This window comes from Capricornis sumatraensis, chromosome 4, assembly GCF_032405125.1.
Source record: "Capricornis sumatraensis isolate serow.1 chromosome 4, serow.2, whole genome shotgun sequence".
Lineage (NCBI taxonomy): Eukaryota > Metazoa > Chordata > Mammalia > Artiodactyla > Bovidae > Capricornis > Capricornis sumatraensis.
Window position 1 is genome coordinate 38,561,361 of NC_091072.1, and position 72,089 is coordinate 38,633,449.

At 42.8% G+C, this 72,089-nt stretch overlaps 1 protein-coding gene and 1 pseudogene across 2 annotated transcripts; both read right to left on the reverse strand.

The window, feature by feature from the left end:
• Positions 1–5,603: 5,603 nt before the first annotated feature.
• AGPAT5 (1-acylglycerol-3-phosphate O-acyltransferase 5) lies at positions 5,604–51,415 on the reverse strand. Of its 2 annotated transcripts, XM_068970875.1 has the most exons (9): positions 51,197–51,394; positions 39,157–39,226; positions 29,565–29,680; positions 26,214–26,303; positions 23,098–23,188; positions 14,702–14,863; positions 9,016–9,139; positions 7,884–8,091; positions 5,604–6,846 (listed from the first exon to the last, which is right to left on the reverse strand). In XM_068970875.1, exons 1-9 carry the CDS (start codon positions 51,389–51,391, stop codon positions 6,667–6,669), a joined length of 1,236 nt encoding a protein of 411 aa, XP_068826976.1. In that variant the 5' UTR covers positions 51,392–51,394; the 3' UTR covers positions 5,604–6,666. The 2 variants fall into 2 exon arrangements, with proteins under 2 accessions (XP_068826976.1, XP_068826977.1); XM_068970876.1 differs by having other exon boundaries at positions 6,715–8,091; positions 51,197–51,415.
• A 2,316-nt stretch (positions 51,416–53,731) lies between these two features.
• LOC138079394 (U6 spliceosomal RNA) lies at positions 53,732–53,868 on the reverse strand (annotated as a pseudogene).
• Positions 53,869–72,089: the final 18,221 nt, after the last annotated feature.

Here is a 72,089-nt window from a genome sequence, read left to right on the forward strand (position 1 = left end):
AGAAAAAAAAAGGATAAAGACATTAGCACACATGAAGAAAGGAATAAACTGTTGCCTTGATCCTTTAAAATATACTTTATTTCATTTCACAGTATCAAGTTTAGTCTTGTCATGTGCCAAATTAGAACAGCATACCAAAAAACTTCAAACAAGAAAGTTGCTAGTTCTAGCGTAAAGCAGAACTGCTTATGGACATATACATAGACGAAGTATACAGGGTCGTTTGGGGCTCCCCTGGTGGTGGCTCAGACGGTTAACAAGCCCCCCGCCAATGCAGGAGACCCAGGTTCGATCCCTGGGTGGGGAAGATCCTCTGGGGGAGGAAATGACAACCCACTACAGTATTCCTGCCTGGAAAACACCATGGACAGAGGAGCCTGGCCGGTTACAGCCAGTCAATGTGCAGAGTCTGACACGCCTGAGGAACTGAGCACGCAAGCACGCACACTCGCGCACACACACACACACATGCGTGTACACGGCACTGCATGGAAAGCCCTTTGAGGTCGCTGTTACAACCATGTTCACCGACCTTGGAAGCAGTCTGTGCTGCCAGTCTGAGGGGACAGACATTCCTCAGCCTTCAGGACCAACGTGGGGTCAGTTTGGAAAGATCAGGAGATTTTCTTATGAAAGATGGAGAATCTCCCCTGTTGTAATCTCTATATTCTTTTATCGAGATTTAAAAAACCACTGTAATCTTTAAATAACTATGATCAGAGTTATCATCATCCACCTTTTAAAGGCACTTACAAAGTTTGAAATACTGTGTTACATCTTCATTAAGCAGGAGTGCTTTTTTCTGTCAGAAGTATCAGTTAAGTGACTTCTGTGTACTTTATTTGAACTCTGAATCTCCTCATCTGTAGAACCAGGGGTGGGAGGAGGATTTGAAGAACCAGACGTATGTAGTACTGCTACATTCCATGTGCTGCACAAAATACTTCAGATGCACTGACTTACTGAGACCTCAGCCAGCCTTTGAGGTAAACACGATTGTTACGGCTGTTTAACAGATTTTTAAAAATTGGGTCACAGAAACTTTACATTTAACTTCAGTTCAGTTCAGTCACTCAGTCGTGTCCAATTCTTTGTGACCCCATGAATCGCAGCACGCCAGGCCTCCCTGTCCATCACCAACTCCCAGAGTTCACTCAGACTCACATCCATTGAGTTGGTGATGCCATCCAGCCATCTCATCCTCTGTCGTCCCGTTCTCCTCCTGCCCCCAATCCCTCCCAGCATCGGAGTCTTTTCCAATGAGTTAACTCTTTGCATAAGGTGGCCAAAGTACTGGAGTTTCAGCTTTATCATCAGTCCTTCCAATGAACACCCAGGGCTGATCTCCTTTAGGATGGACTGGTTGGATCTCTTTGCAGTCCAAGGGACTCTCAAGAGTCTTCTCCAACACCACAGTTCAAAAGCATCAATTCTTCGGTGCCCAGCTTTCTTCACAGTCCAACTCTCACATCCATACACAAGCACTGGAAAAATGACACGACCATTTTAACTTGCCCAAGGTCAAATGTCAAGTGGCGAATCTGGGACCCAAAACCTGGCAGTCCACCTGGTGCCTGCTCACTCTCAACAGCCAACAGTTGGTTCCTTGCTGTGGGGATCAGATGAGAGATCGTGCCCCTGGATTAGCACACTGCCCCACCAGACGGTAAGCATGTCTCAGGAAGCACCAAAGGAAAATGAGCTTCAAAAGTAACATATAATACTCTATAATTACATTTGTTGATGCAACATACCTACATCACATATGTATGAAGTAACTATCTCCAAACACAGCCTTTGTCATCACATATATTGCCAGGAGGGGCTTCGCAGGTGGCACTAGTGGTAAAGAACCCACCTGCCAATGGAGGAGACAAAAGAGACACCAGCTTGGTCCCTGGGTCGGGAAGATCCCCTAGAGGAGGGCATGGCAACCCACTCCAGTATCCTTGACTGGAGTATCTCATGGACAGAGGAGCCTGGCGGGTCACAGTCCGCAGGGTCACACAGTCAGACACAACTAAAGGGACTTAGCATGCACCCATGCATATTGCCAGGTAACTCATTTTTGAGATTTATAGCTTCCCTTTTTTGGTTGAACTAATGAAGCATCAATAAACCCAAGAATGTAAGTCAGAATTTATTCTGAACATACTATAAGGAGACTAGACTCTTAGTAAATAAGCATTCTTTTTTAGATATAAAGATTTATAAAAATAAAGTTGCAGAACATGTCTTTCTTACATAGTCACAGATAAAATCATGAATCATCATTAATATGGATGAATCTAACTGAGCTGTTTTCCCACCATCAGTAAACATTTATTCAGAGTTTGCTGCACAAGTCAGGTTTTCTTCAACACAGGAGAAGTTATTCAGCTTTCTATTTAGGGTGACTTTGAAAAACAGGCTCCTTCCCACCCCTCTCCCCGCTCAGGATAATAACCAAGAATCTCTGTTTTCATTCCAGTCCCAAAGAAAGGCAATGCCAAAGAATGCTCAAACTGCCACACATTTGCACTCATCTCACATGCTAGCAAAGTAACGCTCAAAATTCTCCAAGCTAGGCTTCAATAATACATGAACCGAGAACTTCCAGATGTTCAAGCTGGTTTTAGAAAAGGCAGAGGAACCAGAGATCAAATTGCCAACATCCGTTGGATCACAGAAAAAGCAAGAGAGTTCCAGAAAAACATCTACTTCTGCTTTATTGACTACGCCAAAGCTTTTGTGTGGATGACAACAAATTGTGGAAAATTCTTCAAGAAATGGGAATACCATACCACCTTACCTGCTTCCTGAGAAATCTGTATTCAGGTCAAGAAGCAAGTTAGAACCAGACATGGAACAACAAACTGGTTCCAAACTGGGAAAGGAGTAAGTCAAGGCTGTATATTGTCACCCTGCTTATTTAACCTATGTCATGCAAAATGCTGGGCTGGATGAAGCACAAGCTGGAATCACGATTGCTGGGAGAAATATCAATAAACTCAGATATGCAGATGACACCATCCTTATGGCAGAAAGCAAAGAGGAACTGAAGAACTTCTTGATAAAAGTGAAACAGGAGAGTGAAAAAAGCTGGTTTGAAACTTAATATTCAGAAAACTAAGATCATGGCATCCAGTCCCATCACTTCATGGCAAACAGTGGAAACAGTGACAGACTTTATTTTCTTGGGCTCCAAAATCACTGCAGATGGTGACTGCAGCCATGAAATTAAAAGACGCTTGCTCCTTGGAAGCTATGACTAACCTAGAGAGCATATTAAGCAGAGACATTATTTTGTCTACAAAGGTCCATCTAGTCAAAGCTGTGGTTTTTCCAATGGTCATGTATGGATGTGAGAGTTGGCCCATAAAGAAAGCTGAGCACTGAAGAACTGATGCTTTTGATTGTGGTGTTGGAGAAGACCCTGAAGAGTCTCTTGGACTGCAAGGAGATCCAACCAGTCCATCCTAAAGGAAATCAGTCCTGAATATTCATTGGAAGGACTGATGCTGAAACTGAAGCTCCAATACGTTGGCCACCTAATGGGAAGAACTAACTCATTGAAAAATACCTTGATGTTGGGAAAGATTGAAGGCAGAAGGAAAAGAGGATGACAAAGGATGAGATGGTTGGATGGCATCACCGATTCAACGGACATGAGTTTGAGCAAGCTCCGGGAGTTGGTGATGGACAGGGAAGCCTGGCATGCTGCCGTTCATGGGGTCGCAGAGTCGGACCGGACTGACTGAACTCTCTCTTTGACCTCACGTATAAATAGTCCCAGAATGTTTCCCCAGTTAGCAGAAGTAATGAATTTACTTAATTATCCACAAATTTGAAAAGACATCAGTGAAATCTTAGGGCTTATGTGATATTGTAACTATAAACTGACACAGATAACTGACTGCCAAATGGCACACCAAAACATCTGAATAAAAAGTTTTAGATTCAGTCCATGGAGGTTTTACCTGTGTAAGGTGTTAGGTTCAGTTACTGTGTTTATAAAGACAGTTATACTAAATCATAACGTAACATTCCAAGTTAGCCAATCTTTAGTTTAAAAGTAGGTGTAACTCATAACAGAGATTGCCCCTCCTTCAAATTCCTACTTATAAGCAAAGATATGTAAGTTATTACAAGGTGGTATCTGGAATATGTGCCAAGAAAACCTCTTCCTCAAGCTAACACTTGAAGAACAAATCTTATTTGGATTACAGTTTATTTTTACTGTATACATTTGCAATTGTACACATGAAATCCCAGGACAGATATTTCTCCATTTTCCTCAAATGTGAGTCTGCTAGACATCTGGTAGTTACTTTGCACCTAAGCTTCATGGGCAAAGGTTATACGACATTTCTTAGTTTCAATGGTCAACTTATTCAGATCATTTTACTGATATGGACTTATTCAGTGAAGGTAAGTATAAACCATGTAACATTATGAAAGAAACAATAAAATTTATGTAACCTGGATATTACTTTGAAATCAAAGGTCTGTCTAGTCAAGGCTTTGGTTTTTCCAGTGGTCATGTATGGATCTGGGAGTTGGACTGTGAAGAAAGCTAAGCACCGGAAGAATTGATGCTTTTGAACTGTAGTGCTGGAGAAGATGCTTGAGAGTCCCTTGGACTGCACGGAGATCCAACCAGTCCACCCTAAAGGAGATCAGTCCTGGGTGTTCACTGGAAGGACTGATGCTGAAGCTGAAACTCCAATACTTTGGCCACCTGATGCAAAGAACTGACTCATTTGAAAAGACCCTGATGCTGGGAAAGATTGAAGGAGGGAGGAGAAGGGGATGACAGAAGATGAGACAGTTGGATGGCATCACCAACTGGATAAACATGAGTTTGAGTATGTCCTGGGTGTTGGTGATGGACAGGAAGGCCTGACATACCGCAGCCCATGGAGTTGAAGAGTCAGACAGGACTGAGCAATTGAACTGAACTGAACTGAATCTGGATATAAAGGAGAATTGTACCATGAAAAAAAAAAATTACACAGAAATGATACAGATGAAAGAAGTCACCAGTATGTGTGATGTAAGGATCAGTTGGATTCATTCTTGACTCACCAACCTGGCTAATTTTAAGCATCTGACATGTTTCAGTGTGGTATCTTAGTAATTTCAAAACTGTCAAGCCATTAATAATCACCATACATCTTCTAAGCTTCCCTGGTGGTTCAGACAGGAAAGAATCTGCCTGCATCAGGAAAATCCCTTGGAGCAGGGAATGGCAACCTACTCCAGTATTCTTGCCTGCAGAATCCCAAGGACAGAGCAGCCTGGCAGGCTACAGTCCCTGGGGCCAAAAAGAGTCAGACACAACTGAGCTACTAACATTCATTCATAAATCTTATAAAATATATGGATGAACTTATATAACCAAATTAACACGCTGTATCACAATTTTGAAGATTTTAATGTACTTAAAAAAAATTGCTCAATACTATTTCAGAATGCAGGGCCAGCCATAAGGCCTATTTTATGTAAAGAGAGACCGTTGGTGAATTTTTGGGTCATAAAATGTTAAATAGCACAGACATCAGAGACAGTGAAAGATTTTATTATCTCTTTTACTTTCATCCAAACACACCCTTTTGTGAAAAAGATAAAAGCATGCACATTGACTGCAGTCTTTTAAAGAAAAAACAAGTACTAAGCCGTAAGTCAACAATAATATAAACAAAACCTTAAATGATATTATGTGAAATGATTTACTGGTATATAGAGTTCTTAATTTCAGAAAATTCAAGTCATATCAATACATGTTAAAAAGAAGCTTCTAATTTTTGAAATACTTTGATACAAAAAAAAAATTTAAACATTTTATAGACCTTTTGTGAGAAAAATATAAGGGTAGCTATAAGAAACATGCTGTTCAAGTGATCTTGTGCAGCTCACTTGGCCTTCTTCAAATCAGTTATACTCAACATAATTCCAGTGGTATTGCTTCTTAAAATTTAAATTTAGAGCATATCCATGACATTCAAAATAAGTTACACAACTTACATTTATTGTGATCAAATTAGAAATAGTTCCTAAGTTTAGGACTGTTGAAAAAGAGTATTTAACAAAGACATGGCATTGACATAATTGTGCTTTAGAGGGTAAGAGAACTGCAATGTGGCATAAAAACAAAAGTTTTACCTGCACCTTCATTTATAATGAGGCCGATGGTATCCTGTGGGACTATGTGTACACACACATCACACACTCATCTGTGTATATACATACACATACTAAACTATGCACAAACTAGTTCATACTACCCAACTCTTCAGAGGGGTTTCTTGAAATAACTTACTCTGCTTCTGGAAAATCAGACAAAATTTCTCTTATTATTTCTATTTTGTTTATCATGATTTAAGAGGTGTATTTCATCTGGGGCACTGATACAATTTTACAGCAAAAACTCATTACCTGGAAGCAGAAATGGGTATCTTAAGGGACTAATAGGCAATCGAGCTTGAATTGTAACATAAAAGTAGAGCAGATCATACTTTAAAAGGTCCTCTTCTTGAGGATTTGTTGTTCCAGGACTGAAAATTGTGTGACGTGGTTCCTGAAACATCACTCTTCTTTTCAGGTGACTCTGATGAATTACGTGGCCTCATTAACACTAACGGGAACTAAACAAACTCACTCTGTCCTGATGGATTAAGTCTGTATTTACTGGCTTGAGGAAGGCGACTTCTTGACGTAAAACAACACAAAATGCCTTTGCCGCGGGCAGTGGGCTGGCTCACAAGAGCTAAAACGGTGGAAGCACTTCCGGGTGAGGCCTGCGTCAGGACACAGTGCTTCCGGTGAGGCCCCACGTCCGCTGTAGGCAGCACCTCTGCTGATGATCTGGAGGAAAGGAACTCGAGTAGAACGGAAACCAACCATGATGACATAAAAACATGATTTTTGGATTAGACATTTCGCTGAACCCAAGGGTAACAGGCAAAAGGCACATGCTAGTAAGTCTAGTCAGGTGTCTGAGAGCTCCCACCGTCTTAAATATCTGTGGACTCAGGTCTAACAAAGGTTCACACTGATTATTTCAACATAAAAAATAACAGGAAATCTTAAGGTTTTCAAGTACTTATGGCACAAATGTCATGAAGTTCTAGGAGCTTAGCCTAAATCTTCAAAAAGCTGAGCAATTTAAAGTTCTGCTACAATGAATCTGGATCACAATTTTAACTTCTCATTTTTTTTACATTATTCTTTTGTATAGAGTACAGGGTGTGCAAATGAAGCTGTTTCAGTAAATATTAGAAATACTACTTTGTAAATATCAACTGTAATTAGCTAACAACACAATACAATAAAAGCCCGTGCTAACACAGAGCTTCTCCCACCAACATTCCCCAGCCCTTTCCTTGTGCCCTTCTTGATTAACTACAATTTCTTTCATTGACTTGGAGAAATTAAACAAAAGGCAAAATATTTCACAGCTGCAAGACACTAAGTACTTTAGTGATAAGAGTTGGCCTAGTCAAGTCTTAAAAAAGTTGAAAATGAATACAGCAAAATATATTGCAAATTAATGTTCATGAATGCCACTATTCGATATAACACAAATTATACAATCCTAACAATCTTCTGCAGTTGACATTAGTTCATAGGAAATGCCAAGAATAATATAAACTCTGTTTACCTTTTCCCTTTCCAACAGCTTCTGGACTGAAGTTGCAAAACTGTGTATGTTTGCCCAAGATCAACTGAATATTGGCTTTAGTCAGAAATTCTATTTTATCCAATGTTCAATCAACAAGGCTTTATTTACACTTCTTATTAAATTCAGGAGCAATCGGATGTAATGTGCAGCCACCAACAATAAACAGTGCAGCGCATCCCACCACCTGGAGACAGCTATTCGTTTATGCTTTAATACTAACCCACAAGCAGCCAATCAAGGTTCCATAAATCCAGGTTTTCACATACAGTTTCCTTCCGGCCTCAGTCATAAGCAAACCAGCAGTCAAACCACTTAAGATCAAGAATGATGGTAAGGTTTTCTTGAGACTTAGCTTAGAATTAACACTTTCTCCAGGAAATTTGTTTCTTCTTTCTGGGTCCGGTGAATCATAAAATTCTATAAGCAATCTATGGCCAGAATGAAAAAAGAAAATTGCTTTAACTTTCAGATTTAGTCATTTAAATATTTTAATTCAACAAATATTTACTGGGTGCCTGTTAGAGAAGTTACAAGTCCTTATAAGGAAATACCCAAAGAGTTGCTTTAATTGGAGTTTCTAGACATTAAAAAGTCATTTTAATGGTACATCCTATAACTCATGGATCCAGTTTTTTCAAGAAGAGGGAAAAAAGTGTCACTATTTAAAACACAGCTTTAAAAAAACAGAAAAAATATCCACTGATAGCAAAACAAACAGTAATAATATATCCTGAAGTTAACTCAGATTTTATCTTCCTAGAAACAAAATTCTAAAACTTCTACTTTTAGGAATTTGTGTAAATCACAGGGAGGCTCACATGCTGCCCTCGATCCCGAGAGGCCCCCACCTGGTACTCAGAGTAACACTCAACATTTGCTCCAAAGTCATGTTATTAGCAGGAGAGACACCAGGTCAACCCCAGAAACTGTTTAGGCCCCAAAACACTAACAGCAAAATGACACTTTGGTCACAAAAATGTCAACTGCCCCTTGTTTTTCCAACAAATGCCCTGGGGTCAGTTCCACATACATGTGAGGCACCATCCTCCACCCACGGCTGGATTCCCCACGCCCCGCTGGCCCTCAGGCTGCACACCCTCCCCCAGGCCTGAAGCATCACAATGCGAAGCTTTCTGAGTGTCTCTTTTTGTAAAAAAAAACTTTCCATCTTACAGAAATTACTGAAATGTGGTAAATAATGATGGACAGCCCCCATAACAAGATCTTTCATAGTGACTTGCAACTGTTAAGATTAAAACATGAAGAGACAAAACACGGAATGAGATTTGAGTTTGTAAACAGCATTCTTAAGACAGTAATCTGTTTACACTCATTTCACATTGTTTACTCACTTATCTTTTATTTCAAAACGCTCATGAAGCCATCTTTTCATGGATACTTGTTCTTCTGGGATATTTTTTTTGTCTATACGATCAATGTGAATATGAATTTTTGGACATTCTTTGCAGAGAAATTCTAACAAGAAACAAAAATATTTCATTTTTATTAGTTTAGAATTCAGTTATATAAAATACTAACGAAATGAGGTTTAAAAAAGTTTTAAAACAAAGTTCAGAGTTTTTCTTTAAAAAAGACAAAACAAAAATAAAGATTACAAACTGGTGGTCTGGGGTTTCAGGCTGAAGCAGTATAATTTCCAAGTCTCCCATAGTTCCCTAGGCCATGAGTTAAATCAACCAGATGGTACTTCTCATACAACAAGTGTTGTAAGTTGTACAGGCAGCCCAGGTCAGGACCAGAAGTATGCACCCACCCTCTAAAAGGATCCCCGTATGCCAACCACCCTCAGCCCCACCAATCGCCTTCATGGGCCGAGTGCTTGTCACAGGTCACTGGGACCAGATGGATGTGCCTGGGAAAGCACTGGGCACATGGAGCCACCCTACCCCTCAGACCCCAGCACTGACTCGTGGCTCTGCCACGGCTCCACAGGCCTCCGCCCACCCCCAACTCCGTGAGTTGCCAGTGGTGTCTACTCACTGGTGCGCCCTGCTTCCCTGATCCTTGCCATATTTTAACATATTCCAGTTGCTCTGGGAACCAAATTTCTTTTTGTGGAATAGCTGTGGGCCTTTCAACAGCTAGTTCCTAAAAAATGCTAACCTAAAAATTAGCAAACAGTCTTTTTTTTCAGCCCAGGTTGCACAAGGGATGAGGTCAGGATTTATTCCAAGATAAGAAAGAACTTTGAGCCCGGAAATTTCCTTTTTTGGATGTGACTTTCTGTGAGGACATGACCATGCTAGCATATTTAAATTCCTGGAGAAGAAGGAAATATTGCTAAGAGATTTAAGAGACAACTATGTTCCCTGGGTGGGCATGCAAGTAGGGGGACAAGACCGTTTATCTCAAGTTGGAATGTGCTCACAGGTGTGTTCAGGAAAACAGTGGCTGGTGTGTTGTGAAGCTGGAGGAAGACAGGAAGCTGATCCTTAAAGTCTCCACCTCTGGACCCTGCACTCGGCCCTTTTTGTGAATTCTCTCTGCAACTGTTTTCCTCCATTTCTGGTATCAAGCCTCAGTAACACATTTCAGTCATCAAAAATTATCTTATTGTTTATATACTCTTAGAAGTGAACTAGCTTTGATGATAAATGTGCAAAACACTGCCATAGGAAGATTGCACTTTTACAATACTTTTCTCTTTCTTTTCCTCAAGTTCCGTCTTCTTTAAATCAAAGACTTCAGTGTAGGAAGTGCTTTCAGGAGCAGAACTGTGCACGGGTGATGAGCACAGACAGTGAGTCAGGCGGCCTGGGCTCTGACCCCTCACCAGCCTGGGCAGAGCTCAGCGTGCAGCCTCTCTGCACACTTTTCCACATGTGTCCGTCCACAAGATGTGACGGTAGCAGACCCGGCCCAGGAGGCTGTCGTGAGGGTGATGGGGCAGGACAGGACCCAGCACACACATGTGTGGAGTGTCAGTCATTGGAATTTGCTGGCTGCACGTGGCTCCTCACCTCACCCTATTTCTATTTCTGATACGTAAAAATGCAGGAGTTGGCACCAACTTTCCTGCCTTCACTTAATCATCTACACTTGCCTCTAACATTTCCTGCCCCTTAATTAGGCAGGTATCTGGTTGACACTGCATTTACCCTGGATGTCCCCCAAGTCCCAGGGCACAGATATACAGAATCTGCAAGGATACGAAACCAGCTGCACTTGTGGAGTCAGAAACGAATGCATGTGAACTCAAGTGTTTGGAGCGTGTCACCCATCCTTAATGATGCCAGTGTGAGAAAGGACCCTGAAGGTCCCCTGGACGCTTTTGGCTTTCTCTCACCTAGAAGGTACATGTGAAAGTCGCTCAGTCATGTCCGACTCTTTGACCCTCTGACCGTAGCCTGCCAGGCTCCTCTGTCCACGGAATTCTCCAGGCAAGTATTTTGGAGTGGGTTGCCATTCCCTTCTCCAGGGGATCTTCCAAACCCAGGGATTGAACCCAGGTCTCCCACATTGCAGGCAGATTCTTAACCGTCTGAACCACCAGGAAAACCTAAGAGTGTACATAGTGCTTTGGTATTTACATCACACGTTTGTGCATGTCACTTCACTTGACCTTTCATGCACCTCTGCAGGCCAGGACTATCATTCTTTTGTGGGGGTGAAGGAAGCAAGGCCCAGCGTTGTCAGCAGTGGAGTCAAGCCAAGTCCCTGTGGTCAGGAATCCAGATACAGACCATACAAGCTCAGATCAGCGCCAGCGACATCCAGGAGGTACTCCCACCAGAGACAAGAAATGACTGACGGAAATACTTTCTTCAGTATTTCATAAGCTCCTATGTCTACTTTAGTAAAAACTATTTTAGTTGGGGTACATTTCACAGGGCATGAGCAAAAATTACCCCATAATATTTAGGGAATGTAGGGAAAATTATTCTAATTAAGGTGTGATTTTTTTCTGACTACAGCTTTCCCAGCAGGTCCCTGGAGTATACTATATTCCACAGCCGCACAGGAAGTCTTCCAAGGCTCTAGACAGGTCACAAGGCCGAGTCTCCGGAGCAACCGAGTCGCGCTGCTCTGTGCCTGTGGAGCTGGGTGAGAGGGGCGGGGCGAAACCCAGGGGCCTCTGCGCCCTGCCTGGCTCATAACCCGCCCCCGTCCCTCTGGGAAAAACCAAGAGCAGAACAATGCGACCTGAACCCAACAAAAAACGGAGTAGGTAAACGGTTATACGTGCACACCGATGAAAACACTATGTAGTCTTTAAAAAAATCATGTTAAGTGTATATAATGACATGTAAAGATTTTCATGACACTCTTAAGCCAAAAAAAAAAAAGAACCACACACACACATTTATATATATATATGTCTATATACATACATACAGGCAGATATACACACCAACATACAGACATTACAAAAGACTTTGAGAAAAATATCTGAGGTGTTATCTGGGGTTGTATCTGAACAAGTGAGTTTGTAGAGTTTTTTTTCCTTCTGAGTTACCTGTAATTTTCCCCTTCAAGTATATCTTATTTTCATATAAGAAAATATTAAAAGAAAAAGTTACCCGAGAACTATATAAAATACTTAAACAGAATATCAATTGTCGTCCTTTAGCTCACAATTTCTTCCAGTGTAACACTCATTTTAGAAACAGGAGTTATAAATCAATCACACTCAAGTGGCCCTGTCTCACCTCTGCCCAATGGACTCTGTTCACAGAAGCACTTGGATACTGTTGGAAAAAGCAGGCAAGCGCAGGAGGACCCCCTGATGGGCCCTGAGCAGAACAGACCATGAAATGGGAAGGACACGGCTCACTGCCTGCAGCCTCCTGCTCTGCTGGGAGGCCCTGGCTCCCAGACTCGGGTCACCAGGAGGGTCCCGGCAGGGTCATCCCCGCAGGGTCACGGGCACACAGCCCCGCCCCCGCTCAGGACAGCCTGTGAGCAGCCAGGCTGAAGCACCCCAGGGAACTCGGATGGAAGCAATTCCCCTGCAGGGCTGGGAGCCACACTGGCCTATGGCACATCAATGAACCATCTAGAAACTTTATAGAAAAAAGTGCTGCACTCCTCCTACCAACAAAGTGCAAAAGTCCCTGGGACACTTTACTCACCCACAGGCATGGGATCTAACCTGTTATTTGAGGCTTCTGCCAGTTTGATAGCAAAATATGGTTTTTGACTTTTTTTGAACATTTTTTTCTGTGAACTGGCTGTTCTTACCCTTTACTCATTTTTCTACTGAGTGACCGATCATATCAGTTTATAGGTACATTTTGTACATTAAGGAAATTAGCTTTTTTTCCCCTACCCCTTGTCTTCAGTCTTCTGGTTTTACTCTGGTGTGTTTTTGCTTGAAGAAATATTTATTCTTAATTGACTGAAATTAAATAATTTTTTTGTACGTGGCTTCTGAACGTAAGAGAAATGCCAACCTTTTCAAAACTAGAGGCCCTGTGTCCAGACAACCCAAAGCCAGCTAAGGTGCTGGACAAGCAGAGCAGCGGGAGGAAGGGCCAGGCCTGGGAAACCCAACCCTAAGACGTGTGCCCCCACAAGGCACTTCTGGCCTAACTGTGAGGAGATGGAGTCACCAACACCAAGCACTGCCTTCTATACACGCTGTGCCCTGGGAGTGCAAGAGCTCTGTGAGCTACGAAGGGGTGCCTTCGTCAGGGACAAGGTCACAGCTCGGATGAGGGCGACGGCAGGAAGGTGGCCTGGCCTACACACCGCCCCCAGTCTGAGAAGCCACCGCAGGCGGAGCAGGAGGGTCTCCGTGATGGGCAGGAAACCAGCAGCCCCAAAGGCCCTGAGCAGGCGGCGACGACGTGAAGGAGCTCAGGGTTGGGCACCGAGGCCCTGGCCAGCAGCGCCCTGGGGACCCTGGGGACACTGCCCGCCCCACGGGTTCTTACCATGGGACCTCGACTTAATAAAAGCAGCCTTCTAAAAAGGTTATTATGGGAATTACATCTGGTTTCCACAAACAAAAAATTATGTTCAGCCTTGTTTTCTAAAGAATGCTTGATAAACTCGTGGCAATACTGCTGAATAACTACATGGATGTCCGTCTTCAAGTGTGAAACTCGGTCAAGGACTCTTTCAATGGTTCAAAAAGAGTAAAAAGTATTATATGTTGCCTTTTGTTTGTAAATTAAATTTGCACCTACAATAGACAAGTGATGAAGACAAGGGGTGCCGGTGGAGGGGAGAGCAGGTGGATGGGGTCTGGTAGAGACAAGCCCGCACACTGCCGCTGCAGCTCCCACTTCGCTCTGCGGTGACAATGAGTCAGGAGAGCGGTCAGTCTGCAGATGGGGCCCCTCCGGGTGCCCTTCCTCCACCGCCGCCGGCCACTTCCCACCATTCAGCCGCATTCTGCTCACCCCCCTGTCCTTTTTCCCCTCCTTCCTCTGGGAGTCACTCTCCCTTCTGAACATTCGCCTTCAAGAGATCCTGTTGAGACGCGCTAGACAAGCCGGTTCCACATCCAGCAGCTGAGGAAAACTCCACATGCTTCCCGCTGCCCAGCCCCACATCCAGAGGTCTCCAACAGTCAAGAGTGCGCTTATATTGAACTAAAACATGCTGCCCACTTAAAATCCTGGCCCACAGGTCCTTAATACTTGAGGCCATGGTTGAAAAAAGAAAAAGTCATGCGTGACGGTCCTTCTTCTTGTCTGTGATACCAGAGTTCACAAATGTTGCATGAAAAACACACATAAAGAGAACATTGACCGAGGGCACAACTCAGTGTTGCTAGCTTAGCATTTTCCCTGATCTCTCCTTCCTTTGCTTTATGGAGCTTTTCCATTTCTGTGTGTGAACCTTGGGCAGAGAGAGGCTGCGTTAACAATACTGGGCAAATCCAAAGGACTAATGGGACAGCCAAGCAGAGTTAACGAAATTACTGCCGTTACAGATTAATAAAAAATACATCAAGGGTACATATTTTGGAAATATATCAATGTAACATAATAGAACACACTTATCCTTTTAAAAAATATATCCCACATTCAGAAACATATATGACTTACTACTTGAAAACAAACTTACCAGCCATGGATGGCGCTTCCTTTCGCTGCCCTTTATCATCCACAGACCCTTCAAAAGCCACTGTAACATCATAAACGGCATCCAAATAATCCTTCATAGAATCAAAAGCAACGTGAGTTGCCTTTATTCTTGGTGTCAGCACATGTTTTAATATTGGAAGGCCTAGAAGAGAAGTTGAGTCAGCGTGGCTGTGTATTAGTTACAAAACCCCTTGGCAACAGACTGTAACTTCTAAACTGTTTTTATAGGAAAGTTTAGACCGCACTTTCATGTGTCTTTCTCAGTTTAAACCAACATTCATTTAATGCACTTACCACACACCCACATGTACAAGACCGTGCAGGAAGCTGTTAGAAAACTTGCCCTCAAAAAGCTTATGCCTCTCAGAAACCCTCCAATTTGGAAAACTCAGACAAGAGCAAACATACAATCCTCATTTCGGGCGACAGAATAAAAGTGGTAGTACCTTGCCCGTGGTCACTCAAGATTCAGGAGTAACATTCCTAATTCCTGACTCCAAGTCCAAGATTCTTTTAGTTCTATGTCTACTCAAATAGAAATGAAGTACAACTACCCAAACAACCCCCACTGTGTACAACACTTGAACTGAGAGCTGCTGTGATCCATATAAAATGTGAAAGACTGACCTGAACCTTTTAGGGTAACTAAAGAAGCTAGTTTCTCAGGAAACTTTTTTTAAAAATCTGAAATCTAATTCACAGACCATAAAATTCACCACTGTAAAGTATACAACTCTGTTGATTTTAGTTTATTCAAAGGACTTCAGAACCATCACCACTACCACACTCCAGACCGTTTTCATTACTCCAAAGACCCTTCACCCTGGCAGACACGGCCAGGAAGATACTCACTCCACTCCCCGTTACCACAAAGCCACTTTCAGTCTCTATGGATTTCCCAATTATGGACAAATCATATCAACGAGATCGAAGCATGTGGACTGTTGTGTCTGGTGTGTACACCAGCACTTTATTACTCGCTATGGCTGAATGATGTTCTATTGCATGGATATACCAGACTGTGTTAATGCACCGACACACGTCCGGGTTGTTTCCACCCTTTGGCTATTATGAGTGACGCAGCTATGGACACCCATGTAAACTGCATATGAATAGTGCACACAAGTCTTGGTATGAAAGTACAATTATTTACACACACACGCACTTTGAAAAGCTTAAGTGGGAAAATACTATCATTTATATAGACTAATTCAACACGTTCATCAGTGCTCCCGTGAGTGTTAAGAATTTGCTCCTTTCCCTTCCTATTTCCTAGGAGTTGGTGAACGACAGGGAAGGCTGGTGTGCTGCAGTCCATGCAGTCAAAGAGTCAGACACAACTGAGCAACTGAACTGAACTTCCCGTTTCCTACTCCCCGCTCCCCACCGCCGCCCCGCTTCCTGGTTTAGAATATTTATTGACAGTTTAACAGAAAAGTGTAGCTCTCTGAAAAAGTGACAAGAAAACAAACCATTAAAAAAAACACTCAATTTGGGTTTCCTACTGCTTCTCTCCAGGGAAAATTAGCTGCATAAGAAAGAACAGCTATAGCATGTTGGGATCTTCCTGCAGAAGAATTTTTAAAATGCAGAGTGGTGTGGGAAAGAAAAAGATTCCCACAACCACATATCTGACTTGAGTCCCTGGGGCAGAAACAGTTTAATTTATTCACAAACTTATAACAAAAACCTGAACAGTATACCAGGCTGGGAAACATTTGCCAATTAAATTAGTTAATACTTCCTTCTCCGCTCTTGGAATTCACCCAACTTTATGAAGTCCACAGTTCCACAGTATCACCCTGTGGCAATTAATTATTAGAATCTAAGTAAGTCGGTAAGAAGGTAAGAAGACAGAAAAGTAACACTTCCCTAAAAATGAGTTATAACAAAGGTCTGGAAAAATCGACTGGCAGATGAATAAGAAACATCCATCACTAGTAGGTGAAGAAGTGAAGTCAGAATGTTCTCACTGTGGAAGGTATGGGGCCACTCCACTATCCCCAAACCCTGGGTCATTATTATAAAACTAATTTCATAATAACACTATAGAGACCAGTTGGAATTTCAGTACAGAGTCAAACAATAGGCATTCGTAATTAACTACTTGAGCTTGAGCCCACCACACTGCCTCTAGGGAACTCAGAAAACCCCTGAGCCTGGAACAGGAAAATGTTAGCTAATTAAATTAATTCTTCCTGGTCAACATCTAATCTCTGTTTTAGTATCTGCTTTGCCTTGCTTCCACATCCAGACCTCCTGACTCCCAGCTGGCACTAACAATACTCTAGCTTACCCTTGACCAAACTTGTCCCTGAGGGCCAACAGGGTGATGCTTCATATAACTGAAATTTTGTTGTTAAATAAATGATACCACTGAATGGAAAATCTTTATTGATCCAAGTAGGAAATTTTACAATATATATGTATGTATATATATTGCTATATCTATACATACAGACATACACAGGGCTTCCCAGGCTGAGTGGTAAGGAATCTTCCTGCCAAGTAGGAAACACCAGTTCGATCCCTGGGTTGGGAAGATCCCTTGGAGAAGGAAACTGCTACCCACTCCAGCCTGGGAAATCCCATGGACAGAGGAGCCCAGCAGGCTAAATTTCACAGGGTTGCAAAGAGTTGGACATGACTGAGTGACTGAGCACACACACACGCATTCTGAGGACTTGTACTTAATTTGCGGGAGTCAAGTGGGATGATGTGTGTGTGCGTGTGTGTGTGTGTGTGCGTGTGTGTGTGTGTGTGTGTGTAGTCACTAGGTCATGTTGCCATTTCTTTCCCCGGAGATCTTCCTGACCCAGGGATTGAACCTGCATCTCCTGCTTTGGCAGATGGATTCTTTATCACTGTGCCAACTGGGAAGCCCAACATAAAAACATTACTCACACTTAAAAATTTTTTTCACTTACTCATACCAACTGGTAAAAGCTTGAGGAAAAAGGGCATGCTGGAGAGAGGCCAAGATAGAGGCCTGTAGGTCAGAAAGTGGGGGAAGGCCCAATGGACAGATGACCAAAGGTGAACTAATTTATTTGGAAATATGAATAAGTCTGTTTTAAAGGAATGACTAACAGTTTCAAGTAAAAACGGAATTTAGAGATCATTAATCTAACAATCTATGAAGTAGACAGTAACACTGGGTCATCTACAGAGATTTGAACCTAGAGTCTTCATTGTCATAGAGAGAGAAGTCAGAAAAAGAAAAACAAATATCATATATTAACACACATACATGGATTCTAGGAAAATGGTTCAGATGAACCTATGTACAAGGCAGAAGTGGAGAGATGCAGACGTAGAGAAGGAACTTGCAGACACACAGGGGGAGGCAGAGGACGGGATGAGTGGAGAGACAAGCACTGCGGTACACACATAAAACAGACAGCTGGAGGGAGTCTGCTCAAAGCACAGGGCGCTTAGCTCAGGGCTCTGCGACGACCTAGACAAGTGGGCTGGGGGCTCCTGCAGGCGCAGGAGGAAGGGGATGGATGATGGTTCACATTGTTACCCTGCAGAAACTAATGCAACTTTGTACAGCAATTATAATCCAATAAAACAACGTAAGAATTCATGACACTCTAATGCAGACATACCTTAAATAACAACTCTAATTATAAATAAATGTATTTTGTGACTAATATATTTTTGAAGGAAAATACTTCTAGGAAAGAGTGATAGACAGGGCCTTGAAATATTTAGGATTTATTAGACAGACACACCCACACCCACCACTCCCACCTCTTTAACCAGCCATCACCACATCAATGGTATGTGATGTAATGACCTCAACATGTAAACAAGTGTCAAATGTCAAAACTCTAAATTAAAAAAGGTTGGTTCTGGGTTGCTTTTCTATTTGTTTACTAAGGCAGATTCAAATAAAAGTGTACTTTAGGAGCAAAGCTAATGCTTTGAAGCAAAGCAGCAAACTAACAAGAAGTGCTATTAAGTTTCAATTTTCCGGAAGAAAAAATAGCTTAACAGCTGGAAAAACGAGCTCGTTTGTTTTTATTTTCAAGCAATCTCATTTAGTTGTGAGCAAAGAGGAAAGAAAACAGGAAACACTCTAGCTATACTGTTCACAAATCAATTTCCTTTGTGTGCAGTGGAAAACAATTACCATTAGAGTTATAAGAAAATATATTTTTAACAAATAGCAAGTTTTCCCAGTTACAGGATTTAAAGAATAGTCAGTTAGCAGGTAAAAATTGTAATCCATGAGAAAAATTATCCATTTTTCTGAGAAAGATCTGTAACTCACAGAAAAATGGCAGACCAGTGATGGTCAGTTACTGGTGACCAAGGTATTATCAGATTTAAAAAGCTATAGTATATATCATTATTATGCTATTTTAAGAATTACTTACAAGCACTTGCTTTAGCATTATAAAATTAGTTTGGATTTTTAAACATAAGTAACTTTTAGTAGTTATATATAAGCTACTAAATTTATAACATAAATAATAACGTTTGTGGTTTTAAGTCACTACAGTTTGGGATAATGTGTTATACATCAGTGAATAACAAACACAATCACGTTTTCTCTCTTCTATTAAATCCTAAACTTCTGAAAGACATTATACAGCTACTTGTACCACCTTAGCAGACTGTGTTACATATTTAGAAATCAAAAATGAAATCAGCAGTCTATGAGGACTTAAAGCGCTCTAGGTTAACTTCTCCCAAGTTCAACTCAAATCAACTCATTAAAAACACATGTTCCAAGACGTAGTTGGTTCCTTAATCACAACAAAATGCACCAGATTTTACAAGATACATGAAAAGTAACAATAAAAAAAATTCCCAAATATTAACTTTATTGTTTCTCTTTCATCTCATCTAACATAAAATTCTAATTCCCAAACAGAATTAAAGTGGATATGAGATGACACATAAGAGTTTCTGAAAATTTATATAGTTTATTAGCCTTCATAACTCGAGACTTTATGAAGAGTCTCAAACAAGTTCACCTATAAACTCTTTTAAGCTTCAAAGAGTAAAATATATATTTTGTTACAGTCAGGGCTCAGCAATGTAGAATCCTTAGAGAAGGAATAATTTAGGAGAGCTCCAATATTCTGAAATCCTAAGAATTTACTCCATAAAACCCCCAAATTTTGTGTAACAATTCTAGGTCATTGTTTTCTTTCTTATATAAATTTAGTAAACAGCTCCTTAAACAAAAGAAGACATTTTTACAATAGAACTTTTCTGAGACTAATACATACGAATGTGAAAAACTCTCCAAGGATATAAATGCAACATTCTCTAAACCCACTTGGGACATGGAACCCTTTCCCCCTGTCCCCTGCAAACTCTTGTAGGCTCAGTCATTACATGCTTTTAGAACGAGGGAATTAAGATGGTGACTTCTTAAATAAAACACAATGAATGACTTAAAAAAGAATACTGCTCAGTGGCTTCAGCTCTGGAGTGAAGTCCAGACCACCACGCCCAGACAGAATTCAGAGTCTTCTGTGGTGGCTGGACTCACACAGCTCTTCTTCGCTCATCCTGGGCTTGAAGACATCAGACTTTTTGCTCATAACTCCAGGTCTTTGTTATTGTTTCTCACACCTAGAACCTCTTCCTTTCACCACACGTGTCGGTCCTAATTCGGCCTTTCCGATGGGCACCCTCTGTCAGCTGGTTCTCTGTCCCTTCAACTCCCACGGACTGCTGTCTGTGCTTCTCTCGTCTCATCTCTTTATACATCACAAACGTGTCCTCAGCACCATCTGCATAAGGACTCCTCTGCTTTGTAAAATAAGTATTTCTTAAAGGAATCAGTCTTTCTATTTTATCCCTTAGGATCAGCTATAGCTTTCTGCCATTATTAATCGATTCACCTGTGGCAAATCTCCACATTCTAAGTTAGAAGTAATGACTTAGTAAATGTACGTATATGTAATATACATATACATATATCAGACTTTCTATAAACATTATGTCACTGAACCTCACAAAAGCCCTATGAGGATAATTCCTGATACAAATAAGAATACAGACCAAAAAATAAAGCAACTTGTCTAAGGTTATATGAATAATATATGCCTGAGAATGCAGCCCAAAGCTAATGTTCATCTAAGACTAAACACTGGTTCAAGAAGGATACTTGATATAAATCCATAAAGAAAAGCTGAGAGAACCTTGCAGAGAGAGGCCCAGCTGACAGGGTGTGTGCGTGGGAAGAGAAGCAGTGCATTTGACACAGCCAGTGTGGGTCATGCCTTTGAGCCAAGCAAATGAAACTCTTTACTGGGCAGCTGTACAGGAAGTCCAGAGTCGGGCAGAGACGTGTGGGTGACAGACAGTGTTTTGTGAGGCATCAGCAGTCAAATAAATGGTGGTGACAGCTATGGATTTAGAGGAAGGCCACCGTGAAAAACACAGAAGGCGAAATGAAAAAGACCCGAGTGAGACACGGGAAACAGCACAGGAAACAGGAAAGGATGAAGCAGAAGAGGACAGAGAGGAGATTAGTGGGAAGTGCCGGAAAGGCGGGAGGAAAGGAGACGAGCGCGACAGAAATCTCCGGAGAGAACTTAGTAAGCACCAAAGATTCCACCTCCAAGCATGATCGATTAGCCAAAATTAACTAGAAGCAAACACTCTCTTTCTCTGATACACCAGCCCATTTCAACTGCTCACTGTATACGGGTCAGAGCAGATCCTCAGAGGCACCGAAGAGGCCCCTGCCAGTGCTGCGACAACGCACCCGCTCAGACAGACCGCACGTGATCCAGCCAGCCTCCCAGACACCTCTGGGAGCATGGCCCACCCGGCGAAACTGTACACCGACCGGTATATCAGCTATCCAGGTCCCTAAAAGATGGATGCTAAGAACATCTTCGTTATTAGGGACATCAATAGCTTTAAGTACTGTAGATTAACTGTGTAATATTCTCCATTAGGAGCTTTACATAGCTTTAATCCTTACACAGATTTAGGTATACCCAACATTCAGAAAACTAAGATCATGGCTTCTGGTCCCATCACTTCATGGCAAGTAGATGGGGAAACAGTGGAAACAGTGTCAGACTTTATTTTGGGGGGCTCCAAAATCACTGCAGATGGTGACTGCAGCCATGAAATTAAAAGACGCTTACTCCTTGGAAGAAAAGTTATGACCAACCTAGATAGCATATTCAAAAGCAGAGACATTACTTTGCCAACAAAGGTCCATCTAGTCAGAGCTATGGTTTTTCCAGTGGTCATGTATGGATGTGAGAGTTGGACTGTGAAGAAAGCTGAGTGCCGAAGAATTGATGCTTTTGAACTGTGGTGTTGGAGAAGACTCCTGAGAGTCCCTTGGACTGCAAGGAGATCCAACCAGTTCATTCTAAAGGAGATCAGTCCTGGGTGTTCTTTGGAAGGAATGATGCTAAAGCTGAAACTCCAGTACTTTGGCCACCTCATGCAAAGAGTTGACTCATTGGAAAAAACTGTGATGCTGGGAGGGATTAGGGGGCAGGAGGAGAAGGGGACGACAGAGGATGAGATGGCTGGATGGCATCACTAACTCGATGAACATGAGTTTGGGTGAACTCCAGGAGCTGGTGATGGACAGGGAGGCCTGGCATGCTGCAGTTCATGGGGTCGCAAGGAGTCGGACACGACTAAGCGACTGAACTGAACTGAACTGATGGGAACAAGCATACCCCCCCTCACCCCAGTATCCCCATCCACTCCCTGGATACCAAAATCCCCAGATGCTCAAGGCCCTTTTGTAAATATGGCCAAGTACTAGCATATAACCTATGCACAACCTCCATATGCTTTAAATCAACTGAACTCCGGGAGATGGTGATGGACAGGGAGGCCTGGCGTGCTGTGATTCATGGGGTCGCAAAGAGTCGGACACGACTGAGCAACTGAACTGAACTGAACTGAGACCACTTATAATAACTGATACAATGCAAATGTTATGTATATAGTTGCCAGCATGGCAATTTCAAATGTTGCTTTTTGGAACTTTCTGAAAAAAGTTTTTAAAAATATTTTCCACCTGTGGTTGACTGAATCCATGGATGTAGAATCCACAGATCTGGCTGGCTGACTACATGTTTTTTAAGAGGTGGGCCAATTGATCCTCAGTAACATCAGGCAGCTTGCGCCCATACGTCTAATAAATGTCAGAATTGGGATTCCAGTCTAGGTCTGTCAACCTACAGGACAGAAACTCTGTCCATCACAGAGAAGCCACACTGCAAACAAAGGTTCCATCTAAATAATCATGTCCCTGGATAGATTCTACCTGAATCTATGGTACCAGAATACATATACAGCAAGCACTTAAATTTACTCTTAGACACATTTAAAAATAATAGTTTCAAATGTAGTTAATTTTTTACTTACCTTCTTGAGCAGCAAATGCTTGACTAGCTGAAATGACTTTTGTTAGTTCTGGATTATATCTTGTTCCCTCTGGAAAAATTACAAGATACATCTGTGAAGACATAAAGATTTGGTTTGTTTTATGTGAGTGTTTTTGTTGTCGCTGTTAACTTACCGATGATAACCCTGTAAATCCTAAGAGTATTTCCCATGGTGGTGAAAAAAAATTCAATTACCTATGACCTTTATTTCAAGCAGAACAACCAAAATGCACAAATTCAATTAAGTCATGACACAGCATAGAATATATCTGAAATGCAGTCCTATATTTATTCAGATGTCAGTCATTAATAATCTAACATTTCTGCTGCTGCTGCTGCGTCGCCTCAGTCGTGTCCGACTCTGTGTGACCCCACAGACGGCAGCCCACCAGGCTCCCCCATCCCGGGGATTCTCCAGGCAAGAACACTGGAGTGGGTTGCCATTTCCTTCTCCAGTGCATGAAAGTGAAAAGTGAAAGTGAAGCCGCTCAGTCATGTCCGACTGTTCTCGACCCCATGGACTGCAGCCTACCAGGCTCCCCCGTCCATGGGATTTTCCAGGCAAGAGTACTGGAGTGGGGTGCCAACATTTCTAATTACATGCTAATATTCACTGATTTAAAAGCTTGCCATGAAATGCTGACTCATACAAAGCCTCAATTCATTAATGAAAGAGGTTCCCCCTACTAAGATTCTGCAAAATCACTTTTGAAAAGGTACAAATTTTAGACATCAGGGTCCCTAAGTACACCTCATCTGATGGAAACCATATATAAATATATAAATCTCCATAATATAAAAGGCAATAGATATTCGTATTTCAAAATATTCACATAGCAATGTTTATTCAGAAGATGTATTTCTTAGTAATTTTTGGGAAAAAAAAATCCTACAGTCTCTCAAATAATGTGTATGTGTGCTAAGTTGTGTCTGACTCTTTGCGACCCCACGGATTATAGCCCTCCAGGCTCCTTCGTCCGTGGGATTCTCCAGGCAAGTACACTGGAGTGGGTTGCTATTTCCTACTCCAGGGAGTCTTCTCAACCCAGGGATTGAACTCATGTCTTTTATGTCTTCTCCACTGGCAAGCAGGTTCTTTACCACTAGCACCACCTGGAAAGCTTTCTCAAATAATACTACTGGTGAATAAGAGCTGATTTAATCATTGATTTCAGTGAGGAATATTAAGTCACATGGAAGTTGACTTTATAAATATATTCTACCTTGCCAATTATGTGATTAACTTTCAGAAACAGAAGAGCCTAATAAAGAGTCTGAGAAATACGTATCTGTTTCACAGCACTTAAATATTAAACAGTGAAGCGACCACCCAGATTCTATGCAAGTGGCCTCATCCCTGCAGTGACCTGAAGGGACAGCCCCTTGTGCTGCCTCATGAGCCTGGCATCCATCACTCAGCAGCACTGCCTGACCACCAAAACACTAGACTCTTGCCCCGGAAAAACAGAAATGCTCTCTGGGAGCCCAGAGTGAAAGGCTAGGTTATCTGAGGGCTCCCCTCGTAGCTCAACTGGTAAAAAATCCCTGGTTCAATTCCTGGGTTGGGAAGATTCCCTGGAGAAGGGATAGGCTACGCATTCCAGTATTCTTGGGCTTTCCTGGTGGCTCTTGGTAAAGAACTCACCTGAAATGCAGGAAACCTGGGTTCGATCCCTGGGTTGGGAAGATTCCCTGGAGGAGGGCATGGCAACCCACTCTAGTATTCTTGCCTAAAGAATCCCCAAGGACACAGAAGCCTGGCAGGTTGCAGGTCATGGGGTTGCAAACAGTCAGATACAACTGAACGACTAAGCACAGCACACGGCAGGTTCTTTGCACTGACTTTCCTATTGAAAACAATTTAGAAAGCTGGATGTAACATCATCCTGAGAGCATCCAAGAGCTGACAAGATGTAAGATCAAAACTAAAGCAAACACAGAAAAGCAGAAGTAAGCCCAGAGAAGAATTTAGCTCTAAGAGATACAAAAAGTGAGGGAACAAAAATCTAAGGCCACAGATCTTATTAGAAACAGTGAGTGAAACAAAAGTGAAGGGAACACCAGAAGGGCCACACTCCTGGGGTAAAAGCAAGCCAGGCAGTCACGCAGGTCTCAGAAGGTCTTGTCTCACGGCACGGCCTGGGTGGTCCAGGTAGCCTCAAGCTCAGGATGGGCTTGGGTGGGCCCAAGGGAGAGGCGCCTCCAGAGACGGGGCTAAAACAAATGCCAGTGTTCTCTTTCATCTTATGCTCGAGCTGATTTCTGCAAATAATTTTTCCAAATACAATCAAGAGCAAACAAAGATCACCTAGCACACAGGGAAAGGAGGCACCATGAGCCACAGAGAAGAGAGAGGGAAGTAGAAAGAGAGGACAGCTGGGGGGAAGGAGGAGGGGAGAGGCGGTGAGGAAGGAAAAAAGGAGAGAACTTGAACCTGTCAGCAACGTTTCTGAGCACCAGGACAGACAACCACACAGGGCCCCAGGGAACGAGGCTCGGAGAGGCACGGCTCCCCTGCGGCCCTGCCCTCAGAGGGAGCAGAGAGCCACAGGGAAGCAATGAGCATTCTGCAAGGAGAATGCTGAGGCTTCTTCTGTGGGCAACAAGGTTTCATAAAATAATGTTTACATGCAATGATTCTTCATTTGCAGATATTCATACTTTTTCTGACTTTTCAAATAACTCAGTAGATACAAGAAATCCAAATTCATACTGACAGAAAACAGTCGTTCTTCTAAAACTCCACCTGAGGCTGAAGAAAAGTCAGAGGAGCTCGTAAGTAGCTCAAGTGTAACGTTACAAGGACAGCTCTGCTTCTATTTATAGACTAAAGACACCAAATGTTCTCCTTACTCCTCTTTAAGGCCAATATTGACAACCACCCGGAAAGGATCAAATCACCTGCAGCAACCTTTCTGACGGCCAAAAATAACTGCTTACCTATTTTTCGAAGGTTTTTTGCTGCCTCAAAAATTCTGAATTATTTATTACACATGGGATAATAGATTTTCAAAACAATTCTTAAATGCTACTTTAATCCTTAAATTACAAATTGAGAGTTGATAAGAAAAAAAATAAAACTGGGCGTAATCTTACTGGAGTTCCTGCGCTGACGTAGCGCTGCAGCTTTTTCCTCATCTGATTTTCGTTGAACTTGGCACTTCTTTTTACATAGATTCCACCATGCTGCCATGTAAAAAAAAAAAAGAGGGCAAAAACATATATACTATTAAGATGTCCAATGACCAGCCATCAAAAGGGTTAACTTTGGGGTGAAGAATAAAATTACATTTTAGGAATTAAGTTACATTGAATACATTTAAATAGTAGCTTTTAAATAACATTAGCTGAATTCTGTGTTTTCAGTACAATTCAAATAAAACCAGGTGTGGCTTATCATAGGAAACTTCACAAACATTTACTTCTGCTGTCAATTAAAAATGCTTTCTTACCTTAAAAACACTTTTTTCTTTTTCCGAATCAAAAATTCAATCAGATGGATCTTAGCTCTCAGTTACTCCACTGACTTATGTTGAAGCCCTAACCCCTAAATGTGACTATATTTGGAAATGGGGTTTTTAGGAAAATAATTAAGGTTAAATGAGGTCATAAGAGTGGGCCCTGATCCAATAGGAATGGTGCCTTGTAAGAAGAGATTAGGACACAAAGTCACGTAAAGGACAGACACAGGGAAAAGACAGCCACCTGCAAACCAAAGCCTCAAGAGAAACCTCCAGCCTCCAGACTGGCAGCAAATAAACCTCTGTTGTAGTTTAACTCATAGTGTGGTATTTTATTATGGGAGCCCAGGCGGGCTAATACAAACACCATCATAAACATTGTTTAGTTACTCAGTTGTCTCCGGCTCTTTGTGACCCCCATGGACTGTAACCTGTCAGGCTCCTCTGTCCATGGCGCTTCCCAGGCAAGAATACTGGTGTGGGTTGCCATTTCCTTCTCCAAGGGATCTTCTCGACCCAAGGACAGAACCCAAGTCTTCTGAACTGACAGGCAGATCCTTTACCACTGAGCCACCAGGGAGGTCCTCATAAAATTTAAGATAACCTCAATTAACTCTCATATGTGCACGTCATTGAAACTTTGCATCAGGTCAGTCTTTTTTTGTCTTCCTCTATGCTAACTCGAACTCATCTGTAAAATTAACGGACTGGCTGAATTTGATTTTGTCTTAATCAAGAATATGAGTAAAAGGAAATAAAGAGAAGCAAGGAGGGGACAGGATATAGAGGAGGCGAAGGGTGGCCTTAGATTCTGAACGTGGTTCCTTCACACATCAGCTGACTTGCCTGAGTACAGAAAAGAAAACTCTGAGTGCTCTAAGAGTGCAGGTACTTACCCACGTAAGTAAGCAGTAGTTTGGGTACTACTTACCCAAACTGAGAGAACCCATGAGGATAAAGTCATTCTTCACAAACTCTTTAGAATCAGAGCCACAGGAAACATATACTGCAATGTGAAACTTCCCTAAGCTTTCAATGACATTATGTCTCCTCTTCACACACTATTTCCTACTAATCACTTAATGTGCTTATTAAACTCAATTTTCATTAAAAAAAAAAAAAATCTGAGTTCTTTCCCAGGTATACGGAAGCTACAGAAGTGAAGACCAGCTGTCTTTCCCTTAGGAACTCCCTGATTAGTGATGAAGCAGAATATGTATACGAGTGTAATATAAGAGAATGGATACGTGTTACAATAAAGATGGTCAGAATTGAAAGCAGAGTGGAAGAAAGTGTAGAGAGCTCAGGTCAGTCACAGCTGTCACACATATCTCTAGTTACACTCACAGGGCTTAAATGAGCAAAAGCTCTCTAGTGCCTTTTCGATTTTTTTTTTTTAAACACAACAGTAAGGTTCCCAAAACATCTGCATTTGTTGGGACGAGGGAGCAGAGAGGATTCTGTTCTGAATTTCAAAGGTAAACTACACCTGTCAATGTTCACAAGCTGGTGGTTTAGAAATGTTTAATTTTCTGAATATCTATATATTAAAATTAAAGAGGATGACAGAGGATGAAATGGTTGGATGGCATCACCGATTCAATGGACATGAACTTGGCAAACTCTAGAAGACTGTGAGGGACAGGGAAGCCTGGTGTACTGCAGTCCATGGGCTGCAGAGTCAGACAGGACTGAGCAACTGAACAACAATAAAACATTTAAAATACACCACCACCACAGATAAAATAAAAAGAAAACTTGACTGTTTCCTCACATTTTGCTTGTAACTATTTTTGAACAGCATTATTTCTGCTTCATACAGACTGTAAAAAACAAGTCCGCTTAAAAGAAAATCTCACTTCCTGGCATAAAGTTATGCAACCTACTCCACTATTCTTGCCTGGAGGATCCCATGGACGGAGGAGCCTGGTAGGCTACAGTCCATGGGGCTGCAGAGTCGGACACAACTGAGTGGTAACACAAAGTCCACCACTTTTGATTTATTCCCATTTATACATGAACAAAATAGTTTAAAATACTTTTATCAAAATATATTTGGATTTTATTTTCCTTTAGAAGGAAATAAGGAAAAGAAAGAGGAAATGGACAGTCAAGACTCTAACCTCCAACACCATAGGAACTCTGATCACGGGACTTGTGGGCAGCATAGACTGTCCAAAGGGTGACCTCCAGATTTCTATCTTTTCAGGGCTTACCGTAACTTTAGCCTCTCTTCTTTAATCGAGTATTAAAGTCTTATTATCAAGCATGTCTTCCATACAAATTTCATTCTTAACATTTAGAAAACTCCAAGTGTATCTGTATTAGTCACTCAGTCGTGTCTCTTTGCCACCCATGGACTGTAGCCCACCAGGCTCCTCTGTCCATGGGATTGTCCAGGCAAGAACACTGGAGAGGTGCCAGAGCCTCCTCCAGGGGATCTTCCTGACCCAGGGATCGAACTCGTGTCTCCTGCACTGCAGGCGAATTCTTCACTGCTGAGCCACTGCAGAAGCCCCCAGAAAATTGCATAATTTATTCACAAAAGGCATAGAAAAATGCTAGTAATCCCCTTCTGAACATTAAAGAACCTGTTGTATAGTTTCATGACCTGATGGTTATGATGTGATTTTAAAGGGCTTTTATAAAGTAACATACACTGAATATTTATTATGTACCTGACATTCATGCTAGGTACTTTACATATATAGCCCACTACTCTTTTATATCCTACAGACAATTACTTTTTAATTTATTAAGGGTCCATCACATTTTTTATCTTTAAAATTTTTTATATGATTTTGGTACATTTGCAATTTTTATTTAACAATTTGGGTAATCAGACATATATATATAAATACACACCATTAAAAATGCCAAATAGAACCACATTAATTTAGAATGAACTGGTAAACCCATTAAAAATAAACACAAAAACCTTAAAACATCCATACATATAGAAAGAAAGAAGCATGGAAAAAAGTACCTGAGAAAAATAACAGCCATACAGCGGGAGCCACTTGAGCCCATCTTTCAGCACGTAGCGCACATGTCCGAGAGCATTCTGCCTGATGGCCAGAATATCCGCAATGATCCAGTCAACTGCAAAGACAGAATCCATCAGTCCTAAGTGATCCCTGCCACAGAAGCAGAGCCTCTTCTCAAGACTGTTACAAAGACATGCTTTGAAAATATTACTAGTAGAATTTTTAAATTTCTTTAAATCAACCCCAGACATTTGAAAAATACAAATTCTGTGGGTTTTTTCAGGTTTGTTTTTACATTTCTTAAAAGCTTCTTATTTCAGGGATATATGCAAAAACCATAAACCATCAAAGTAACACAAGTGATGCAGGAACAAAGAATCAGATAAGCCTCCCTAATTCTTAAAGTCTAGAAAACATGAAATGATAGGCAGAGACTGGCTAAATGAAGCTGTCACGTTCAAGAAAATATTCCATATAGACTAATATGCTCAACAAAAGGCAAGGACGTTTTATGTTCACCAGTGACTTTCAGGACACAATCATAGGCTATAACGGAATTCAAAACAAAGAAGTCTCAAAGTTTACAACTATGCTGGGCACATATGTATTCTTTTTACTATGTAAAAAACTCTAGTTAGGTAGATATGTTATTACTACAAGGTAAAAAACAAAAGAAGGCAGGAGTTAAAAAAAAAAAAAAAAACCACTAGTGAGCTGATAATACCAAACCCAAAAAACTTGTAGGAAGAGATACGCTGTTAATTGATCTTTCCAGCAGAACAAATTCTGAACAGAGAAACTAGCCTTCCTTCCCAAAGCAAAGAAACAGGGACCAGCAAAGGGTGCAGAAGATGCCAAACAGGAGATGGTTTAAAGAGATTAAGAGAAAATGAAATGAAGTTAAGACAGCAAACAGTAGAGTCTCGAAGACCAGAGAAATCTAATTTGAAAATAAATGGCTGCAAACTATTCTATTTCTTCATAAGAATGAAAATGATAAAAATGAAATGTGAGGGAGACTGTTCTAGTATCTACAGAGAAACTGGAAGATAGGTATACTTGAAAAAACATTGATAAGAATCTGTGAAAGGATTCAGTCACAGGATTACAGGTATATTCAGGGTCAGGTGAATGAGAGCAAAAGGAATAGATTCTTGGAGAAATATGTTTTTGTTAGGTAGGAAGGTACGCAGGAGCCATGAGGGGTGGCCTAGCCAAAAAGGATGCAAGCTGATCTCTAAAGCCCAACCCAGACACAACCAAGAGAGCTCACAGAGAGACCTTTCCAACTCCTGCACATGCCCCCTGGGGCACACAGGGGTACAAACTAACCAGAGGGGCTTCCTCAAGTAACCTTAGAAAGCTAGGGGCCCACTAAGGGCTCATAAATATTCTATACGTAAATACATCTGATTGTAACAGACTGAATATGGAAAGACAGGCACAACAGAGCCTGTTGTTATGTAACTTGCAACTGTCAACCAGCCTTGAGTGTATGACCATTTGCATTCCCTTTCTTGATGGGTGGCAGGAAAGCTCTATTTTGCACAGGATACAACCAATAGGAGGAGATGGGAAGTATAAAAAGGGGGAAGCCAAGAGGGATCCTTATCATCAAGTTTCAACCAAAAAGGACAGTTCTCCGAGGAGCACAGGAGGATGAGCTCTCCGCTGTGTGGAATCCTTTACACACAGCACCACGCTGGACAGAATACGCCACAGACGATTTAGCCAATTCAAACATTAAAAATTATCCTTCTGGAAAAATGTTTTATCAATCAGTATAAATCTTCCTTTTTTTAATCATTCATCATTTAACTTTCTTGATGATTTCAGAGGTACAACTAATACATCTCTAAGTTCTGTCACTGCTACTGCTACTGCTAAGTTGCTTCAGTCGTGTCCGACTCTGTGCCACCCGTAGACGGCAGCCCGCCAGGCTCCCCCGTCCCTGGGATTCTCCAGGCAAGAATACTGGAGTGGGTTGCCATTTCCTTCTCCCCCTTTAAATAGAGGGAAGCAAAGATGTCCAAGCGAGGACGGCTGCGAGCACTAAGCGCGGCCAAGAGGAGCTGCCTCACGTTGGACGTCGGGACAGAAGCCGGGAGGACCCCATGCCCGAAGGGTGGTGGCCAAGAGGAGCTATACCACATCCGAGGCCAGGGGCGGCGGCCGGGAGGAGCAACCCCACGCCCGAGGTCAGGGGCGGCCGCCGGGAGGAGCAACCCCACGTCCAAGGAGTGGTGGGTGCGCGGGCACAGGAGGGCCTAGAGGACCTATCCCACGTTGAAGGTCAGGGAGGGCAGCGGTGAGGAGATACCCTTCATCCAAGGTAAGGAGCAGCGGCTGCGCTTTGCTGGAGCAGCCATGAAGAGATACCCCACGCTCAAGGTAAGAGAAACCCAAGATGGTTGGTATTGCAAGAGGGCATCAGAGGGCACACACTGAAACCACAATCACAGAAAACTAGTCAATCTAATCACACTAGGACCACAGCCTTGTCTAACTCAATGAAACTAAGCCATGCCCGTGGGGCAACCCAAGAGGGGTGGGTCATGGTGGAGAGGTCTGACAGAATGTGGTCCACTGGAGAAGGGAATGGCAAACCACTTCAGTATTCTTGCCTTGAGAAACCCATGAACAGCATGAAAAGGCAAAATGATATTATACTGAAAGAGGAACTTCCCAGGTCAGTAGGTGCCCAACACGCTACTGGAGATCAGTAGAGAAATAACTCCAGAAAGAATGAAGGGATGGAGCCAAAGCAAAAACAATACCCCGCTGTGGATGTGACTGGTGATAGAAGCAAGGTCCCATGCTGTAAAGAGCAATATTGCATAGGAACCTGGAATGTCAGGTCCATGAATCAAGGCAAATTGGAAGTGGTCAAACAAGAGATGGCAAGAGTGAACGTCGACAATCTAGGAATCAGCAAACTAAAATGGACTGGAATGGGTGAATTTCACTCAGATGACCATTATATCTACTACTGTGGACAGGAACCCCTCAGAAGAAATGGAGTAGCCATCATGGTCAACAAAAGAGTCCAAAATGCAGTACTTGGATGCAATCTCAAAAACGACACAATGATCTCTGTTCGTTTCCAAGGCAAACCATTCAATAATCATGGTAATCCAAGTCTATGCCCCAACCAGTAATGCTGAAGAAGCTGAGGTTGAACGGTTCTATGAAGACCTACAATACCTTTTAGAACTAACACCCAAAAAAGATGTCCTTTTCATTATAGGGGACTGGATTGCAAAAGTAGGAAGTCAAGAAACACCTGGAGTAACAGGCAAATTTGGCCTTGGAATACAGAATGAAGCAGGGCAAAGACTAATAGAGTTTTGCCAAGAAAATGCACCAGTCATGGCAAACACCCTCTTCCAACAACACAAGAGAAGACTCTACACATGGACATCACCAGATGGTCAACACCAAAATCAGATTGATTATATTCTTTGCAGCCAAAGATGGAGAAGCTCTATACAGTCAACAAAAACAAGACCAGGAGCTGACTGTGGCTCAGATCATGAACTCCTTATTACCAAATTCAGAGTTAAACTGAAGAAAGTAGGAAAAACCACTAGACCAATCAGGCATGACCTAAATCAAATCCCTTCTGATTATACAGTGGAAGTGAGAAATAGATTTAAGGGCCTAGATCTGATAGATAAGAGTGCCTGATGAACTATGGAATGAGGTTTGTGACACTGTACAGGAGACAGGGATCAAGACCATCCCCATGGAAAAGAAATGCCAAAAGCAAAATGGCTGTCTGGGGAGGCCTTACTAATAGCTGTGAAAAGAAGAGAAGCGAAAAACAAAGGAGAAAAGGAAAGATATAAGCATCTGAATGCAGAGTGCCAAAGAATAGCAAGAGGAGATAAGAAAGCGTTCTTCAGCGATCAATGCAAAGAAATAGAGGAAAACAACAGACTGGGAAAGACTAGAGATCTCTTCAAGAAAATTAGAGATACCAAGGGAACATTTCATGCAAAGATGGGCTTGATAAAGGACAGAAATGGTCTGGACCTAACAGAAGCAGAAGATATTAAGAAGAGGTGGCAAAAATACATAGAAGAACTGTACAAAAAAGATCTTCATGACCCAGATAATCACAATTATGTGATCACTCATCTAGAGCCAGACATCCTGGAATGTGAAGTCAAGTGTGCCTTAGAAAGCATCACTACGAACAAAGCTAGTGGAGGTGATGGAATTCCTATTGAATTCCTGAAAGATGATGCTGTGAAAGTGCTGCACTCAATATGCCAGCAAATTTGGAAAACTCAGCAGTGGCCACAGGACTGGAAAAGGTCAGTTTTCATTCCAATCCCAAAGAAAGACAATGCCAAAGAATGCTCAAACTACCGCACAATTGTACTCATCTCACACGCTAGTAAAGTAATGCTCAAAATTCTCCAAGCCAGGCTTCAGCAATACATGAACCATGAACTTCCTGATGTTCAAGCTGGTTTTAGAAAAGGCAGAAGAACCAGAGATAAATTGCCAGCATCTGCTGGATCATTGAAAAAGCAAGAGAGTTCCAGAAAAACATCTATTTCTGCTTTATTGACTATGCCAAAGCCTTTGACTGTGTGGATCACAAGAAACTGTGGAAAATTCTGAAAGAGATGGGAATACCAGACCACCTGATCTGCCTCTTGAGAAATCAGTATGCAGGTCTGGAAGCAACAGTTAGAACTGGACATGGAACAACAGGCTGGTTCCAAATAGGAAAAGGAGGATGTCAAGGCTGTATATTGTCACCCTGCTCATTTACCTTATATGCAGAGTACATCATGAGAAATGCTGGACTGGAAGAAACAGAAGCTGCAATCAAGATTGCCAGGAGAAATACCAATAACCTCAGATATGCAGATGACACCACCCTTATGGCAGAAAGTGAAGAGGAACTAAAAAGCCTCTTGCTGAAAGTGAAAGTGGAGAGTGGAAAAGTTGGCTTAAAGCTCAACATTCAGAAAACGAAGATCATGGCATCTGGTCCCATCACTTCATGGGAAATACATGGGGAAACAGTAGAAACAGTGTCAGACTTTATTTTTTTGTGCTCCAAAATCACTGCAGATGGTGACTGCAGCCATGAAATTAAAAGATGCCTACCAGTTGGAAGAAAAGTTATGAACAACCTAGATAGCATATTCAAAATCAGAGACATTACTTTGCCGACTAAGGTCCATCTAGTCAAGGCTATGGTTTTCCCAGTGGTCATGTATGGATGTGATAGTTGGACTGTGAAGAAGACTTGAGCGCCGAAGAATTGATGCTTTTGAACTGTGGTGTTGGAGAAGACTCTTGAGAGTCCCTTGGACTGCAAGGAGATCCAACCAGTCCGTTCTGAAGGAGATCAACCGTGGGATTTCTTTGGAAGGAATGATGCTAAAGCTGAAACTCCAGTACTTTGGCTACCTCATGCGAAGAGTTGACTCACTGGAAAAGACTCTGATCCTGGGAGGGATTGGGGGCAGGAGGAGAAGGGGACAACAGAGGATGAAATGGCTGGATGGCGACACTGATTTGATGGACGTGAGTCTGAGTGAACTCCAGGAGATGGTGATGGACAGGGAGGCCTGGCGTGCTGCGATTCATGGGGTCGCAAAGAGTCAGACACGACTGAGCAACTGAACTGAAGTGAAAGATGTCCCCTACAGTAAATGAACAATCCCCAGCGTCTGTGTCTGTCAGGCAGCAACACCTACTCTACTGAACATCAGTTTTCTCCAAAGTGTGTACCTTCCCTTGGAAGTCGTCTCCTTACCCGCTCCCCTCTAATTCAAATCAATTAAACACACACTGATAAACAGATTTCTTCCTAACCACGTCATAGAAACTAAATAATCAAGTTTGTTAAAACTGTACCTAATGTGAAAGTAGAGACTCAGAATACATGGAGAACTCAGTGTATTGTTTCCAGACTACAGAATACTCTGTAACAAATTTTGGTACAGGCTAAAAACAAGATCTGGTTCTTTTCCGGGGACAACCATTTTTTTAAATTTGGAGGAATATGAAAACGCATTTTTATATTAAACACACATGGCTATACTATGGCCTAGATACACCTTCCAATAACTCTAAGGAGAAAGTTTCAAATTTACAAAATACATTATGCTTGTAATGAACCTTCCTGGGGTATGCCCTTACACTTTTGAAACATTTAGTGAAAAAGTTTTAGGAACTAACGTAAGTAGTCAAAGGGCTTCCCTGATAGCTCAGTTGGCAAAGAATCGCCTGCAATGCAGGAGACCCTGGCTTGATTCCTGGGTTGGGAAGATCCTCTGGAGAAGGGAAAGGCTACCCACTCCAGTATGGTGGCCTGGAGAATTCCATGGACTATACATTCCATGCGGTCGCAAAGAGTCAGACATGACTGTGTGACTTTCATTTAAGTAGTGAAAACACATAAGCTTGGTGCCTCCAATTTCTTCAAGTCAATTATCTTTTTTTAAATTTTTTAAAATTCTCAACTAGGTTTCAGATGAAAGACACCAGACTACAGCTGAGTTACTGATGGCTGGGATATTACCTTAATATCTATCACATTTTGTGTTCTGGCATGAATAACTTAATTAAGAGATCAAGAAATGCGGCTGTGTAAGAATTCTTCCATGGTGATCCAGCCCAAGCAGTGCCTCAGTTTATATTATTAACTTGGAAGAGAGGAGGGAAGGGCAGAGGAAAGGCAGCAAGAGAAGTGAGGCGCTTCTCAACTGTGCTACTATGGAACAAGAGTTTCCAATTCTTAAGGGCACAGTGTTGGCTGAAAGGGACCCTGCATGTGAAGTACTCGCCTATCATGGATGCAAGGTGACCTGGGGATTAGCCGTCATCAACACCATCACTCCCACCCTTGGCTGCCCTTGAGCCAGGCTCTCTGTGAGATTAGAGCCAGGTTATGGAAACTGCCTAAAAGCCCTGACCAGTAGACACGACTCACACCTGACCAACCAGGTTCAGAAAGGCTAAGTCATCGCCCACAGACACACAGCATGCTGCAGAACAGCACATGAACTGGGGTCTGACTCCACAGCCCAGGCCTTTCAGTGAAAGTCTACTCACCATTCACGCTGTTAGTTAAGGAAAATGTCACCCAGACCAAGGGAAGGGAATGTTTCATGAGATTAAACAGGTCCAGAGTGTTCAAAGCAGAGAGTTAAGGAAGGCGGAGGGAAAGGAACAGCGGCTACCGCAGTCCTGCTGACCCTGGAGAAAAGTCAGTCAACAGAGACGGAGAACGCAGAGATGGCAAGGGCTCACCACAAGTGAAACCAAGGGAGCAGAGGGACAGATTGAGACTCCAGTTCAGCGGCCAGCCCGGCCAAGAAAGGCCTCCTGCACGCTGGCAGGCCTGGGAGAGCATGAGCTGCGAGGTCTGAGCTCAACAGCAGTCTTTGAAATGTTCTTTCTTCTTCTGACATTTTCAGTTTACTTGATGGTGGTTTTCAGGGTCTCAAAAGGGTTTCATAAAGGGCACCCAGACACAGCAGGCCCAGGGCCCACGTCTCTGGATAAACAAGAGGTCTGCAGAACCTCAGACCATAGGCAGAATTTTACGTGCCCATATTCTAACTGAAGCCTGCAATTCTAAAGTAATTTAAAATCGCTGTCAAGTTATGTTCCTAAGCTATGGGTTTTTTCTTCATGCTCATGGTCATGCCACCGGTTTATAGAATCTTAGCTCTCCAACCAAGGCTTGAACCCCAGCACTCGCTGTGCAGCACTCTAACCACAGGACTGTCGGGGGATTCCCTGGATTTTTTAAAGGACTCAAAAAGCAACCCTCCCAACTCCTAACGGCTGACTGGTGCAGGGCCAGCACCCAGGTAAGGTGAGGGCATGCACAGCCCGGGTTCTCGCCATGAGACGCACAGCTTTTCCCATCAGCCAGCACCGACTGCCGCCCTCACACTTCCTGTTCTACCCTTCCAGTCTCCGAAGTCCGCACTTGGGAGTGAGGGATATATAGGCCAGCACACAGTGAGCACACCAAGGACAGCAGCGGCCTTGGGAAATGTTCAGAGTCCTCACTCTACAAGTTTGTGCTAGGCCCATGGCTCTGTCCCTAGAACACTCTTTCCATTGAAGCCTGGAAAAAGGCAAGTTGGCAGGGAACCTGAACAAGGAATTTTAAGAGAGACCTCTTAAATAGAAAGCTAGCTCTAAGTGAAATTAACCAGGGGCTCAATAGAAAGTAAAATGGGCTAAACGAGCCATTCCCTGTCCTAGAACCAGAAATCCTTTTTATCTGGATGCTGGAACCTTGGTAAAGATTGGCCATCAGTAGCAGGACCAGAATAGCAAGACTGTGTCACTAATAAAAAGCTCAGTGTGACTGGAGAAAGCATGGAAATAAAGGAGGAAGTCATGCTGCTTTATATAGACCAGAGTTAGAAACAGACTCTGACCATAGGGCTGGTTGCTTTCCTAAACTCAAATGTAATTAAGTCAAATTGTCTTAGCAGTTAGGGTAATAAAATTAGGGAAATACAAATACATCAAATTCCTATTCACTTTGTAACATCAACTCTTGACCTAGAAAACTGAGTGTAACTATTAACAAGCTAAGTTGAGAAAAAGGCATCTCTCTTTCATAACCTTTCCGAAGGTATAGGTAGTGATGAAAGTAACTATGAAGAAACATAGCTGACAGGATGAAGATAAAGGACAGCCACGGGCATCAGTGATTTCCCAGTCAGGTGTTAATCATTCATTAGTCTGTTTTCAGTCTTGAACTTCTGCTTACTATATTTTTAAAAGTAATAAAAATGGAATTTAGGAAGTGTGCATCAAGAGCAGTTACAGCTTTGAAAAACTAATGAAGTCAGATGTCTTTTTGACTAGAGTACTTGGAGAACTAAAAAGTACCTGAGTTGCTTAGTTTGGATACTGTAGCGTAGTTATATAAGATGCCGCCTTTGGGAGAAGCTTGGCAATGGAGTCACGGGAGTCTATGTACTATTTTTGCAAATCCTTGTAAATCTACAATTATTTCAATATAAAAAGCTTAAAAAAATTTTTTTAAAGCACCTTGACCTAATTTAAAGTACAGCCTGCTATATTGGAGACCAGAGTCTTCTGTGATTCTTCTGATAGAAAAGGAAGCTGCAATTAAACCAAAACATCTGAAGAAGCAAAAGGAACTGCAGACATCAGAAAATAATACTGTGTTTAGGAATAAATACAAATTGGTACAACCTTTCTGTAGCCTAACAATAAAAAATCTAAAATGTTCATACAGGATGATTCACAAACATTTTGTTTTTTCTAAAAACAAAACTTAAAAAGGGAGAATACAGGAGTCTTTAAAGAGACACTCAAAGAAAGAGAGAAAAGGAAAGAAAATAGCTTATATACACCCAGCAGAGGGACAAGGAAATTTCATAGCTTTCACAGTCCTATTTTTCCAAAACAGTAAAATTACAAAAATACAAGGTCACATATAATATCTGCATTGAAAATTCAAGTTTTAACAACAAAAAATCCATGTAAATATATCAGAACATTACTTTGAATTACTTCTCTACTGTGTGTGGAGAGACCCAAGTTTAATGCAAATGAAATACTAACCTGTGCTTTGATGATTTGCTAAATATATTATATTTTCCTTATTTTTTGGCAAATCTCCATATAGCAATATCTAAAAGATAAAAAGAGAAACATTATTTTGATATTTTAAAACATGTTCTACTGTAACATAAAATATGACAATGCAAAACATTGACAAAAACATGATGTCATGAATATGTCATCCATGATTACCAGCTATTAGACTTCCCTTAGGAGCCTTACAGGCCATCAACAACAGCATATGACTAGAAAGAAGTTGAGCACAGGGAGGGTTAATGGTCACTAAGAGAAACAATGATCAGTCATCCTCCGGAATTTTTACTGATTTCTCACAATATCTGAAACCCTGTTCATAAGGTATATTGTCCTTCAAAGAGCCTACAGGGGGAGACACCGGTGTGCACACAACAACTGTGATGAAACATAACGCAAATATTATGAAAATACAGTCTATTTTAAAGAACTGTCAACTGCAGAGCTGCAGTAGCATTTGTTAGGTGTGATAACACTATGGGAGATGATGAAGGGATGATCAGGAAGGGGGAGCCAAGGCATGGAGTGGCAGCGTCTGGGGCCAGCACGGGTGCACCTGGCAGGGTCTGGGCCAAACCGGGGCTGCCCGCAGTCAGGGAGCTGGCGCGGGAGGACCGGAGCGAGAGCTGTGTCTTCTGAAAACCAAGCTAAGGACGAAAACTTTATCCGGGAAGTAATGGGGAAACTTGGATCCTGATTAGGACTCTATTACGACTCCATACAGAACTCCCTGGATGGAGTCCAAGTGATCCCTAGGAAGGGGGGCTGCAAGAAGGGGAAGGGGTACACAGTAGGCTTCAACTCCAGCATTCATGTTTTACGTCTTTAACGGAGGGTGGGTACGCAGGTGCTCCTTACAGGAGTCTTTCTATAGTTGTGCATGTCTGAAATACTTCATAATCAATCATTTAAAGAACCTGGCAGTATATTTTTAAAGGCTTCAAAGGAAATGACTCCTAACAGTGTAATTTTTTTCTTCAGGGCATTTCTGTTTCCATATCTTGTCATCATGGATTATTCAATGAATTAGCTACAGATCGATCTTTTTCCTGATGCTAGCGAAGACTGAAATCAAAAGGAGAAGAGGGTGGCAGAGGATGAGATGGTTAGATAGCATCAGCCACCCAGTGGACAAATGAATGTGGGCAAACTCCGGGAGAACACGGAGGACAGGGAAGCCTGGTGTGCTGCAGTCCACAGGGTCACAAACAGTCGGACAGGACTTACAACACGACTGAGCAACAACTATCCTTTTAGACAGTCGCAGAGATTGTCTTTTGAATACAACACTACTCATTAATATCTTAACAACAGAACAAAGGACTCTATCTCTGTAGATAAATGTAATTAGATGACCAAGTTCTGGAGACCAGGGACTCAGAATGAGATTTCTATTATCTTCCTCAGAAAACTATACTAAAACTGACCCAGAAAACTGGGTCAGTCAGTCAGTTCAGTCGCTCAGTCGTGTCCAACTCTGCGACCCCATGGACTGCAGCCCGCCAAGTCTCCCTGTCCATCACCAGCTCCCAGAGTTTACTCAAACTCATGTCCATTGAGTTGGTGATGCCATCCAACCATCTCATCCTCTGTTGTCCCCTTCTCCTCCTGCCTTCAGTCTATGTGGGTAATATGTGTTTAAATATTTGCTCAGTAATTCTTTAATATAAATTGAGCCTCACTCCCCCACCCTCACCATCTGAGCCCTCTAGGTCATCACAGAGCACCAAGCTGCTTGCTCAATAATTTTTTATTAATAAAGTTTATCAACACCAAAACAAAAAACCAAGATCAATGACTTGATCCATGCAAGGTTAAAAAGTGGAGTCCTAGTTTGTGAGTGATCCACCCTCTCAGCAATGACACAGAGTTGCTTTGGGACCTCCAGGTAGGACTCACTGGGTTCAAAGCACTGTGAAAGAGAACTTCTGGCTTGACTTCCTTGGACAGAATACTCACAACGACAGGCTGTGGTTTAATTGATTCAATCTGAAAACCACTCTTTGGAAACCTGCCTGTCCTCAGGCTGAAGGCAGTACTTGAGCCACCCAGGGGGACTCTCCTTCCCTTTCACTTCATTAAGAGACTACAGCCTTTGAAGGCAGCTGACAAACAAGGTATTAAAAGGATTTCTTTTTTTTAGTTTGATTGTGGTAGTCATTTCATAATGCATACTTATAACAAACATCATAATGAATAACATGAATAGGTAAAACTTTTGTGTGTCAAAAATAACCTTAAAAATTCAAATAATGGGTATTCACAGGATAATAGTTATCAATCATACAGAAAACATAGCACTGCAAACTTTATTTCCTATAAAACTAAATATATTCCACTTTAAAATAAAACAAGCATGGTGAGGGTGAAAAGAAAACCACAAACAGAAGCACAGCCATCTAATCTCATGACAAACCATCTCCAGAAGGGCAAATGGCTACTACGCGCAGCGGCAGCAGAGTGGCGTCTGGCCGTCATCTGGTCCAGCGCCACAGCCTCGCTCGGCAGCGGGCCGAGCACAGGCCAACCACGCTGCCTTGCACAGGGACCCGTGACGAGTCAACAGCACCACTTAAGAAGATCCCACACCTTCACTACTTGGGCGCAGTCCACATACTATATAGCACACTGGCCTTAAAACATCAGTTTCCTACTTTTGTTTATAGACACAACCATTAGCCCAAAAGCTTTGCAGGAAAGCCACCTCTGCTTTCCCTGAGGCTCACTAATTTCCCCCATCCTTAGATAGCTTCCAAACAACTGGCATTTTCAAAATGTAGTTTGTTAAAGTTCAACAGGTCCAGTGTTTAGAAACAGACCTTCAGTGGTATCTAGAAAAAGTAAGATAAGTAACGAATTCTGGTGGGCAAAACAGATGGGCAAAATGTGAAAGGAACAAAATCTTAATTCAAAGCCACTAAAGGGAAAATAAATGCATAGTTCATACTTTTAAAGATTATTCTTCAATATGCATCTCACTGAAATAAAAGCTGTTTCCAGTTGAGATGCAAAAGAAGATGGTAAGCCTCTGACATGAGTTAGGATCTCAAAGTACGTATTTGGATTCATTGCCTTTTTTTTTTTTTTAATTTGTCACTATAACTTGTTTGGAATTCAACAGAAAATGAGAGTTACAAAGAACTGCCCTTAATATTTGAAAATTTAAAAGCTCTAAAAGCAAAGTAAGTGAAATGATGAACTGCAAACCTTACTGCAATAGATGCCGATTACTAAGTACTTCAAGTAAATATTGATCAGCCAAGGAAAGGAATACATGATTGTAAAGTTTATGTACCACATATATGTGTATGTGTACCAAAGGCTCTTGAGAGTCCCTCTGACTGCAAGATCAAACCAGTCAATCCTAAAGGAAATCAACACTGAATATTCATTACAAGGACTGATGGTGAAGCTCCAATTCCCTTTGGCCACCTGAAGTGATGGGAGCTGACATTTGAAAACACCCTGAAGCTGGGAAAGATTGAAGGCAAGAGAAGGGGGCAGCAGAGGATGAGATGGACAGACAGCATCACCAACTCAATGAACATGAATCTGAGCAAACTCTGGGAGATAGTGAAGGACAGGGAAGCCTGCAGCCCATGGGGGTCACAGAGAGTCAGACACAACTTAGCAACTAAAACAACAGAAAGGGTTTCCCAAATTTAAAAAATTCATAATAACTTACAAAATACCCATACACACACACTGTTAAATGACTCTATGATTACCTAAAGCCACCTGCGCGCTCTCATTGCCGTCATCTTAGATCAGCTTTTTCACACCATTTATTCACCTTCTCAAGGAAGCCCTCCTGCCTTCTAATAAGCTGGACCCCAAGATTCATCACTCCCTCTTTTGCATCACAGTAAACCCTGTCTCCTTGTGTACCCCTATTTCTAGCTCACATCACATTCCCCTTGAGGCCCACAAGCTCCTCAGGGGCAGGGACCTCATCCCTGTTCAGAGCCTCATCTCTCTGCCCCGAGCCCAGCACCCAGATGCTTTTCAACAGATATTCACTGAATCAATACGCTGCACCTCTATTTCTCACAAGTGGATAAAGCTACGCCTCACTTTCAACGGTAAAGAGCTGGGGTATAAACAAATACTTTAAATACACCAGTGACTGACTTAAGGGATCATTCTGTGAGTCTTCTAGTACGTGTATTTCAAATTACAATCACTTCACTGGCAGGTATTTGTTCACACAAGGCATGTGGAAAACATGGCTGTTTTGGTTCTTCCTAAGTTTCTGAGTAATTTTAGGTTCATTACAATTGTTCAATTTGGGGTTCATCCATTTTTTAAAAACTCATGTAAAATCCCTCCAGAGAAAAATAACAATGTTTTCTTAATTTTATTAACTTAACAGACAATAAAAATGCTCTTTGATTATCTTCATTGTGATTGAAACACACTGGTTACAGCTCTGCTCCAGTCAAACAAGCTCGTTTAGGTTGCACAAAGAAAGCTTTCAGCAGACCTGGGTTTGATGCAACTCTGTCCTCTTACCCGGATCTCACCTTAACCTTTCTCTTGGTTTGTTCTCATAATTTGTAAACTACTTGAAGACTCCCTCTTTTGTATCCTAAAAGGGGATGGCAGAATGGAATCTAAAGTAATCACATATCTCACACAGTGGAATACCCACCCAACAATGCCTTGGGGACATAAAACACAGCATACTTTCTCTTAAACAAACAAACAAAATTCTTCATTTATCTCAATATTAAAAAGCAGAGACACTACTTTACCAACAAAGGTCCACCCAGTCAAAGCTATGGTTTTTCCAGTGGTCATGTATGGATGTAAGAGTTGGAATATTAAGAAAGCTGAGTACTGAAGAATTGATGCTTTTGAACTGTGGTGTTGGAGAAGACTCTTGAGAGTCCCTTGGACTGCAAGGAGATACAACCAGTCCATTCTGAAGGCAATCAGTCCTGGGTGTTCATTGGAAGAACTGATGCTGAAGCTGAAGCTCCAATATTTTGGCCACCTGATGGGAAGAACTGACTCACTGGAAAAGACCCTGATGCTGGGAAAGATTGAGGGCAGGAGGAGAAGAGGGCAACAGAGGATGAGATGGTTGGATGGCATCACCGACTTGATGGACATGAGTTTGAGTAAACTCCGGGAGTTGGTGATGGACAGGGAGGCCTGGTGTGCTGCAGTGCATGGGGTTGCAAAGAGGTGGACACAACTAAGCAACTGAACTGATCTCAGTAACATCTATTTTCTTTCAGCATGTAAACTGAAATACGAATTTTGTAAAAAAAACTTCCTTTACTGTCCTTCAATATACATGGTGCTGTAGAAAGGGCTCAGAATATTCACCCCAAAATATGCCACTTTGACATGAGGATTATTTTGAGCTGAAGGCAACTGAGAAAGCACATACAGCTGTCCTCCCCCTAAACTTCCTTTTGTAAAGGTGACATTAAACTCCACTCATCAATGAGTCAGCAAACCTTACTAAACACTCTTATCCACTTCCCAGGGACCGTCCCACCATTTACCAGCCCCAAGAACCCAACACACTTCTCCTCTATCTAGCTGTGTCTCCACAGTCTATTGTCCTTTGTTGTTAATAAAATGATATGTACATCCCTGGGCTGAAGAATTCCATGGACAGAGAAGCCTGCAGGCTACAGTCCATGGGGTCACAAAGAGTTGGACTCGGCGCCTAACACATACACATCCCTGGGCTGACCCTCTTTTGGTTTTCACTTCTTTTCTGTGATGCTCCAATAAAAACACGCTTATTTAACGTGTAAAATACTAAATTAAAAAAAAAAAAAACCGCCATCAATGGAATTTGTATGCCTTTTCTTCTGTTCTGACTTCTGTCGATTTAATTTGCAGGCCCAGCTACAGAACATTTTGCCTCCTCTGTGCTGCAATATAATCATCATTAAGACACAGGCAGAAATGTTCAATTCAAATAAAGACGGAGATGTGAATCCTAGTCCATCACCTTACCAACTTTATGAACTTCAGCACAAGTACCTAACCTCTCCATGCCTTTTTTTGGTAACCTGTAAAATGAATGTAATACTCCCCACAGGTTGTGGTGAAATAATTGAGACCATGAGAACTACTTCACATGATTCCTAGTAACGATCCCCCCATGTTAACTGTTGCTATTAGCAGTAGTGTTAGGCGCTCAGTCATGTCTGAATCTTTGAGACCCCATGCACTGTAGCTCTCCAGGCTCCATGGCAAGAATACTGGAGTGGGTTGCCATTCCCTTCTCCAGGGGATTTTCCAGACTCAGGGATAGAACCTCGGTCTCCTGCATTGCAAGCAGATTCTTTACCATCTGAGCCACAGGGGAAGCTCATGTTATTATTACTATACAATAAGGTGAAACTGTTCACTCAAAACTGTGTTAAATGATGAATGGATAAGAGAAACAGATATCTAGTTTATCTTCCTTAAAAAAAAAAAGTCTGATTATGTAGAAATGCAGCTATCATTTCAGCATAAATAAGTTTGCATATGTAATTCACACTGTGATTGTTCATAATTATTTAAAGTGAATTTTTAAATGTATTTCTATGTCAACGAAATATATTTCAAGATCACATACAAGATTTCTACTGTAATACACACGAAACAATGGTCTTTTCTGCCCAGTCTGAAACATTTCCCTGAACAGGAAAAGTATGATGCCCTTCTGAAACAAGGTTAAAATATAAACATAGTCATTTGTCTAATAATCAGTATAAAAATAATTATTATGCAACATTTAAGTGGAACCTTACAAACCACAAAGCTCTCTTTATACAATATATTTGTCATATGTATCGCTTGATACTGTCTTCATTTACAGATTGTGTTTTTCCTGAGTATCTGTGATGGATCTGTCATTGAGCTAAACAGCTTCACATATTATCTCAGTCTTCAAAATAACAGGAAAATAAGTATTCCATTTAAGAATGGGAATATTGAGTTGAAAAGTTGGTTTACTCAAGCTAACAGAGAATGGCAAAGAACTAGGAATCTCACCCAACATCCAAAAATCTTTTGAATATAACAAATTACCTGCAAAAATTCCAAATAAAAATTGTCAAATGAGGTGTCCCAAGTATTAGAAGCTTATGTAATTTTTTTTTTCACTTTGAACATTAACCACAGGAGGTAAGAAAGCCTTGAGTAAAAATTTAAAAACTGACATAAATGTTTTCCTGCTGCTGCTGCTAAGTCACTTCAGTCTTGTCCAACTCTGTGTGACCCCACAGACGGTAGCCCACCAGGCTCCCCCATCCCTGGGATTCTCTAGGCAAGAACACTGGAGTGGGCTGCCAGTTCCTTCTCCAATGCATGAAAGTGAAAAGTGAAAGTGAAGTTGCTCAGTCGTGTCCTGGACTACAGCCTGCCAGGCTCCTCCATCCATGGGATTTTCCAGGCAAGAGTACTGGACTGGGGTGCCATTGCCTTCTCCAAATGTTTTCCTACAGAAACACAAATTAAGAATGGGAGCAAAGCAACATGTACACACATGAGCAGTTGGCTTCACCACACAGCATGTAACACAGAAGAATCACCTTCCCCCAGTGAAGTGACCACTTGTATTCAGTTATACTCCAGTGTTTCCTCCACTCTTTGCTCATTTTGCCATTTTATAACATCCCATTATACATTCAGTTTAAAAAAACTGACTTCTTTCTAACTGCTAAATTGTATGCTGGGAGCAGAGGCTATTTTATCAATGGAAACGCTGGTGCCTCGCATGTGGTTAGCACTTAATATGACCCCATTTCCCAGTGTCACCCCCATCATTTCTCTCTGCTTCATACTATCACATACACTCACACACACATATAGCCCTCTAAATCCACAGGCAACACTTATTTATTTGGGGTTTTCATTGCTAATTCATGGAAAGAAGCAGAGTAAATAAAACAAACCTGACAGAACTGCTTATCTTTAAAAACTGCAAAAAAGTGCAGGTTTTTATTGACAAGTATACGAAAGTCTCTCTATATTGCTAGCTGTTTCAGAACTCCTTTTATAAGGTCTCTGACTTTATTCTCAGTCTTCAGTCAACTATTACGGCCATTCAAGAGCCCCCACGGATTACAAGTGAGATGTGCCCACATTTCCAAAGAAACACAGATCAGCATCCCGTGCAGAGTGCTCTGCCTTTTTGTGGAAAGGGAACCATCGAGTCAAGTCACTATTGCCACCTCCAAGGAGCTACAATCATGTAAAGGGGACTATATATATATATATATATATATAAATATGCTCCTGCTACGTTAATATTACATGTTAATGTTACATATAAATGACCCTGACATTGAGATGGGATGAGATCATGACAGGTGAAGAGGAAAAGTGCCTGAGCTGGAAGCAAGCATCCTGAGAAGAGCAGTGCAAGGGCGCATTCTCAGAATGCACTGGGAATGGGGGAGCGGGGACTGGGAATGGGGGAGCGGGGACTGGGAAGGAAGCAGCAGTTGCACAAAAGTGCAATCAGCGAATGGAAAAGCTGGCCAGGGCGGAACTGTGACAGCCTTGAAGGCCACGCTTAGGAGTCTTCATTTTCACTCAGTTATCACCTGAATGAAACACAGCATGTTCTCCTGCTTGAAGTATACAAGCTCAGAGTGGCTCATAACAATTGATACAGCCTTCTTGAATAATCTAGCAGAGTCACAAAGACTCTATAAAAGTCTATACAAGACTCTATAAAGTCTATAAAAGTAGACCCATTTAGGAAAGAGGGAAAGTAAACTGTATATACAGAGAGCCCTCTTTTCTTTTGTTTTCCATCATAATGGCACAGAGGTATCCCCATAGGTTAGATTACATTTAATGCTACTATAAAACCCATCCAAGAACTTAATTTAAAATGGAGGAGTCTCTCCACAATTCATACATTTATTTAAAAGCTCCTGGTAGAAATCCAGAGTTACACACCACACTGTTGCAGGCTGGGAGAGGGTGTGTAGATAAGGGAACTTTAACTGTCTCAAAATCTTTTTGCAGTGTTTGAATATTTTATTGCACCTGTAACTTAGAAAAATACGGTAATTAAGAATTTTTTATATGGATGCAACCCAAAATAACTGTGTTGCTTATAATCCAGGATTGGTATTTCTAGACAGTATAAAAACAAGGTTCTGATTACATTTCTCTAAGATTTTCTTATAAGTCTGTTCCCCGGCCAGACTTAAACTGTGTTAGATTGGAATCATATTTGATTGAGAAATGTTTAATTTCCTCTTTCAAAGGTTGTGTCATTCTGCTTACGCATCTTCCGGGTTCTGCGCCTCCTAGCTGAACTGAAAGTAGTAGTCTAAGGTCTTTAAAAGTCTTCACGAGAATGATAAATAAGTAGGAGGAGAAAATAAAAGGAAACAAGGAAATATTTACATTCTACATAGAACTACTAATATTTGAGAAGAATCTGGGCAACATTTTAGCAGAAGTGAAGAAAGAATCCAAATGTGATAAAGGGCTTGACTTGTGAGGTCCCTTCTCTGATTCTAAATACACCTTTCATTCTAATAGCTTAGCTGCTTTTACAAGATGCATGCTCAGTCACGTCTCACTCTGTGAGACTTCATGCACTGTAGCCCGCCAGGCTCCTCTGTCCATGGGATATTCCGCAAGAACACTGGAGTAGGTTGCATTTCCTTTCTCCAGGAGATCTTCCTGAACCAGGGATGGAACCCGAGTTTCTTGCATTGGCAGGAGGACTCTTGACCACGGCGCCATCTGGGAAGCCCGCTTTTTACAGGATATGGAATACAAATTTATCTCATTAAGAGTTTAAAAAAAAAAATTTTTTTTAAATAAATAAAGAGTTTAGCACTACTTTTGAGGACACAGTGCTACCAAAATAAAGAACTAGTTGTAAATGGCCTCCAGATATGAAGGCCTTGAGGGTTTCTGAGGAACCTGAAACAACCTTTAAAGTAAATGTACAAATTATTATTCTAATTGCACACATTATATAAACATTAAAATCTTGGACTTAATTCTGTCTTACTTCTAGTGTTATTTAAACTATTTTATATTTGAAACAGGTCAATTGAAAAACTAAATTTATTTCATACCGAATATCTTATTTGACTGTTACAATGTATCATGTTAGCATTTAGGGAGGTAGGGATTAGCAGTCATTAATGTAAAATCTATTTTAAAGTAAACCAGTTGTTACTGACTGATTTAAACAGGAAGAAGATGGTAACTAAAATACTTAGGTTTTAATGAGGAGGCATGTTGTGTATCACTATATATTTTGGTCTGCAAATATCAATGATCAGTTTTTCCTATATTCCAGTAGAAGGAGGAGAAAGTGCAACATTTTTTTAAATACACAAGAAAAATGAATCATGACATTTAGATTATCACTAGATACTGGTTCTTCATGTATTTATAAAAGGATGTCTGATGGTCTCAAGGATAATTCAAAATTTTATTTAGTGTGGGCCCTTGATGAAGTCTGTTAGGAATCCTTGAACAGAACTGATCATCAACAGACTAAACTTTTAAAAAACCACGTGCTGAGGTCTATACTGAACAGATGTAAGGTGAGATATACAACTTCAGAAATACTGGAAAGTTCAGACACATTTTTCAGAATAAGAAATTTATTACACAAATTATTTCAGCCGCATATGTTGTATAGCATGGGACATGTTACAGGCTTTTAACTAAAATTTAAAAAAAAAAAAAACACAACACTGTAGGTAGAATTCTTTTCCGAAGAGGTAAATGACTGTGTTATATGTTCTGTTTCCTAGCCTGCACCAACTGACATATGATGTAAAGTTAAATACGTACCATGACAAAACCTCACGTTTAGACAACTGTGGTGAAGTAAGAACCCAGTGGGGAAATGACTGTTCTGAATTAGTGAAAATTTTAAATGAAGCCCATTGTAAAAGTCAAAGATCAGGAAACCGTTATCTGGAAAAGCAGTCTTTCTTTCTTTTCTAGGAAACACAAATACTGATTTAAACAGAGGCCCTGGCTTCTAGTTCCCACTCCTCAAACCTCCAACTGGGGCAAGTTCAGAGTCATCAGGCATTAACAGCAATGCAACTGCAAATTCAAAATAGTAGCTGGTGGACAAGAGGGTGTAAGCAACGGCACTAGGGGGGAGAAAAGACAAATAATAATAATAATAATAATAATGCCATCCCATTCACTCCAATCCACCCGCAACAAGAAAAGAAGAGTGCTGGGTATAAGGAAAACCAAGAATTAAGCTCTATTTTTCTCCCCAAATTGGAGAAAAAAGGAAAATTCACAGTTTTTTCGCATAGTTGCTATTTTTGTGTAAGACTTCAAAAAATTAAATAAAGAGGGCCTTCTCATTTTGTTTCACGAATTTAATCTACACATAATCCATTCTCTACTGAGAAGGAAAGTAACAGAAAGAAAAACAAAAAAGATTAGCCACACACTTAAGCCTAGTCAAAGTTGGCAAGAATGTTATCTCCGGTAAGGCTTCTACAGTAACAAATGTATTACTTTTCATGCCCAGCTTTCAAGCATCCTGGGGAAGAACGCGAAACACAAAGTTGCATTGCCTGTCCAAAGAGTAACACCAATCTGTCTGCAGAGAAGGTCTCCGATTTCTGAGTGCACTTTCGAGTTCCAGCATGACCATCTCCTCTCAGACCAAGCGCCAGAAACTGTCAACTGCCTGCCCTACTTAAATGTCCATCTGCACCGACTTCGCCAAGCACGAGACAGACAGTTACAGAAGCGGGAAGAGGGAGCGGTTGATCCCACTTGTGGCCTCAGAACAGCGTTCCTGCAGCTATACCCAGAGACTCGGGGTGCCCGCACCGAAGCATCGGAACGCGACCGTGAACGTGGCCCGCAGGGCGAGGATGGGGTGGCGGCACGTGTTCGCATGGCCGGACCTGCACCGGCCGGGGGACACGCGGCGGGTCGAAGCTGGGAAATGCGCCCGCGACCCCCTACCCCGCCGCCGGGTCCCCCGACAGCGGCAGAGGCGGCGGCCCGCACGCGGGGTCCTCACCTGCACCCCGGTGTAGTTCTCGAAGAAGAAGAGTACCATGCTCTGATAGACGCAGTAGAGCCGGTCGTCCACCGCCTGGTAGAAGCGCGAGGGCAGCAGGGCGGAGAGCAGCCGCCAGGCGCCCCAGGCCAGCACGTAGGTGGGCGCCGCGCCCAGGAGCACGGCGGCCGGCAGCACGCAGCGCACCGAGTGCATGTGGAGCACCAGGGACAGCAGCATCCTCCCGTCTCCGCGCGCCCGGCGCTCCGCCGGCCCTGCGCCGCTCCGCCGCCTCCCGCCTCCGGGAGGCCCTTGCTCGCAGGCCAATCAGCTGGCCGCGCCCGGCCCCGCCGCCGCCCGCCGCACCTGAGACGCCCGGCCCGCGCCCGCTCGGGCCTCCGCCCCCAGCCGCATGGGCCGGGCCGCCGCCGGAGGGCGGGCGCGCTGGCGAGCGAAGGGCGGGGCGCGCTGATCGCGGCCCGGGGCAAGGGACGCCAAGGCCCTCAAGGGCTGGGGAGCTCAAGACCGCTCACACCCCATGACCTTCTGCCCCGGCCGGGGGCGGGGCTCCACGCCAACAACACGCCTCCCGATAGGCCGCCCGTTGCTATAGTCCCCCGCCGGGGGCGGGGCCCCGCGGCAAGAATTCGCCTCCTGATTGGTTTAGCGCTGTAGACGGTTGAAACGCAGCTGCTGCCCAGCGGCGTGGACTGCCCCGTTCGGGCAACTGCGCATGCTCCAAAGGTCTCTCAGCCCCGCCCCCTCCGGGGGCGCGCGCGCGGGAGCAACGCGGTGACTGGCTGTAGGGATGCGGTCCTGTGGGTGCTGGTCGGCGAGGGGATCGAGGTGGCCGGGCACCCCGTGGTCGGGCTCTGAGCACAGGTGGATTTGAGGGGACGCCCCACCACCTGCTCGTACGACCGAAGGCCCCTGGACGCCGGGATGCGCCCTCGAGCCGAGTCGTCCCCTTCCCGTGGTGCGCACAGGTGAAGCTCGGCACCTAGGTGCTGCAGACCCTGGCTGCCCGGCTGACAGATTCGTCAGGCCGCCTGGGTCAAGGCCAGCAGGAGACAATCGGGGCAGTTACAGAAGAGCCACAGAGGCCCTCGGGGCTCTCGCCCTGGGTTCTACAATCAGGCTGCCCTTCCTCTTCACGGCGGCGCCCACCCGCTCGCCTCGGTTCCTGCCTCTGCTCCCCGCCGGGTGCCCAGGACCCCGCTTCCTGCCCTTCACTCGCCCTCTAGCTTGTGTCTGAATCAGGTCCCTTCTTTCTCATCACTGTACGTTCACGCGTAGCTGGACAGCCTTTTTGCAAGGTTGTTTAATTGATCAGATTCACTCATTTTTTTAATTGTTGGATGCCAAATTTTATTTTTTTTTAACTTTTTATTTTATATTGCGGTATAGCAGATGAACGGGCTTCCCTGGTGGCTCAGATGGTAAAGAATCCGCCTGCAATGTGGGGAGACCTGGGCTCTGATCCCTAGGTTAGGAAGATCCTCTGGAGGAGGGCATGGCAACCCACTCCAGTATTCCTGGAGAATCCCCATGGAGCATGGTGGACTACAGTCCATGGATCCAAAGACTCGGACAGGATTGATAAGCACAGCACAGCGCTTAGCAGATTAACAATGTTGTGATAGTTTCAGATGGACAACAGAAGGCCTCAACCATGCATATACATGGGTCCATTCTCACCCAAACTCCCTCCCCTTCCAGGCTTATCAGAGTCACTCTTGCTTCACTTCCGCAGGCCTGGCTGTTTAATGTCTTCCTGATAGCTTATGCTTAGCCTCATTTTTTGTGTAGTTCTTGAAGATACTTGCACAGTGGTGGTGGTGGTTCAGTCACTTAAGTCATGTCTGACTCTTTGTGACCCCACGCACTGTAGCCCACCAGGCTCCTCTGTACACGGGATTCTCCCTCCAACCCATGGGAGTGGGTTGCCATGTCTGCATGGACATGGGGAATAAAGTACTGACATACTTCTGTGACCTTCACAAAAATCTAAGACATCAGGGCAGCTGTTTTATTGTTATGAAAACAGATTCCAAGGCCTTCTGGATTCTTCTACCATCCTTTGATTACAGTGAGTGTGGTTTACTGTGTAATCCTTTAAGTGAAAAAAGAAAAAAATTTTTTTTTCTGAATGCAAGCCTGTGAAAGTGTCTGTCTGACTCTTTGCAACCCGAAAGACTGTAGCCCACCAGGCTCCTCTGTCCATGGAATTCTCTAGGCAAGAATATTGGAGTGGGTTGCCATTTCCTTCAACAGGGGATCTTCCTGACCCGGTGATTGAACCCAAGGAAGCCCAGCCAAACGCATTTAGTGGCATTTTGTGGAAAATTGTAATCAGTTCCAGAACAGTGGCTACCTGATTTGACTGTCTGTACACAGTTGACATGTAACATGACTGGTAAGTGGTCACCCTGAGGGACAAAGCCAGATGAATGGAAATTGCTCAAAGAACAAGCGTTTGCACAGGTATATTGCCAGCAGGTAAGCATTCACAGTAGAGAGATTTTCAACAGGATTTTCGGTCTTTCTTTTTTTTTTTTTAATATGGAACACTTCCTGAATTTGCATGTCATTCTTGCACATTATATGTCCGTACCATATGGACATATAATAATGACATGCAAATCTTTTCTGTATCATTCCAATTTTAGTATATGTGCTGCCAAAGCAAGCACATCCCTTTTTATGTGGAAAGCAATGCCGAGTGAGAACTAGATTCATACTGGAGGGGAAAAGTCATGGATATGGATAATGTGCTCAATCAGTGTCCCCGTGCTTCCTTGACTTAAATGAGACCAGACATCTGTACGATTAGGGAAATGCATGAAGGGATAAGATTCTCTGGTGATTCAGAAGGCAAAGAACCCACCTGCAATGGAGGAAAGGAACAGAAAGAAATCTTCCCAATCCCTGGGTTGGGAAGATTGCCTGGAGAAAGAAATGGCAATGCACTCCAGTGTTCTTGCCTGGAGAATCCCATGAACAGGGGAGCCTGGCGGGCTACAGTCCATGGGGTCACAAAGAGTTGGACAGGACTGAGTGACTAAGCACACAGACATGAAGGGATAAAACTGGTTCAATGTTAACATTGCAGTCTGTACACAGGAAGTCAGTAAATGTGTGTGATATGTGTAAATATGTTACTTCTTGTGGATTGTCCCTGTATTGGAGAAGGAAATGGCAACCCGCTCCAGTATTCTTGCCTAGAGGATCCTGTGGACAGTGGAGCCTGGTGGGCTGTCCATAGGGTCGCACAGAGTTGGACAGGACTGAAGTGACTTAGCAGCAGCAGCACCAGCCCTGTATTACTGTTGGTCAGCAGGTTGTAAAGTTTTGTGCCAGGTTCTGGCATGGGGACACTGAGAGCTTGAGCTGCCCTTGTCCTCTATATCCAAACTCGGCCCCTTCCCACTCGATTATCCCCTGTGCCCTGCAGCCTCCCTATTTGCAGACTCCCAGTCACAAATTTACTCTCCTGCCCACCTCTTAGGCTGTACTCAGGCCACACCTTCTGCCTTTACTTTCTAACCTTGTACATATTTTAACCCCTTGCAGTGGGGTGAGTTTTATGTAAAGAGGGAGTTCATGGTACCATACGGACATATAATAACGAGATCTCATTTAGGCTGGGCACATAGAAGGCTTCTCAGGCAGAGAGTTGACATGAAACTCGAGTGTGAGCTTGCTAGGGTAAAACTAGGGATGAGAAGGAAGAGGAAGCACCTTCTAAGTGAGAACAACATGTCTGCAGGACTGAAGTTAAGAGCTCACAGGTTCTCAAGGCTGAGGAAAACTGTGTGCCGCAAGTAACGTGTCCTTTTTTTTTAAATTCAGGTGCCCCCTAGAAGTATGTTGTGTATTTCCCTCACTTGTTTTTAAGCTAATATCTACACTTATTTTTATCATAAGTTTAATCAGTTAAAAAAGAAGTAAGTTCCCATGAGTTGGTGAATAAAATTTTAAATTAAATGATTACAGAAATCTTTTAAGTGGAGCCCATGGGTTGGCTCAGTGGGTAAAGAATCTGCTTGCAATGTGGGAGACACAGGAAATTCAGGTTTGGTCCCGGGGTCAAGAAGAGCCCCTGGAGAAGGAAATGGCAATCCACTTCAGTATTGTTGCCTGAAAAATCTCATGGACATGGAAGCCTAGAGTGCTGCTGTCCATGGGGTCAGAAAGAGTTGGACACGAATTAGTGACTGAACATCAACAAGATTTTTCCCAATTAGAATTTTACACTGATCCTTTATCTCCTTGAAAACATTTTCATTCCACTTCTGCCACATCATTTTATCCTCACGGAATATATTTTATGCTTCCAAGTCTTTTTTATTGATCAGACTGTGTTTTCAGGTTATGTGTGTGAAGTCGCTCAGTTGTGTCCGACTCTTTGCAACCCCGTGGACTGTAGCCCACCAGGCTCCTCTGTCCATGGGATTCTCCAGGCAAGAATACTGGAGTGGGTTGCCATCTCCTTCTCCAGGGTATCTTCCCAACCCAAGGATCGTACCCCGGTCTCCTGCATTGCAGGCAGACGCTTTATCCTCTGAACCCAGGGAAGCCTATCAGGGCTCCTAACAGTTAAAATTTCTTCTGGATTGAGCTATGGCTGTTGTTGACAATGCACAATTCAATCATTGTATATCACAAAATCTGATAATTACTGTAAATAAAGCTTGTGTTAATGATACTTCAGTTACCAACTCAATGGACATGAGGGGTTTTTTTAATTTTTTTTTTTTTCTTTTTAGGACATGAGTTTGAGCAAACTCCAGGAGATAGTGAAGGACAGGGAAACCTGGCATGCCACAGTCCATTGGGCTGCAAAGACCTGGACATTACTGAGCAACTGAACAACAGTTAAAGGAAGCTGTCTGTAAGGCAATTATCCTTCAATTAAAAATTAATTTAAAAAGAAATTAAGTTATTCTTTGTGTGCTAAAGTTATTACACCTTTCCCATCTGAGTGCAGAATCGTATGGAAGATGGAGAAGGGGCAAGTGAATGGGACATTGTGAAATACAAGGTGTTCTGGACTCCTGGAATCTTCTCAGGCAGATCAAATGGACAGATATCATTGACTCAATAAATCTAGTTAAACAGTCAGTAGCAGAGTGGTTACATGAATACACCAAGATGACACAAGAAATGAAATGGTACACAGCAGTTAAAAAAAAAAAAGTAGACCCAAATGTATCATCATAGATCTGCCTGTGAGGTGAAAAAAGCAAGTTGTTGGATAATGCATGCTCAGTAGAGTCTGACTCTTTGCAATGCTATGGACTATAGCCTGCCAGGCTCCTCTGTCGCTGGAGTTTTTCAGACAAAAATACTGGAATGAGTTGCCATTTCCTCCTCCAGGGGATCTTCTGGATCCAGGAATCAAATCCGAGTCTCCTGTGTCTCCTGCTTGTCAAGCAGATTCTTTATCACTGAGCCATCTGGGAAGCCTGCTAGATAATATATGCACTATTATCACATTTCTGTAAAAAAAAAAGAACAAAAATCTATATTTCTAGATGTAAAAGTCCAAAAACTACTGAAGACAGTGGTTTTCTCAGGGGAGAGGAAGTAAGATTAAATGAAGGTCAACTGGACTTCCTGTATCATTTCAAGTTTTAACAAAGAAATATTGATTTAGCAAATATGTATCTAGCATTCCACATCCCACTTCTTGCTGGTGTCAGAGATAAAGAGAGAACAAATAAAGACCCTGAGGCCATGACCTTTGCTGGTCTGGGGTGGGATAATGGGATTAATTTGTTACAGAGGCAAATAAAAATAATTCAGAAAAACAAGCCAAGAGGTGACTTTGGCAAGAGATAGCCAGAAGGTGTGATCTGAGGGCGTTACTTGACCTTAGTGATAAGGATGGGGAGGGAAGAGTGAAGGATGCCTCTCCAGTTTCAGGCTTGAGTAAACCAGGTGGAGTTTGGTTTCATCCTTGAAGGGTGGAAACAGGTTCTGTGGGGCATGGAACTTCCTCAGTCGGGACAAAGGAGAGCACTTAAAGAACATAAGTTTAGGGAGGGGAAAAAATAAAAGTATATAACTTTACAAATACAAAATTGGATTTTAATATGGATATTTATTTAGAATGAGAAAATAAATGTTTACAGGCTGATGTACCACAAAAATAGAATACTCAGGAAAATGTTTTATTATATAACTATCACGTGTATGCCTGCGTGCTAAGTTGTTTTAGCTGTGTCCAACTCTTTGTGATCCTGTAGCCCATCAGGATTTTCTGTCCATGGGATTCTCCAGGCAAGAATACTGCAGTGGGTTGCCATGCCCTCCAGGGGATCAAACCCATGTACTTATATCTCCTGCATTGGAAGTGCCATCTGGGAAGACCAGCTGTATCACAGATTGGTGATATACCAAAGTGTAACTTTCTTTTGATTATGAAAAACATTTTATATTTTATGTACAGGAAAGTACTCACCTTTTCAGCATGGTAAATGTAAACTTGGTTTTTATCCTTGATTATTAGGATTCATGATATTCAGCCTCACAGTTCAGTTCAGTCACTCAGTCATGTCCACAACTCTTTGAGACCCCATGGACCGCAGCACGCCATGCTTCCCTGTCCATCACCAACTCCCAGAGCTTGCTCAAACTCATGTCCATTGAGTCGGTGATGCCATCCAACCATCTCATCCCCTGTCACCCCTTCTTATGCTGCCCTCAATCTTTCCCAGCATCAGGGTCTTTTCCAATGAGTCAGCTCTTCCCATCAGGTGGCCAAAATAATGGAGGTTCAGCCTCAGCATCAGTCCTTTCAATGAATATTCAGGACCAATTTCCTTTAGGATTGACTGGTTTGATCTTGCTATCCACCAAACTGGTTTTGTTTTGTGGGGGCAAGAGATGCAAAGGAAAAGAACATAGTGAGACTTAGAACAATAGAATGGGAAAGACAAAAGATAACGGGGGAACAAATGTCCTTTATTCTGCCCATGGGCACAATAAAGGACAGAAACGGTATGGAGCTAACAGAAGCAAGAGATATTAAGAAGAGGAGGTAAGAATACACAGAACTGTACGAAAAAAGATCTCAGTGACCCAAATAACCACAATGGTGTGATCACTCACCTAGAACCAGACATCTTGGAGTGTGAAGTCAAGTGGGCCTTAGGAAATATCACTAGGAACAAAACGCTAGTGGAGGTGATGGAATTCCAGCTGCATTAATTCAAATCCTAAAAATGATGCTGTTAAAGTGCTGCACTCAATATGCCAGCAAATTTGGAAAACTCAGCAGTGGCCACAGGACTGCAAAAGATCAGTTTTCATTCCAATCCCAAAGAAGGGCAGTGCCAAAGAAAGTTCAAACTACTGCGCAATTTCACATGCTATCAAAGTAATGTTCAACATTCTCCAAGCTAGGCTTCAACAGTACACGAACCGAGAAATCCCAGATGTTCAAGCTGGATTTAGAAAAGGCAGAGGAACCAGAGATCAAATCGCCAACATTCACTGGATCATAGCAATTTGATCTCTGGTTCCTCTGCCTTTGGGCTTCCCAGGTAGCACGAGTGGTAAAGAACCTGCCTGCCAATGCAGAAGATGTAAGAGATGTGGATTTGATCCCTGGCTCAGGAAGATCCCCTGGAGGAGGGCATGGCAACCCTCTCCAGTATTCTTGCCTGGAGAATCCCTTGGACAGAGGAGCCTGGTGGGCTACAGTACATAAGATCACAAAGAGTCGGACATTACTGAAGCAACTTAGCAGGAATGCAGTCGTTGGATCATAGAAAAAGCAAGAGAATTTCAGAAAAACATCTGTTTCATAGGCAACACTAAAGCCTTTGACTGTATAGATCACAGAAAACTGTGAAAAAGAGTTGGGAATAACAGACCACCTTACCTGCCTCCTGAGAAACCTGTATGCAGGTCAGGAAGCAATAGTTAGAACCAGACATGGAACAACAGATTGGTTCTAAATTGGGAAAGGAATATGCCAAGGCTTATATTGTCACCCTGCTTATTTAACTTCTATGCAGAGTACAGCATTCAAAATGGCAGGCTAGATGAAGCACAAGCTGGAATGGAGATTGCCAGGAGACATATCAATAACCTCGGATATGCAGTTGACACCAACCTTATGGCCGAAAGTGAAGAGGAACTGAATAGCTGCTTGATATAGGTGAAAGACAAGAGTAAAAAAACTGGCTTAAAACTCAACATTCAAAAAACTAAGATCATGGCATCTGGTCCGTTCACTTGATGGCAAATAGATGGGGAAACAATGGAAACAGTGACAGACTTTATTTTTGGCGGGACTCCAAAATCACTGCAGATGGTGACTGTAGCCATGAAATTAAAAGACGCTTGCTCTTTGGAAGAAAGTTATGACAAACCTAGACAGCATATTAAAAAGCAGAGACATTACTTTGCCAACAAAGGTCTGTCTAGACAAAGCTCTGGTTTTTCCAGTAGTCATGTATAGATGTGAGAGTGGGACCATAAAGAAGGCTGAGCACCAAAGAATTGATGCTTTTGAACTGTGGTGTTGGAGAAGACTCTTGGGAGTCCTTTGGACTGCAAGGAGATCAAACCAGTCCATCCTAAAGGAAATCAACCCTGAATATTCATTGGAAGGACTGAAGCTGACGCTCCAATACTTTGGCCACCTGATGGGAAGATCTGACTCATTGGAAAAGACCCTGATGCTGGGAAAGATTGAAGGCAGGAGGAGAAGGGGACAACAGAGGATGAGATGGTTGGATGGCATCACTGACTAAGTGGACATGAGTTTGAGCAAACTTGGGGAGACAGTGAAAGACAGGGAAGCCTGGCGTGCTGCAGTCCTTGGGGTTGCAAAGAGTTGGACACGTCTAAGCGACTGAATAAAAACAAGAAAACTGCGCTGTAGGGACTTCCCTAGGAGTCCAGCAGTTAGGACTCCACAATTCCACTGCAGGTGGTGCAGTTCCACCCCTGTCTGGGGTCTTTTCCAGTCCCCACATTTCGCCTTGTGCCTCCAAAAAAAAAAAAAAGAGGAAAGAAAGCATTGTAATCTTGTAGGGAAACAGTGCAGTGATGGCCATCCGAAAACATCCGCCTAGTTTCTGGAGCTGGTGAATAACTTAGAGCACAGACAGAATCAGGACTGCCAGTCCCATGACCTGAAGGAGGTAGTCCTTGGTTAGTCAGGTGTTCCCCATAGAATCACGAGGCACCTTAATGTGTAAGGAGGGGCCAGGAAAGGAGCTTGGAGAGATGCGCGGGGTAGGGGAGGGGGGGCGCATCGGCCCCTCGGCGGCCCCTCGATCGGCTTGCAGGATGGAGGAAGGGCTGGGGCCAGGGAGAAGGCAAGACGAGGGCGTGGACCATCCCTCGGAGCCCCGGAAGGACACAGCCCTGCTCCGGACTTTCACAACCCCAGTGGGGCCCGTTCCAAACTTCTGACCTCAGAACTGTAAGATAAACTAGTTTTATTTAACTTTCTAACTATGTGGTGATTTTTTGTAGCAACAGTTTGTAGCCTGAGGAATTTTCCCAGTAGGCACTACAAGTATTGTAATGTGACTGTGATATTATATTGCGAGTGAGGAGGTGGATGGCTCAGGAGGGCAAAAGCAAGTCTTTATCCGGTACTACAGTGTCTGTGTCTTTCGTGTCGGGTCTCACGAAAGTGGCATTTAAAATCAGAGGGGAACGAATGAATTAGTCAAAAAATGTCACTACCTCTGTGTATTTTGGGGAAAAGTTATAAACATGACAACCTACATGAAAATAAAAGCCAAGTAGTGGGGGAACTTACACATAACAGTTAACCTAAAAAGTAAAAAAGCATACTAAAAATACAGGGTAATCATTCTGCAGTCTTCACATGGAGGAGATTTTACTTGGCGTGATACTAAGACTAAGTATTGATTCTCCAAAGGTCTTAGCATCTCCACGGAGCAGAGAGCAGAGTTCAATAAACTTGGCTGTGTCTGTGTGACAAGCCACAGAACGGACACGCTGAATGCTGTGAGGTCTGAGGGCCCTGGGCCACCCTGGGTGATGCCACCTGAACTCAGGTGTGGAATGTAATTAAAGAAAGCTGCAAGCTGATCAGTTGTACTGTAAATTGACCACGACTTAGTGGTAACAGAAGGGTGTGATCTGAACAGTAGCACCCACAGAAGCAAAGGGAAGCTCCTCTCCACTTCCCTTAAGATGAGGAAAAAAAGGCTAGTTCTCCTCACTAGCAACTTAGAACGTGGTCCAGCACTCCGCCTCCACTCGAGTTTTCATTTATTTTTACCTGTAAAACTGAAATGAGAGGGCACTGTGGTTCTAAAAGGCTTAAACACTGTTTGGAGTTTTGAATGAAATGAAGTTGTCCTCACAGCTGTCTTGAATCCAACCTGCTCACGGTTGTAATTAACAATTCTAGTTATTGTTTCCTGCTGCTGTTAGTGGAGGAGTGTGAGCCGCCTGTCCTGTCTGCCTCTTGAGAGCCCTCAGATTCCCATTTAGATCAGATGTCTGCTGCTCCCTGATACAGCTCACATGCTTTGGGGAAAGTTGACTCCAACCCCTGTCTCATGACAGGCAGTGATTTCTCGTGGGTTTCCTTGTTTTTGTTTCTGTGGACATTGAACCCTTGAAGTTCCTCAAGACCTTTACAGATGGTCCAAAGTCAAAAATATACTCCTAATGATACTGAAACATTATTTGTGTTGAACTTGGAGTAATATTGGTGGATAAACCCACTAGCACCTTGGCATCAAGGCCAAGTTGGCATCAATACCAGAGTGCATAGTGGCCATGTGTCCGTCACCATGGACTCTCATGAAAAACCATTCATTTCACTTAAGAATACCCTCGATGAAACAACAAACATTAATTATGTTAAATTATGACCTTGAGTACACTTCCTTTTATCAATAACGTTGTGTGAGTAAATGATACATTTGCATGAAGCCCGTTTGATGCACCCCATCTGATGTACCATAGTTCTTCAGAGAAAAAAGTTTGATTTGTGAGCTCAACTAGCTAGTATTTTCATAGAACAGAATTTTTACCCGAGTAACAGGTATACCTGCCAGAATAACCATAGGTTTTTTTTTTTTTTTAATCAAAAGTGAACAAAATGGTGCTTTCACTTCAAGGAAGAACTGACTGTATTGCTGATAATAATAAAACTTGAGCTTTTAAATGAAAATTAGAATCTTGAAAAACCTACTTTTGCTCTTGTGAACTTGACATGTTCGCAATAATTGGACTGATTTTTACTTCTGTGGTGATAATTCTTGTGTTTTCAGTATCACATCAACATTTAGAAAGCCAGCATAACTCAGTGAAGCATTTTTTTATACATCAGTTCTTGGGGTCTAAAAATCTTGCATAGGTAAATTTCAAAGTGCAAGGCAGACCAGTGGATTTCAATGTAACAGCGTTCAAAAATTTGACGTGTCAAACTCTACATTGCTAACAACATTTAAGAAATGACCAGTTCCTGTGTTCTAGTATAATATGAAATAATATTATCTGAAGGCTATTAAACTCCTTCCCTCTTCCAATCACATCTAAGCCTGGATTTTCTTCAGATGCCTCAGCCAAAAAAAAAAAAAAAACCTACGGCAACAGATTGAATGTGGAGAATCCAGCTGTATTCAACCAAGCCAGACATTAAAGAGACTTAAAAATTTAAAAGTGTCGCTCTTCTAAATTCGTTTTGAAATTCTTTCCTATAAAATATATTAACATATAAAGGGCTTATTACTGTTTCCTAAAAAGAGTTACCAAATATTTTAAACTTCTCACTTTAATTTCCAATATAGTAAATAGCAATCGGTATAACTTAGGTTTAAAAAAAAAACTCCTTGTGTAAAGGGCTCCTGAACCCCCACTGATCTAGGATAGCGGTCCCCAACTTTTGGCAGCAGGGACTGGTTTCATGGAAGAAATTTTTCCACACACCGGGGAGATGGAGTGAGGGATGGTTTGGGGATGATTCAAGTGCATTACATTTATCATGGACTTTATTTCTTATTATTACATCAGCTCCACTTCAGATCATCAGGCATAGATCCCAGAGGCTGGGGATGCCTGCTCTAGGACAAAGTGGCTGTAGGACAAACCAAACCATAATTTGGTTTAGGGATGAACTAGCCGCCTTGGGGCTCCTGAGACTCAAGTGGAGGTTATTGGGGGTTCTCAAAATGAAACTTGTTGACTCTGCCAACAATGCTACCAGAAATGCTCCTTCCTGTCTTTGGGCTGATGAATTAATATTGGGGTGAAACTTGGAACTCTGTAGAAAGTCTACTTCAACCTGAAGACAGAGTCGAAATAGGACAAGAAGCCTTTGATGTAATCCTCAGGGTGTATTTCATAGCTGGTTTCATTCAGCAGATCATTTCTCAACCTTCTTGTTAATGAGCAAACGAGCTTCTATTAAAGCCACGTTGAGTTGGGTTTCTCTCATCTCCCCAGTAATCCATGCTGGAAACCTCTTCTGTATCCCTGCTCCTCACCCGCTACGTCCACTGGCACTAGGGCATTCATTCACTTGCTCACTCACTCATTCAGTCACATTTTTGAGTGCCCTGATCTAGGATCTATAACTCAGATGATCATTATATCTACTACTGTGGGAAGGAATCCCTCAGAAGAAATGGAGTAGCCATCATGGTCAACAAAAGAGTCCGAAATGCAGTACTTGGATGCAATCTCAAAAACGACAGAATGATCTCTGTTCATCTCCAAGGCAAACCATTCAATATCACAGTAATCCAAGTCGATGCTGCAACCAGTAACGCTGAAGAAGCTGAAGTTGAACGGTTCTATGAAGACCTACAAGACCTTTTAGAACTAACACCCAAAAAAGATGTCCTTTTCATTATAGGGGACTGGAATCCAAAAGTAGGAAGTCAAGAAACACCTGGAGTAACAGGCAAATTTGGCCTTGGAATGTGGCATGAAGCAGGGCAAAGACTAATAGAGTTTTGCCAAGAAAATGCACTGGTCATAACAAACACCCTCTTCCAACAACACAAGAGAAGACTCTACACATGGACATCACCAGATGGTCAACACCAAAATCAGATTGATTATATTCTTTGCAGCAAAAGATGGAGAAGCTCTATACAGTCAACAAAAACAAGACCAGGAGCTGACTGTGGCTCAGATCATGAACTCCTTATTGCCAAATTCAGACTTAAATTGAAGAAAGTAGGGAAAACCAAAAGACCATTCAGGTATGACCTAAATCAAATCCCTTCTGATTATACAGTGGAAGTGAGAAATAGATTTAAGGGCCTAGAATAGATCTGATAGATAGAGTGCCTGATGAACTATGGAATGAGGTTCGTGACATTGTACAGGAGACAGGGATCAAGACTATCCTCATGGAAAAGAAATGCAAAAAAGCAAAATGGCTGTCTGGAGAGGCCTTACTAATAGCTGCGAAAAGAGAAGTGAAAAGCAAGGGAGAAAAGGAAAGATATAAGCATCTGAATGCAGAGTTCCAAAGAATAGGAAGAAGAGATAAGAAAGCCTTCTTCAGCGATCAATGCAAAGAAATAGAGGAAAACAACAGAATGGGAAAGACTAGAGATCTCTTCAAGAAAATTAGAGATACCAAGGGAACATTTCATGCAAAGATGGGCTCGATAAAGGACAGAAATGGTCTGGACCTAACAGAAGCAGAAGATATTAAGAAGAGGTGGCAAGAATATACAGAAGAACGGTACAAAACAGATCTTCACGACCTGGATAATCATGATAGTGTGATCACTCATCTAGAGCCAGACATCCTGGAATGTGAAGTCAAGTGTGCCTTAGAAAGCATCACTACAAACAAAGCTAGTGGAGGTGATGGAATTCCAGTTGAGTTGTTTCAAATCCTGAAAGATGATGCTGTGAAAGTGCTGCACTCAATATGCCAGCAAATTTGGAAAACTCAGCAGTGGCCACAGGATTGGAAAAGGTCAGTTTTCATTCCAATCACAAAGAAAGGCAATGCCAAAGAATGCTCAAACTACCGCACAATTGCACTCATCTCACACGCTAGTAAAGTAATGTTCAAAATTCTCCAAGCCAGGCTTCAGCAATACATGAACCGCGAACTCCCTGATGTTCAAGCTGGTTTTAGAAAAGGCAGAGGAACCAGAGATCAAATTGCCAACATCCGCTGGATCATGGAAAAAGCAAGAGAGTTCCAGAAAAACATCTATTTCTGCTTTATTGACTATGCCAAAGCCTTTGACTGTGTGGATCACAATAAACTGTGGAAAATTCTGAAAAGATGGGAATATCAGACCACCTGACCTGCCTCTTGAGAAATCTGTATGCAGGTCAGGAAGCACCAGTTAGAACTGGACATGGAACAACAGACTGGTTCCAAATAGGAAAAGGAGTACGTCAAGGCTGTATATTGTCACCCTGCTTATTTAACTCATATGCAGAATACATCATGAGAAACACTGGACTGGAAGAAACAGAAGCTGCAATCAAGATTGCCAGGAGAAATATCAATAACCTCAAATATGCAGATGACAGCACCCTTACGGCAGAAAGTGAAGAGGAACTAAAAAGCCTCTTGATGAAAGTGAAAGAGGAGAGTGAAAAAGTTGGCTTAAGGCTCAACATTCAGAAAAAAAAGATCATGGCATCTGGTCCCAACACTTCATGGGAAATAGATGGGGAAACAGTGGAAACAGTGTCAGACTTTATTTTTTTTGGCTCCAGAATCACTGCAGATGGTGACTGCAGCCATGAAATTAAAAGACGCTTACTCCTTGGAAGAAAAGTTATGACCAACCTAGATAGTATATTCAAAAGCAGAGACATTACTTTGCCGACTAAGGTCCGTCTAGTCAAGGCTATGGTTTTTCCAGTGGTCATGTATGGATGTGAGAGTTGGACTGTGAAGAAGGCTGAGCACTGAAGAACTGATGCTTTTGAACTGTGGTGTTGTAGAAGACTCTTGAGAGTCCCCTGGACTGCAAGGAGATCCAACCAGTCCATTCTGAAGGAGATCAACCGTGGGATTTCTTTGGAAGGAATGATGCTAAAGCTGAAGCTCCAGTACTTTGGCCACCTCATGAGAAGAGTTGACTCATTGGAAAAGACTCTGACGCTGGGAGGGATTGGGGGCAGGAGGAGAAGGGGATGACAGAGGATGAGATGGCTGGATGGCATCACTGACTCGATGGACGTGAGTCTGAGTGAACTCTGGGAGTTGGTGATGGACAGGGAGGCCTGGCGTGCTGCGATTCATGGGATCGCAAAGAGTAGGATACAACTGAGCAACTGAACTGAACTGAACTCTATACAGGCAGGCCCCTGTGCCGGTAGTGAGAGACGGATCGAGTTACCAGGACATGCAGTGACTTCAGACGGGGTGACTGGATAGAGGGTTGGGCAGCCGCCCCTTTAAATCACAAGGTCAGGAACTGTCTCTTTCTTGCAGGGACACTGACATTAAAAAATGGAACGAGGAGCAAAAGGAAAAGGAGAGCATTTCAAGCTGAGAAAACAAGAACCAAGGTCCTGAGGCTGGACGGAAGGAAGGAGGTCAGTGAGCAGCAGCTCTAAGAGACCAGTGGCTAAAATCCTCGTAGTCATTCTTTTTTTTAAACTTTGTTGTGTTTTTCAAATTTATTTATTTTAGTTGAGGATAATTCATTTACAGTACTGACAGATGGCACATCTATCAACATGAATCGGCCGTAGGCCACGTGTGTCTCCTCCCTCCCAAACTGCCCTCCCGCCTCCCAACACCTCACCCCTCCAGGTCGTCACGGAGCAGCAACTTTGGGTGCCCTGCGTCATATGGCAAACTCCACTGATTGTCTATTTTATCTAAGGTAATTCAATGCTACTCTTTCAAATCATCCCACCTTCTTCTCCCACTGTGTCCGAAAGTCTGTTCTTTATGTCTGTATTTCCTTTGCTGCCCTGCACGTAAAATCATCAATACTATCTTTCTATTTATATGTATTAGTAAATGATATATGTCTTTCAGACTTACTTCACTGTATAATAGGCTCTAGGTTCATCCACCTCGTTAGAACGGACTCAAATGCATTGCTTTATGTAGCTGAGTAAAATTCCATCGTGTATATGCATGACAACTTCCTTATCTATTCGTCTGACGATGGACGTCTAGGTTGCTTCCATGTCCTCAGTTCAGTTCAGTTGCTCAGTCATGTCCGACTCTTTGTGACCCCATGAACTGCAGCACACCAGCCCTCCCTGTCCATCACCAACTCCCGGAGCTTACGCAAAACTCATGTCCATTGAGTCAGTGATGCCAGCCAAGCATCTCATCCTCTGTCGTCCTAGTTATCGTAAATAGCTCTACAATGAATATTGGGGTACCTGTGTCTTTTTCAGTTATGGTTTCCTCAAGATGTATGCCCAGTAGTGGGATTGCTGGGTCGTATGGTAGTTTTATTCCTAGTTTTTCAAAGAATCTCTGTACTGTTCTCTGTGGTGGTTGTATCGGTTCGCGTTCCCACCAACAGTGTGAGAGTCATTCTCGACTCTGCTCCAGCCCGCCCGACATCCAGCCCTTCAGTAAACTATCATTTCACCATCTCGGTGCCCCCAGAACCCAGCCCCCTCTCCCCACCTCATCAACATGTGGTCCTGGCTCACGCAGGTCAGCGTCGCAGCCCCCATATTTCCACCCGCCAGCTCCTCCCTCTCCCTAGTCACTGCATCTCCTGCACAGCAGCTGCCATGGGTCAGCCCCATCCCCTTCAAAATCCACACGGTGGAGTCCTACCCCCAGCATCTCAGGATGTGACTGTATTTGCAGACAGGTCTTAGAGGTGGTGGGTGGGGTAAAATGAGGTCCTGAGGGTAGACTTAAATGCACAAGGACCGGCGTCCTTATAAGAAGGCAATTGCAACACAGACACACCAGAAAAAGGTGATGATCGAAAGAAACACAGGGAGGTGACGGCCATCTCCAAGCCAAGGAGAGAGGGCTGGGACAGGGCCTTCCTCACCGCCCTTGGGAGGAACCAACTCCACCAGCACCTTGGCTTTGATTTTCTAGCACTCAGAACTGTGGCAGAGTGTCTGTTCTTTAAGCCCTTGGTCTGTGGAGCTTTGTTACAATGATGAAAAGAGCCAACTCATTGGAAAAGACCCTGCCACTGGGAGAGATTGAGGGCAGGAGGAAGGGACGACAGGGGATGAGATGGTTGGATGGCATCACCAACTCAATGGACATGAGTCTGAGCAAATTCCAGGAGATGGTGAAAGACAGGGAAGCCTGGTGTGCTGCAGTCCATGGGGTCACAAAGAGTCAGACACGACTGAGCAACTGAACAACAATAATAAGCCCTGTCTGTGGAGCTGTGTTGCAGCAGCTGGGGTGAATGAATACAGCAGCCGAGGTGATCCTTCCGTCAGCTCTCTGCTCGAGGTGGTTGACCCTTGGAGAACTCTGGGAGTTAGGGGCACTGGGGCGCCACGTTGTCGAAAATTGGAGTATTTAAAGGTGCTTCCTCGTGTACTATAGTATTTACCATTGAAAAAAATCCAGGAATAACTGGACCCTTGCAGTTTAAACCTGTGTTGTTCAATGGTCCTCCCATCTCGGAGTAAAACCCAAGTTAAGTCCCGCCTGTGCCCCTCACCCTCCCACCAGGAACCCCCTCTGTGGGGCGGGCAAGCACCCTCACCAGGAACCCCCTCTGTGGGGCGGGCAAGCACCCTCACCAGGAACCCCCTCTGTGGGGCGGGCAAGCACCCTCACCAGGAACCCCCTCTGCGGGGCGGGCAAGCACCCTCGGTGCAGCTGCAGGCTCCCAGCTGCAGCTGTGTAGTAAGTGTACTGTCAGGACCGAGCCCTCCTCACCTTGACTTTACTCTTTGTCCCGGGAAGATAGTGTTGTCAACCAGTAACTCTGCTGTTTTCTTTGGAAATCTCTCAAAATTCCATTGAAGGACAGCTGGGCAGCCTCTCCTCTGGACAGCAGACAGCTCCTGCGGGGGACCCCTCCCTGGTGGATGGTCCCTCCACAGGGTGCTGAGCAGACAGGAGCCTCAGCCCAGTTCGAGAGTCCTTTCCTGCCACGTCCGCCAGATGGGAACTCCTATCACTGACTGCCCAACTCCAGGGAGGTGTCCACATTGAACAGCCTCCATAAACCGCTCAAACCCACACCCCCAAACCCATGAATGTCCTCTCTTCTCCCATCTGCATGAGGATATTCTTTACTGCAGTGAAGAACAGGTCTCACTGGGTCCCTGAGTTCCTCTGGTAGTCATTTTGAAGAGCCAGCCGTCCTGATCTCTTGTAGCACAGGCCTTCCCAGGACCTGGAATTTTCCTCCCCATATAAGGACATGCTTGTCCTCTCTCTCTTTCCCAGTCTCTGTTACCTGTCCTCATAGAAACTGTCTCTTAACCGTCTTGAGTGACACGTGTGCCACTTTGCCGTTATTTGCTCATATTGCAACAGACACTGCTAGTTTTCCCCAATATCCACACTCCCTGTTTATAACAGATTCCTGAGTTTTACCCGACATGACTACCTAAAAGAAGAGGCTGTTTCCCAGTTTTTCGGCACCTAGATGATTTGCCTAGCCAATGAAATATAAAAGCAAGTGGTGTATATGGGGTATAAGATGCATTGTGTATGCCTCTTATTGGGTGGAATCATATGTGATGGCTGGAGCATCAGCAGCCGTGTTGGCAGGCACACAGAGCAGAACGATCATGAGAGTAACTTGGATCCCTGATACTGTGGTGCTCCATGCCAGCACTGTACTTATTACTTCCAGAGTTCCTATGAGCAAAATCAAAAAAGTCCTTCTTAACATGTTCAAGCTTGTTTTAGGATTTTGTTATTTGTAGCCAAACCTGATCCTACTCCCCCCTTCTCTGCCTTACATTGCATTTACTTCTATGCGACATAGTATGCGCTGTCTCTCCCTTGTAATAAGGTAGGCTCCTAAAGGGATAGGACTTGGTGTTTTTGCTTTATTTTCTAGGCATTGATCCAGGCTGTATAAACAATTAAAATTTGAATGAATTAAAGAGAAAATTTGCACTCCAGGAAGATGTGTTTTCTCTAGGATTTGCTGATATCCCAACACACTGCCACTATGTAGAAACACAGAGCATGCTCTCCTAATCCATGCCCCTGTCTCTGGCACTGCTCCTCAGAGGCACTGAGACAGATCTATTGACCCAGGTTTGTGCAAGGGAATCCCTCTCTCCAGCCTCCAGTGTTGGATCCAAGATAATGAAGTCACAGACCATCAGGTACAGATTATGAGCCAAACCGGACTAAACACTGGAGCACAGAAGTCACGTGGAACTGCACTCACAGTCGGTGCCTTGGAAACCCCAACCAGACGTGTTGAGGCTTTGGGAGAAGAACAAATGACCTTTGAGAGAGACAGGCACATTGCAAGCAGCCCATGTGTCCCAAAAGAAAGAGGGAGAGGAAGGCATGCCCATTCTCTGCTGTAATTCCCAGCAGCAGGTTCATGCAGGTCCCTTGGTTCTTCATGATAAATTCCCTTACCTAATCCACTCTCAGTAGGTTTGCATTGCTTGTATAGGAACAGTCCTGCTAAGACTTGTTAAAACTTTTTAGGGTATGTGCTCTTAAGGACAACTGTGAAGCTCTTCCCGGTCTGGTCCAGACCTGCCTTTCTATCACCATATTCCATTGCTCACCGCCTTCTAAACCAAGCTGTGCTCACACAAGCCCCTTACATTGTCTAAGACAGCCATGCTGTTCAGAAGAACCTTAGCATTTTGTAAGCACTATCATTTCTGCTGGAATATTCTTCGTCTTATTCAACCATCTGGACCTGGCTCAAACTTTCTTCATGCTGAAAGTGCCCCCAGTCCTTGTCCCCTCCCCCTTCACTAGAGCTGGTAAATGCCCATGGCCATCAACACTCCCCTGAGAGTGCCTCTAATACAAGATTTACCCTCAGTTACTGCAGTTCTTTGAGATCCCCATTGGTGTTTCTCTTACCCGAGAACATGCTTTTATTTTATTTTTATTTTTAGGGTGCCAGAAACATTCACTATCCTTTTAATTAAGAATTCATTGAAATGTACATGCTTCCCAGAATCAAATCAGACCAGAGCAACATTTAGTCAGAAAAAGCTATGACGAACAAAAGATCAAGCTATTCATTTCTAAATACGTCAACAACTGATTGAAAATTATTAAACTAGATGAATAATTTATCTGAGTAAATAAGCAGTTACATAATCTTATACATTTTAATTTAGAGAATAAAAAGAATTTTAAATGTGTTTTACTTAGTTATTAATTTATACTGCCATAGCAGCAGTAGCATATTTTGAATATTACCACAAACATTCTCAGATAGAAGCAAACCTTATACAGTTGGAATTTTGTAAAAGGAACTGCTTTTCTACTTTTCAGACACTGAACACCAAATTCTTGACTATGATTACCACATAGTACCTATCCAGTGATGGTTTACCTATCTGTAAAAATACCTGAGAGGTAGTTCACTTTGGGACATCATATTTTTTAAAAGAAGACACTCATGGGGAAATGACATCACTAACTAAGAATAATAAAATGCATGCAATAAGTAAAGAACTATAAAGATATTACAATAAATATAAACTACAAAACTCTGAGAGAACATGCTTTTAAAGCCATCTCTTTCTCCACTTTGTCGCCTCCACCCAGACCACTGTCCCCACGTCAGATGCTCAGTCCTTCGCTCAGCCTTTTCAAGGCTGTCTGTGATCAACCTTTGCCTACTGAACATGCCTCCCCACCCCATCCCACTCTCAGCCCCTCTAGCTCCCCAGACATCCTTGAGTGAGCCCATTTCCACCCCTTAGCTGCTGCTGCTGCTAAGTCGCTTCAGTTGTGTCCAACTCTGTGCGACCCCATAGACGGCAGTGCGCTAGGCTCCTCTGTCCC

Excerpts from the sequence above, each read along its gene's own strand:
- AGPAT5 (XM_068970875.1), bottom strand. The coding sequence starts at position 51,391 with ATGCACTCGGTGCGCTGCGTGCTGCCGGCCGCCGTGCTCCTGGGCGCG. Across the intron at positions 9,140-14,701 it reads GGAAGCGCCATCCATGGCTG|AATTTCTCTGCAAAGAATGT; the intron begins GTAAGTTTGTTT and ends GTTTCTTGTTAG. Across the intron at positions 6,847-7,883 it reads CCTTGATTGGCTGCTTGTGG|ATCATCAGCAGAGGTGCTGC; the intron begins GTTAGTATTAAA and ends CCTTTCCTCCAG.